Source organism: Aegilops tauschii, chromosome 3 (assembly GCF_002575655.3).
Source record: "Aegilops tauschii subsp. strangulata cultivar AL8/78 chromosome 3, Aet v6.0, whole genome shotgun sequence".
Lineage (NCBI taxonomy): Eukaryota > Viridiplantae > Streptophyta > Magnoliopsida > Poales > Poaceae > Aegilops > Aegilops tauschii.
In genome coordinates, this window is record NC_053037.3 from 380,109,202 (window position 1) to 380,181,290 (window position 72,089).

Below are 72,089 nucleotides of genomic sequence, written 5' to 3' on the forward strand. Positions count from 1 at the left end.
CATACCCATGTGATTATGTTTCCTTCTTCGGAGGTGATGGTGTGATATTCTTGGCGATGATACTCCTCAATTTGCGCTTGAGGACAGAATTTTGATCCCTCAGGTCATCAATCTCCTGCTCCAGGCTTAATATCTTTTTGCATAATTCCTGCTTGTTTTCCTGCAAGAGGCGAAAAGGGATAAACTCGATCTTAAATTTCTTTACTCTATCAGGGAGGCTTGACTTTTTGAACTCCACATGCATGTCCCCAGGTTGAGGTAGTGGGACTTCATCTTCATCTGAGCTCGTCTCCTCCTTTCTCTTGGGTTCATAGTCCTCTTCTTCTTCCGTAGTCCAACCACAATGCTCCACATCCCCATAGACCTTAGGATCTGCAAGGTAATCAACCACATAGCTTTCTCCTTCCGAATCCTGGGACGACATGTTGCTCAAATCTGCAGCAGGATATCTTGAAACAAAGACATGAGATATTTGCGTGATACGAAGGTCAAAACCTTCGGGAGATTATATAATGAATTTTTACCGACCAAAATACGTATCGTGCAAGAAAACGGAGTCTGGAGAGTGCACGAGGTACCCACGAGGCAGGGGGCCGCGCCCAGGGGGGTAGGGCGCGCCCTCCACCCTCGTGGAGCCCTCGTGTCCTTCTCGGACTGCTTCTTATTTTTCTATTTTTCTAAATATTCCAAAACAAAGAAAAATTGCCATTAGAACTGTTTTGGAGTCGGTTTACTTACCGTACCACATACCTATTCCTTTTCGGAGTCTGAAACGTTCCAGAAAGTGTCCCTTATGTATTCCTCCGGGGTCACGGTTTCAATAACATTGGTTTCAACATTTATGGGATTACCTGAGATATAATGTCTGATTCTTTGACCGTTCACCACCTTCGGATTTGTGCCTTCGAAGTTGTTGATTTTTATGGCACCGGAACAATAGACCTCCTCGATAACGTAAGGACCTTCCCATTTAGAGAGAAGTTTTCCTGCAAAAATCTTAAACGAGAGTTGTATAGCAATACATAATCACCTATATTAAACTCATGCTTTTGTATCCTTTTGTCATGCCATCTTTTAACTTTTTCTTTAAACAATTTGGCATTCTCATAGGCTTGGGTTCTCCATTCATCAAGTGAGCTAATGTCAAATAACCTCTTCTCACTGGCAAGTTTGAAATCATAGTTGAGCTCTTTAATAGCCCAATAAGCCTTATGTTCTATTTCGAGAGGTAAGTGACATGCTTTACCATAAACCATTTTATACGGAGACATACCCATAGGATTTTTATATGCAGTTCTATAGGCCCATAATGCATCATCAAGTTTCTTGGACCAATTCTTTCTAGATCTATTAACAGTCTTTTGCAAAATTAATTTGAGCTCTCTATTGCTCAATTCTACTTGACCACTAGACTGCGGGTGATAAGGAGATGCAATTCTATGATTAACATCATACTTAGCAAGCATTTTACGAAAAGCACCATGAATAAAATGTGAACCGCCGTCAGTCATTAAATATCTAGGGACTCCAAACCTCGGAAAAATAACTTCTTTAAGCATTTTAATAGAAGTGTTATGATCAGCACTACTAGTTGGAATAGCTTCTACCCACTTAGTAATGTAATCAACAGCAACTAAAATATGTGTGTATCCATTAGAGGCAGGAAAATGTCCCATATAATCAAAGCCCCAAACATCAAATGGTTCAATAACAAGTGAATAATACATAGGCATTTCTTGACGTCTACTAATATTAACAATTCTTTGACATTCATCACAAGATAAGACAAACTTACGGGCATCCTTGAAGAGAGTAGGCCAATAAAAACTGGATTGCAATACCTTATGTGCAGTTCTATCTCCAGCGTGGTGTCCTCCATAAGCCTCGGAGTGACACTTGCGTAGGATATGTTCCTGTTCATGCTCAGGTACACAACGTCTAATAACACCATCTACTTCTTCTTTATAAAGATGTGTGTCATCCCAAAAGTAATGTCTCAAATCATAGATTTTTTTCTTTTGCTGGTATGTGAAACTAGGTGGTATAAATTTAGCAACAATGTAATTAGCATAATCAGCATACCATGGAGTAGTATGAGAAGCATTTATGACATTTAATTGTTCATCAGGAAAGCTATCATCAATAGGTAGTGGGTCATCAAGAACATTTTCTAACCTAGACAAGTTGTCTGCAACGGGGTTCTCATCTCCCTTTCTATCAATAATATGCAAATAAAATTCTTGTAGCAGGAGAACCCATCTAATAAGTCGAGGTTTAGCATCTTTCTTTTCCATAAGATATTTAATAGCAGCATGATCAGTGTGAATAGTTACTTTAGAATCAACAATATAAGGTCTGAACTTATCACAAGCAAATACAACTGCTAAGAATTCTTTTTCAGTAGTAGCATAATTTCTCTGAGCATTGTCTAGAGTTTTACTAGCATATTGAATAACATTTAATTTCTTATCAACTGTTTGCCCTAGAACAGCACTTACAGCATAATCACTAGCATCGCACATAATTTCAAAGGGCAAATTCCAATCAGGTGGCTGGACAATAGGTGCGGAGATCAATGCTTTCTTAAGTATTTCAAATGCTTCTACACAATCATCATCAAAGACAAATGGTATATCTTTTTGTAATAAATTAGTCAGAGGCCGAGAAATTTTTGAGAAGTCCTTAATGAACCTCCTATAAAATCCTGCGTGACCAAGGAAACTTCTTGTACCTTTGATGTCCTTGGGACATGGCATCTTCTCAATAGCATCAACTTTAGCTTTATCAACTTCAATACCTCTCTCAGAAATTTTATGCCCCAAGACAATACCTTCTTTAACCATAAAGTGGCACTTTTCCTAGTTCAAGACAAGATTAGTTTCTTCACATCTCTGCAAAACTCGATCAAGGTTGCTTAAGAAATCATCAAAAGAGGATCCATAAAGAGAGAAATCGTCCATGAAAACCTCACAAATCTTTTCACAAAAATCAGAGAATATAGCCATCATGCATCTTTGAAAGGTAGCAGGTGCATTACATAAACCAAAAGGCATACGTCTATAAGCAAAAGTACCGAAAGGACAAGTAAAAGTGGTCTTAGCTTGATCATCAGCTGACACAGGTATTTGAGAGAAACCAGAGTAACCATCTAGAAAGCAAAAATGTGTATGTTTGGACAATCTTTCTAGCATTTGATCAATAAAAGGTAATGGGTAATGATCCTTTTTGGTGGCTTTATTTAATTTGCGGAAATCAATTACCATCCTATAACCAGTAATAATTCTTTGCGGAATCAATTCATCTTTATCATTAGGAACGACAGTAATACCTCCCTTCTTAGGAACACAATGGACAGGACTTACCCACTGACTATCAGCAACGGGATAAATTATACCTGCCTCAAGGAGCTTTAGTATTTCCTTTCTTACCACTTCTTTCATCTTAGGATTCAGCCGTCGTTGATGATCAATAACCGGTTTGGCATCTTTCTCCAAATTTATCTTGTGTTGACATAGAGTGGGGCTAATACCCTTAAGATCATCAAGAGTATATCCAATAGCAGCACGGTGTTTCTTCAGAGTTTTCAATAATTTTTCTTCCTCCTTCTCTGAAAGGTTAGCACTAATAATAACAGGATATATCTTCTTTTCATCAAGATAAGCATATTTAAGAGTATCAGGTAATGGTTTAAGCTCAAACACGGGATCACCCTTGGGTGGAGGAGGATCCCCTAGGATTTCATGTTGGGGAACGTAGTAATTTCAAAAAAATTCCTACGCACATGCAAGATCATGGTGATGCATAGCAACGAGAGGGGAGAGTGTTGTCCACGTACCCTCGTAGACCGACAGCGGAAGCGTTATCACAACGCGGTTGATGTAGTCGTACGTCTTCACGATCCGACCGATCAAGTACCGAACGCACAGCACCTCCGAGTTCTACACACGTTCAGCTCGATGACGTCCCTCGAACTCCGATCCAGCCGAGTGTTGAGGGAGAGTTTCGTCAGCACGATGGCGTGGTGACGATGATGATGTTCCACCGACGCAGGGCTTCGCCTAAGCTCCGCAACGGTATTATCGAGGTGTAATATGGTGGAGGGGGCACCGCACACGGCTAAGAGATCTCAAGGATCAATTGTTGTGTCTCTGGGGTGCCCCCCTGCCCCCGTATATAAAGGAGCAAGGGAGGAGGAGGCCGGCCCTAGGAGGGGGCACACCAAGTGTGGAGTCCTACTAGGACTCCCTAGTCCTAGTAGGATTCCACCTCCCATATGGAATAGGAAAAGAGGAAGGGAAAAAGAGAAGGAAGGAAGGGGGCGCCCCCCTTCCCTAGTCCAATTCGGACCAGACCAAGGGGAGGGGTGCGGCCACCCTTGAGGCCCTTTTCCTTCTTTCCCGTATGGCCCAATAAGGCCCAATACGTATTCCCGTAACTCTCCGGTACTCCGAAAAATACCCGAATCACTCGGAACCTTTCCGAAGTCCGAATATAGTCGTCCACTATATCGATCTTTACGTCTCGACCATTTCGAGACTCCTCGTCATATCCCCGATCTCATCCGGGACTCCGAACTCCTTCGGTACATCAAAACTCAATAAAACTGTCATCGTAACGTTAAGCGTGCGGACCCTACGGGTTCGAGAACTATGTAGACATGACCGAGACACGTCTCCGGTCAATAACCAATAGCGTGACCTTGATGCCCATATTGGCTCCCACATATTCTACGAAGATCTTTATCGGTCAGACCGCATAACAACATACGTTGTTCCCTTTGTCACCGGTATGTTACTTGCCCGAGATTTGATCGTCGGTATCTCGATACCTAGTTCAATCTCATTACCGGCAAGTCTCTTTACTCGTTTCGTAATACATCATCCCGCAACTAACTCATTAGTCACAATGCTTGCAAGGCTTATAGTGATGTGCATTACCGAGTGGGCCCAGAGATACCTCTCCGACAATCGGAGTGACAAATCCTAATCTCGAAATACGCCAACCCAACAAGTACCTTTGGAGGCACCTGTAGAGCACCTTTATAATCACCCATTTACGTTGTGACGTTTGGTAGCACACAAAGTGTTCCTCCGGTAAACGGGAGTTGCATAATCTCATAGTCATAGGAACATGTATAAGTCATGAAGAAACCAATAGCAACATACTAAACGATCGGGTGCTAAGCTAACGGAATGGGTCAAGTCAATCACGTCATTCTCCTAATGAGGTGACCCCGTTAATCAAATGACAACTCATGTCTATGGCTAGGAAACATAACCATCTTTGATTAACGAGCTAGTCAAGTAGAGGCATACTAGTGACACTCTGTTTGTCTATGTATTCACACATGTATTATGTTTCCGGTTAATACAATTCTAGCATGAATAATAAACATTTATCATGATATAAGGAAATATATAATACTTTATTATTGCCTCTAGGGCATATTTCCTTCAGTCTCCCACTTGCACTAGAGTCAATAATCTAGTTCACATCGCCATGTGATTTAACATTAATAATTCACATCACCATGTGATTAACACCCATAGTTCACATCTCTATGTGACCAACACTCAAAGGGTTTACTAGAGTCAATAATCTAGTTCACATCGCTATGTGATTAACACCCAAAGAGTACTAAGGTGTGATCATGTTTTGATTGTGAGATAATTTTAGTCAACGGGTCTGTCACATTCAGAGCCGTAAGGATTTTGCAAATTCCTATGTCTACAATGCTCTTCACGGAGCTACTCTAGCTAATTGCTCCCACTTTCAATATGTATCTAGACCGAGACTTAGAGTCATCTAGATTTAGTGTCAAAACTTGCATCGACGTAACCCTTTACGACGAACCTTTTGTCACTTCCATAATCGAGAAACATATCCTTATTCCACTAAGGATAATTTTGACCGCTGTCCAGTGATCTACTCCTAGATCACTATTGTACTCCCTTGCCAAAATCAGTGTAGGGTATACAATAGATCTGGTACACAGCATGGCATACTTTATAGAACCTATGGCCAAGGCATAGGGAATGACTTTCATTCTCTTTCTATCTTCTGCCGTGGTCGGGCTTTGAGTCTTACTCAATTTCACACCTTGTAACACAGGCAAGAACTCTTTCTTTGACTGTTCTATTTTGAACTACTTCAAAATCTTGTCAAGGTATGTACTCATTGAAAAAACTTATCAAGCGTCTTGATCTATCTCTATAGATCTTGATGCTCAATATGTAAGCAGCTTCACCGAGGTCTTTCTTTTGAAAAACTCCTTTCAAACACTCCTTTATGCTTTGCAGAATAATTCTACATTATTTCCGATCCACAATATGTCATTCACATATACTTATCAGAAATGTTGTAGTGCTCCCACTCACTTTCTTGTAAATACAGGCTTCACCGCAAGTCTGTATAACACTATATCCTTTGATCAACTTATCAAAGTGTATATTCCAACTCCGAGATGCTTGCACCAGTCCATAGATGGATCGCTGGAGCTTGCATATTTTGTTAGCACCTTTAGGATTGACAAAACTTTCTGGTTGCATCATATACAACTCTTCTTTAATAAATACATTAAGGAATGCAGTTTTGTTTATCCATTTGCCAGATTTCATAAAATGCGGCAATTGCTAACATGATTCGGACAGACTTAAGCATAGATACGAGTGAGAAACTCTCATCGTAGTCAACATCTTGAACTTGTCGAAAACCTTTTTGCGACAATTCTAGCTTTGTAGATAGTGACACTACTATCCGCGTCCGTCTTCCTCTTGAAGATCCATGTATTTTCTATGGCTTGCCGATCATCGGGCAAGTCATCCAAAGTCCACACTTTGTTCTCATACATGGATCCCATCTCAGATTTCATGGCCTCAAGCCATTTTGCGGAATCTGGGCTCACCATCGCTTCTTCATAGTTCGTAGGTTCGTCATGGTCTAGTAACATAACCTCCAAAACAGGATTACCGTACCACTCTGGTGCGGATCTTACTCTGGTTTACCTACGAGGTTTGGTAGTAACTTGATCTGTAGTTACATGATCATCATCATTAACTTCCTCACTAATTGGTGTAGGAGTCACAGGAACAGATTTCTGTGATGAACTACTTTCCAATAAGGGAGCAGGTACAGTTACCTCATCAAGTTCTACTTTCCTCCCACTCACTTCTTTCGAGAGAAACTCCTTCTCTAGAAAGGATCCATACTAAGCAACGAATGTCTTGCCTTCGGATCTGTGATAGAAGGTGTACCCAACTGTCTCCTTTGGGTATCCTATGAAGACACATTTCTCCGATTTGGGTTTGAACTTATCAGGATGAAACTTTTTCACATAAGCATCGCAACCCCAAACTTTAAGAAACGACAACTTTGGTTTCTTGCCAAACCACAGTTCATAAGGCGTCGTCTCATCGGATTTTGATGGTGCCCTATTTAACGTGAATGTAGCTGTCTCTAATGCATAACCCCAAAACGATAGTGGTAAATTGGTAAGAGACATCATAGATTGCACTATATCCAATAAAGTACGTTTATGACGTTCGGACACACCATTATGCTGTGGTGTTCCAGGTGGCGTGAGTAGTGAAACTATTTCACATTGTTTTAACTGAAGGCCAAACTCGTAACTAAAATACTCTTCTCCATGATCAAATCGTAGAAACTTTATTTTCTTGTTACGATGATTTTCGCTTCACTCTGAAATTACATGAACTTTTCAAATGTTTCAGACTTCTGTTTCATTAAGTAGATATACCCATATCTGCTCAAATCATCTGTGAAGGTCAGAAATTAATGATACCCGCTACGAGCCTCAACACTCATCGGATCGCATACATCAGTATGTATGATTTCCAACAAATCTGTTGCTCTCTCCATAGTTCCGGAGAACGGTGTTTTAGTCATCTTGCCCATGAGGCATGGTTCGCAAGCATCAAGTGATTCATAATCAATTGATTCCAAAATCCCATCAGTATGGAGTTTCTTCACGCGCTTTACACCAATATGACCTAAACGGCAGTGCCACAAATAAGTTGCACTATCATTATTAACTTTGCATCTTTCGGCTTCAATATTATGAATATGTGCATCACTACGATCGAGATCCAACAAACCAATTTCGTTGGTGTGTATGACCATAGAAGGTTTTTTATTCATGTAAACAGAACAACAATTGTTCTCTAACTTAAATGAATAACCGTATTGCAATAAACATGATCAAATCATATTCATGCTCAACGCAAACACCAAATAACACTTATTTAGTTTCAACACTAATCCCTAAAGTACAGGGAGTGTGCGATGATGATCATATCAATCTTGGAACTACTTCCAACACACATCGTCACCTCGCCTTTTACTAGTGTCTGTTTATTCTGCAACTCCCGTTTCGAGTTACTACTCTTAGCAACTGAACCAGTATAAAATACCGAGGGGTTGCTATAAACACTAGTAAAGTACACATCAATAACATGTATATCCAATATACCTTTGTTCACTTTGCCATCCTTCTTATCCACCAAATAGTTGGGGTAGTTCCGCTTCCAGTGACCAGTCCCTTTGCAGTAGAAGCACTTAGTCTCGGGCTTAGTACCAGACTTAGGCTTCTTCACTTGAGCAGCAACTTGCTTGCCGTTCTTCTTGAAGTTCCCCTTCTATCCCTTTGCCCTTTTCTTGAAACTAGTGGTCTCGTCAACCATCAACACTTGAAGTGGTCTCGTCAACCATCAACACTTGATGTTTTTCTTGATTTCTACCTTCGTCGATTTCAGCATCACGAAGAGCTCGGGAATTACTTTCGTCATCCCTTGCATACTATAGTTCATCACGAAGTTCTATTAACTTGGTGATGGTGACTAGAGAATTCTGTCAATCACTATTTTATCTGGAAGATAAACTCCCACTTGATTCAAGCGATTGTAGTACCCAGACAATCTGAGCACATGCTCACTAGTTGAGCGATTCTCCTCCATATTTTAGCTATAGAACTTGTTGAAGACTTCATATCTCTCAACTCGGGTATTTGCTTGAAATATTAACTTCAACTCCTGGAACATCTCATATGGTCCATGACGTTCAAAACGTCTTTGAAGTCCCGATTCTAAGCCGTTAAGCATGGTGCACTAAACTATCAAGTAGTCATCATATTGAGCTAGCCAAACATTCATAACGTCTGCATCTGCTCCTGCAATTGGTCTGTCACCTAGCGGTGCATGAAGGACATAATTTTTCTGTGCAGCAATGAGGATAATCCTCAGATCACGGATCCAATCCGCATCTTTGCTACTAACATCTTTCAACATAATTTTTCTCTTGGAACATATCAAAAATAAACACAGGGAAGCAACAACGCGAGCTATTGATCTACAACATAATTTGCAAAATACTATCAGGACTAAGTTCATGATAAATTAAGTTCAATTAATCATATTACTTAAGAACTCCCACTTAGATAGATATCCCTCTAATCATCTAAGTGATTACGTGATCCAAATCTACTAAACCATGTCCGATCATCACGTGAGATGGAGTAGTTTCAATGGTGAACATCACTATGTTGATCATATCTACTATATGATTCACGCTCGACCTTTCGGTCTCCGTGTTCCGAGGCCATATCTGTTATATGCTAGGCTTGTCAAGTTTAACCTGAGTATTCCGCGTGTGCAACTGTTTTGCACCCGTTGTATTTGAACGTAGAGCCTATCACACCCGATCATCACGTGGTGTCTCAGCACGAAGAACTTTCGCAACGGTGCATACTCAGGGAGAACACTTATACTTTGATAATTTAGTGAAGGATCATCTTATAATGCTACCGTCAAACAAAGCAAGATAAGATGCATAAAGGATTAACATCACATGCAATCAATATAAGTGATATGATATGGCCATCATCATCTTGTGCTTGTGATCTCCATCTTCGAAGCACCGTGCTTGTGATCTCCATCTCCGAAGCACCGTCATGATCACCATCGTCACCGGCGCGACACCTTGATCTCCATCGTAGCATCGTTGTCGTCTTGCCAACTTATTGCTTTTACGACTATCGCTACCACTTAGTGATAAAGTAAAACTATTACATGGCGATTGCATCTCATACAATAAAGCCACAACCATATGGCTCCTGCCAGTTGCCGATAACTCGGTTACAAAACATGATCATCTCATACAACAAATTATATCACATCATGTCTTGACCATATCACATCACAACATGCCCTGCAAAAACAAGTTAGACGTCCTCTACTTTGTTGTTGCATGTTTTACGTGGCTGCTACGGGCTTAGCAAGAACCGTTCTTACCTACGCATCAAAACCACAACGATAGTTTGTCAAGTTGGTGCTGTTTTAACCTTCGCAAGGACCGGGCGTCGCCACACTCGGTTCAACTAAAGTGAGAGAGGCAGACACCCGCCGGTCACCTTTAAGCAATGAGTGCTCGCAACGGTGAAACCAGTCTCGCGTAAGCGTACGCGTAATGTCGGTCCGGGCCGCTTCATCTCACAATACCGCTGAACCAAAGTATGACATGCTAGTAAGCAGTATGACTTATATCGCCCACAACTCACTTGTGTTCTACTCGTGCATAGCATCAACGCATAAAACCAGGCTCGGATACCACTATTGGGGAACGTAGTAATTTCAAAAAATTTCCTACGCACACGCAAGATCATGGTGATGCATAGCAACGAGAGGGGAGAGTGTTGTCCACGTACCCTCGTAGATCGACAGCGGAAGCGTTATCACAACGCGGTTGATGTAGTCGTACGTCTTCACGATCCGACCGATCAAGTACCGAACGCACGGCACCTCCGAGTTCTACACACGTTCAGCTCGATGACGTCCCTCGAACTCCGATCCAGCCGAGTGTTGAGGGAGAGTTTCGTCAGCACGACGGCGTGGTGACGATGATGATGTTCCACCGACGCAGGGCTTCGCCTAAGCTCCGCAACGGTATTATCGAGGTGTAATATGGTGGAGGGGGCACCGCACACGGCTAAGAGATCTCAAGGATCAATTGTTGTGTCTCTGGGGTGCCCCCCTGCCCCCATATATAAAGGAGCAAGGGAGGAGGAGGCCGGCCCTAGGAGGGGGCGCACCAAGTGTGGAGTCCTACTAGGACTCCCTAGTCCTAGTAGGATTCCACCTCCCATATGGAATAGGAAAAGAGGAAGGGAAAAAGAGAAGGAAGGAAGGGGGCGCCCCCCTTCCCTAGTCCAATTCGGACCAGACCAAGGGGAGGGGTGCGGCCACCCTTGAGGCCCTTTTCCTTCTTTCCCGTATGGCCCAATAAGGCCCAATACGTATTCCCGTAACTCTCCGGTACTCCAAAAAATACCCGAATCACTCGGAACCTTTCCGAAGTCCGAATATAGTTGTCCAATATATCGATCTTTACGTCTCGACCATTTCGAGACTCCTCGTCATATCCCCGATCTCATCCGGGACTCCGAACTCCTTCGGTACATCAAAACTCAATAAAACTGTCATCATAACGTTAAGCGTGCGGACCCTATGGGTTCGAGAACTATGTAGACATGACCGAGACACGTCTCCGGTCAATAACCAATAGCGGGACCTGGATGCCCATATTGGCTCCCACATATTCTACGAAGATCTTTATCGGTCAGACCGCATAACAACATACGTTGTTCCCTTTGTCACCGGTATGTTACTTGCCCGAGATTTGATCGTCGGTATCTCGATACCTAGTTCAATCTCGTTACCGGCAAGTCTCTTTACTCGTTTCGTAATACATCATCCCGCAACTAACTCATTAGTCACAATGCTTGCAAGGCTTATAGTGATGTGCATTACCGAGTGGGCCCAGAGATACCTCTCCGACAATCGGAGTGACAAATCCTAATCTCGAAATACGCCAACCCAACAAGTACCTTTGGAGGCACCTGTAGAGCACCTTTATAATCACCCATTTACGTTGTGACGTTTGGTAGCACACAAAGTGTTCCTCCGGTAAACGGGAGTTGCATAATCTCATAGTCAGAGGAACATGTATAAGTCATGAAGAAAGCAATAGCAACATACTAAACGATCGGGTGCTAAGCTAACGGAATGGGTCAAGTCAATCACGTCATTCTCCTAATGAGGTGATCCCGTTAATCAAATGACAACTCATGTCTATGGCTAGGAAACATAACCATCTTTGATTAACGAGCTAGTCAAGTAGAGGCATACTAGTGACACTCTGTTTGTCTATGTATTCACACATGTATTATGTTTCCGGTTAATACAATTCTAGCATGAATAATAAACATTTATCATGATATAAGGAAATATATAATACGTTATTATTGCCTCTAGGGCATATTTCCTTCATTTTAACAGGCAGGTTGTGTTTCAAAATAGGTCCCTGTTTAAAGAACACTTCATCTATTTCCCTTCTTTCATTCATAAACATGTCATTTTCATGGTCTAGCAAATATTGTTCTAAAGGATCACTAGGAGGTATGGCAATAGAAGCAAGACCAATAATTTCATCTTTACTAGGAAATTCCTCTTCACGGTGTTGTCTACGAAATTTAGAAAAGTTAAACTCATGAGACATATCACCTAAGACAATAGTAACTACATCCTTTTCGCAGTCTATCTTAGCATTAACAGTGTTCAAGAAGGGTCTACCAAATATAATGGGACAAAAGCTATCTTGTGGGGAACCAAGAACAAGAAAATCAGCAGGATATTTAGTTTTCCCACACAAGACTTCAACATCTCTAACAATCCCCATTGGTGATATAGTATCTCTATTGGCAAGTTTAATTGTGACATCAATTTCTTCTAACTCAGTAGGTGCAATATCATGCATAATTTCTTTGTATAATAGGTATTGCACTAGCAGTAGCACCCATATCACACAAGCCATGATAACAATGATCTCCTATTTTAACAGAAATAACAGGCATGCCTACCACAGGTCTATGTTTATCTTTAGCACAAGGTTTAGCAATTCTAGCAGTCTCATCACAGAAACAAATAACATGCCCATCAATATTATCAGCCAAGAGATCTTTAACAATAGCAATATTAGGTTCAACTTTAACTTGCTCAGGAGGTGTATAAGTTCTAATATTGCTTTTACGAACCACAGTTGAAGCTTTAGCATGATCTTTTATCCTAACAGGAAAAGGTGGTTTCTCAACATAAGCAGTAGGAACAATAGGATCATTATAAGTGATAGTCTTTTCTTCAACTTTAATAGGTGCAGCTACTTTTACTTCTATGGGAGGATGATATTTAAACCACTTATCCTTAGGGAGATCAACATGAGCAGCAAAAGATTCACACAAAGAAGCTACTATCTCAGAGTCAAGTCCATATTTAGTGCTAAATTTACGGAAAACATCGGTATCCATAAAAGATTTAACACAATCAAACTTAGGTGTCATACCTGACTCCTTACCTTCGTCGAGATCCCAATCTTCAGAGTTGCGTTTAATTCTTTCCAATAAATCCCATTTGAATTCAATAGTCTTCATCATAAAAGAGCCAGCAGAAGAAGTATCGAGCATGGTGTGATCGTTATCAGAAAGCCGAGCATAAATTTTTTGAATAATCAATTCTCTTGAGAGCTCATGATTGGGGCATGAATATAACATTGATTTAAGCCTCCCCCAAGCTTGAGAGATGCTTTCTCCTTCGCAAGGCCAGAAATTATATATATAATTGCGATCACAATGAACAAGATGCATAGGATAAAACTTTTGATGAAATTCCAATTTCAATCGTTTGTAGTTCCATGATCCCATATCATCACATAGCCTATACCATGTCAATGCATCTCCCTTCAAAGATAAAGGGAAGACCTTCTTCTTAATAACATCATCGGGCACACCTGCAAGCTTAAATAATCCACAAACTTCATCCACATATATTAGGTGCTCATCAGGATGCATTGTTCCGTCTCCTGCAAAAGGATTAGCTAGCAGTTTTTCTATCATACCCGAAGGAATCTCAAAGTAGACATTTTCATTTTCAGTAGGTTCAGTAGGTTGAGGAACAACTCTGTGCTCTACTGGTCGGGGGGGAGATACCCCGAACAAGCCCCTCAGAGGATTACTTTCCATAGTAACAAGTGACAATAAATTTCAGCACACTATATAAATTTTTTCTTACCAAATTCCACCTACCAAAGGCGCTTCACTCCCCGGCAACGGCACCAGAACAGAGTCTTGATGACCCACAAGTATAGGGGATCTATCGTAGTCCTTTCGATAAGTAAGAGTGTCGAACCCAACGAGGAGAAGAAGGAAATGATAAGCGGTTTTCAGCAAGGTATTCTCTGCAAGCACTGAAATAATAGGTAACAGATAGTTTTGTGATAAGATAATTTGTAACGAGCAACAAGTAACAAAAGTAAATAAAGTGCAGCAAAGTGGCCCAATCCTTTTTGTAGCTAAGGACAAGCCTGGACAAACTCTTATATAGAGAAAAGTGCTCCCAAGGACACATGGGAATTATCGTCAAGCTAGTTTTCATCACGTTCATATGATTCGTGTTCGGTACTTTGATAATTTGATATGTGGGTGGACCGGTGCTTGGGTGCTGTCCTTACTTGGACAAGCATCCCACTTATGATTAACCCCTATTGCAAGCATCTGCAACTACAAAATAAGTATTAAGGTAAACCTAACCATAGCATGAAACATATGGATCCAAATCAGCCCCTTACGAAGCAACGCATAAACTAGGGTTTAAGCTTCTATCACTCTAGCAACCCATCATCTACTTATTACTTCCCAATGCCTTCCTCTAGACCCAAATAATGGTGAAGTGTCATGTAGTCGACGTTCACATAACACCACTAGAGGAGAGACAACATACATCTCATCAAAATATCGAACGAATACCAAATTCACATGACTACTAATAGAAAGACTTCTCCCATGTCCTTAGGAACAAACGTAACTACTCACAAAGCATATTCATGTTCATAATCAGAGGGGTATTAATATGCATATAGGATCTGAACATATGATCTTCCACCAAATAAACCAACTAGTATCAACTACAAGGAGTAATCAACACTACTAGCAACCTACAAGTACCAATCCCAGACTTAGAGATAAGAATTGGAACAAGAGATGAACTAGGGTTTGAGAGGAGATGGTGCTGGTGAAGATGTTGATGGAGATTGGCCCTCTCCCGATGAGAGGAGCGTTGGTGATGACGATGGCGATGATTTCCCCCTCCCGGAGGGAAGTGTCCCCGACAGAACAGCTCTGCCGGAGCCCTAGATTGGTTCCACCAAGGTTCCGCCTCGTGGCGGCGGAGTCTCGTCCCGAAAGCTTTCTTATGGTTTTTCTTCGGACGAAAGACTTCATACAGCAGAAGATGGGCACCGGAGGGCCAACAGGGGGCCCACGAGGCAGGGGGCGCCCCCAGGGGGGTAGGTGCGCCCCCCACTCTCGTGGCCAGGGTGTGGGCCCCCTCTGGTATTTCTTCCGCTCAGTATTTTTTTATTATTTCCAAAAATAACTTTCGTGGAGTTTCAGGACTTTTGGAGTTGTGCAGAATAGGTCTCTAATATTTGCTCCTTTTCCAGCCCAGAATTCTAGCTGCTGGCATTCTCCCTCCTTATGTAAACCTTGTAAAATAAGAGAGAATAGGTATAAGTATTGTGACATAATGTGTAATAACAGCCCATAATGCAATAAATATCGATATAAAAGCATGATGCAAAATGGACGTATCAAGTAGTATTTGCAAGATTTACATACCTAGCAGAACTCACAACAATAGAAGGTTGGTCACCATTTGGAACGTCACTTGGATCACCATTTGGAGCCTCACTTGGATCACCATGATCACCATTTGGGTCCTCACTTGGATCACCAGTTGGAGCCTCAGTTGAATCATCATTTGGAGGATACTTTGGATCATCGTCAAAATCATGCGGTTGTTGACCATCATCATTTGGAACCTCGTCAAAGTCCTCATCTGATGCAACCGGCTGTTGACCATCATTTTCATCATCTGTCGAGGCAACCGGCTGCTGACCAACATTTTCATCGAAGCCTTCATTGAAACTCTCTCCGAATGCTGGATCTACTGTGTTATCACAACGCTTACCAAAATGACCAGACCCACCACACCTTGTGCACTTACGCTTCCTCGCTCCAAGTCCAGCTCCTTTGCTGCGAGGTCTGATTCGACTCTTCCTTGGTCTACCTGCAGCTCTCTTCAGAACTGGAGTGCAAAGCTTGAATCCAGGGTCCACCATGTCCAATTGTTGTTTTCCCTCCATAGCAGGCAATGCATATGCATATGTGGCTTTAAACCTTGCAACAGAGTAGTAATCATGCACATACTGTTGTATGTTCCCTACTGGACCTGGGAGATAAGTGATGAAAAACAAGGCATGAATGCATGGCAACCCAGTTATCTGCCATTGCCTACAACTATAAGTTAAAGCTTCTAAATCCACTGGATATCTCCATTCCCTCTTCTCTTTATCCAAATATGATATCTCTGCTGTGGTACCCGAGCAAAGAGTCGTGTTCATTTCCAAGCATGTTGTTTTCTGCTTCAGTTCATTCATCACGGCAGGGATGATAATGTGGCCCATGAATTTTGCCTCGGCTATTCCTGCACGATAATGAAATTTCTGCATGTATTCTATCCTTATCCTGTCAAGCAAATCCACCACATAATGACCCTTTAGTTTCCGCATCATTGAGTTGAAAGACTCTGCTAGATTATTGTGCACATGGTCAACTTTGCTCAGTTCACTGAATTGGCTTCTGGCCCATAACTTGGAGTGGTGTGTTTCCAAGTATTCTTTCACTTTGGGATTCATGTATAACTGCCTCAAGTGGTAGTTGTGCTTCTTCACACTGCAAGTCAAAGATGCTGGCCATAAATTGTCGGTATACACCTTTCCTTTGAATTTCTTCATGAAATTTGCAGCAAGATGACGCATGCATTCCCTATGCTCTACTCCAGGGAACACATTGTCCACAGCCACTTCTAAACCTTTACAGGCATCTGTATGGATGACCAAACCATTGGGATGTGTAATAGCCCGGCGCAGATTATGCAAAAACCAAGTCCAGCTCTCCTCAGACTCTGTCTCCAGCACACCATATGCAACTGGAAATACAAAACTGTGTGCATCAACTGCACAAGCTGCTACTAACTGTCCTTTAAACCTCCCTGTGAGAAAAGTGGCATCAATAGCCAAATAAGGCCTGCAGCCTGCCAAGAAACCCCGGCGACAAGCCTCAAAGCAGGAAAAAAAACCCTCCTACAGCATTCCTTGGTCTTTGTCACTCCCCTGAATGTGTACTCCATGGTGTGGTGGTCAATATCTACAATACTACCTGGGCTGGTCCTCTCCACTTCACCTTCGAATGAATACAACAATTGAAAACTTTCCTGCTAGTTACCATAAATAGAATCCATAGCATGTTGTTTACCATTGAACAACCTCATGTATGGTAAATCTATCTTGAACTTGTCTTTGATGTTCTTCTGCAATTCCTTTGGACCCACTTGCTGGTTTTCTTTCACCCACTTCTTTACTTATTCTGCCACCCATCTTGACTTGGCTCTACTGATTGTATCCTTCCTAAGGGTTGATTCCTGGCATGTGTGCTTAAAAGGGTTCACTTTGACCTGAACATTCGTGCTATTTCGCATTTTAGATGCGAGCATCCTCCATGGACAACCCTCAGTCGGACAGTGCACTCCGTAACATACTTGATCGCTCTTGTCAACTTTGAAAGTACGTTCTATCTTGATGCAGTATGTCACAAGTGCATTTCTACACTCAGTCATGGATGCAAAAACGGTACCTTCTTCCATATGAGGGTTCAAAGGGTCCCATTCAATAGCTGCAAGGTCTTCGTCCTCACCCACCGCGTCATCATCCACACGGACTGCATTGTGAGCCTCATCTTGGTTTTCAGCCCGAGGCGACCGTCGTAAATTCTGAATAACCTCGTAATATAGCTTCTCTTCATAAACCCTAGAATTGTATTCATCAGGCTCCACTTCAAGGGGGACCCTACTGCCGGTGCCCACACTTGTCGAGCCACCACGTCGTCGTGCACTAACTGAACTGTTCTGGCTAGAGATGCCATTACGACGACTTGGTTCTTCCCGAGATGTTGCACGCGCCATCCTAGGTCCAAATGCCTGCTCAAGCACATCAATTTGCAGCCTCACATGAAAATTATCTTTCTCTTTATGCCTAGCAAAAATGGTAGCCAACTCTTCATCATTACTAACTGTCACCCATTTCTTTTCCCCATCATAGTATTTGTATACCACTTCATCAAGCAAAACCCAAGGATATTGGCTACAAATTACCTCCCCAAATTGTCTGAAACTCCAATTACTAGCCATTGGCAACCGATAATCGAAACCTCCTTGGAATTTCTTCTTATTCTTTGCATTGAACATGTACCGGTCCCTTCTAATGTGCACTAAGAAAGCAAACCGCAACTCCATCCTAACCGACGAAAAACAGGGACGCAATCAGCACCCTAATCGGGCAAACCTACTCAAATCGACTGTTCAAATGCACAACTAAGCTCAATCTAAATAGGAGGTGTGACTTACCCCTCGGGAACCCAGTTGTGGACGCGGCGGATCTCCGGCCCAATGCCTGCCTCACCAAATACTCCAGGGTCGCTGTTGCTCGCCATTTTGCCTTGGGGTTCTTCCTCCTTGTTCAAACAGCTCCACCAGCCCCCACCTTTGAGCGCTCCAGCTGGGCGCACGGAAGGAGGCCGCGCCGCGGGTCGAGCAGGTGGCGGGAGCCCCACCCGTGGCGTCGCAGGAAGGTGGCAGGCAGAGCAGGTAGCGGTGGAGTGTCGGCGCAGGACGGTAGCGGTGGAGCAGGCCGTGCAGCTGGTGGCGGGGCAGGTGTTGGCTGCGGCGCAGGTGGCGGCGGCGCAGGACGGCCGACCAGCGGATGGTCAGAGTGGGCATTGATTTGGCCGGCTAGAAACCTATGAATGATTTGGGGATTTTTTTGCACGGGCCCACATGTCAACTCCGGACCCACGTCCACGCGGTCCCACGTGTAAGCTCCAGACCCACAACCACTAACGCCGGCGGACGGAATGTACTAAAATCTGGCCGTTTGGCCTCGTCATAGTAGTTGCGCATGGACTAGGGGCAAAACTAAGCACAATTCGTATCTGAGGACAAAACTGAGCACATGGACACCACTGAGGGCAAAAGGATAATTAACCCTATACCTTTTTAGAGCACAGAGGTGGTTTTATTTTGTAGAAATTGATGAACTCTCATGCTTCACTTATATTACTTTGAGAGTCTCTAAACAGCATGTTAATTTGCTTAGGTTATGAATTTAGTCCTAATATGATGGGCATCCAAGAGGGATATAGTAAAAACTTTCATATAAAGAGCATTGAATATATGAGAAGTCTGATTCCTTGTATTTGTTTTGAGATATAAAGATGGTGATATTAGAGTCCTGCTAGTGAGTGATTGTGGATTGGTAGAAATACTTGTGTTAAAGTTTGTGACTCCCGTAGCATGCACGTATGGTGAACCGTTATGTGATGAAGTCGGAGCATGATTTTTTTTTTGATTGTCTTCCTTATGAGTGGCGGTCGGGGACGAGTGATGGTCTTTTCCTACCAATATATCCCCCTAGGAGCATGCGTGTAGTACTTTGTTTCGATAGCTAATAAACGTTTGCAATAAGTATGTGAGTTCCTTATGACTAATGTTGAGTCCATGGATTATACGCACTCTCACCCTTCCACCATTGCTAGCCTCTCTAGTACCACGCAACTTTCGCCGGTGCATTAAACCCACCTTATACCCTTCCTCAAAGCAGCCACCATACCTACCTATTGTGGCATTTTCATAGCCATTCCGAGATATATTGCCATGAAACTTCCACCGTTCCGTTTATTATGACACATACCATCATTGTCATATTGCCTTGCATGATCATGTAGTTGGCATAGTACTTGTGGCAAAGCCACCGTTCATATTTTTTTATACATGTCACTCTTGATCATTACACATCCCGGTACACCGCCGGAGGCATTCATATAGAGTCATATATTTGTTCTAGTATCGAGTTGTAATTCTTGAGTTGTAAGTAAATAAAAGTGTGATGATCATCATTATTAGAGCATTGTCCCATGTGAGGAAAGGATGATGGCAGCTATGATTCCCTCACAAGTCGGGATAAGACTCCGGACTTAAAAAACTAAATAAATAGAGGCCAAAGAGCCCAAAATAAAAAAAGAGGCCAAAGAGCCCAAACAAAAAAACAGAAAATAATAATAATAAATTAGAGAAAAAGAGAGAAGGGACAATGCTACTATCCTTTTACCACACTTATTCTTCAAAGTAGCACCATGTTCTTCATGATAGAGAGTCTCCTATTTTGTCACTTTCATATACTAGTGGGAATTTTTTATTATAGAACTTGGCTTGTATATTCCAATGATGGGCTTCCTCAAATTGCCCTAGGTCTTCGTGAACAAGCAAGTTGGATGCACACCCACTTAGTTTTCATTTTGAGATTTCATACACTTGTAGCTCTAGTGCATCCATTGCATGGCAATCCCTACTCACTTGCATCGATATCAATTGATGGGCATCTCCATAGCCCATTAATCTGCCTAGTTGATGTGAGACTTTCTTCTTTTTGTCTTCTCCTCACAACCTCCACCATACTCTATTTCACCTACATTGTTATATCCATGGCTCACGCTCATGTATTGCGTGAAAGTTGAAAAGGCTTGAGAACATTAAAAGTATGAAACAATTGCTTGGCTTGTCATCGGGGTTGTGCATGATGAAATATTTTTTGTGATGAAGATAGAGCATAGTCTGACTATATGATTTTGTAGGTATAACTTTCTTTGGCCATGATATTTTGAGAAGACATGATTGCTTTATTAGTATGCTTGAAGTATTATTGTTCTTATGTCAATATTAAACGTTTGTTTGAATCATATGGATCTGAAAATTCATGCCACAATAAATAAACTTCTTTGATAAATATGCTAGGTAGCATTCACACTTCATAAATTCTTTCTTTTATCATTACCTACTCGAGGACGAGCAGGAATTAAGCTTGGGGATGCTGATACGTCTCCAACGTATCTATAATTTATGAAGTATTCATGCCATGTTTACAATAAATTTATATGGTCTTGGTATGATTTTATTAGAACTAACCCAGACTGACGCTGTTTTCAGCAGAACTACCTTGGTGTCGTTTTTTGTGCAGAAGTAAAAGTTCTTGTAATGGGCTGAAAATTTACGGTGATTTTTTATGGACGAAAAGAGACCCCAGGAACACCGGAGCTGGGCTAGGGAGTGACCGAGGAGGCCACAATCACAGGGGAGCCCCCTAGGACGCGCCCCTGGCTTGTGGACTCCTCGGGAACCCCCCTGACGTGAGACCAACGCCAAAAATTCCTATAAATCTTGTAACCTCCAGAAAGAAACCTAGATCGAAAGTTCCACCGTCGTAAGCCTTTGTAGCCACGAAAAACAATCGGGAGCCCGTTCCGGCACCCTACCGGAGGGGGAAACCATCACTGGTGGCCATCTTCATCATCCCGGCGGCCACCATGATGAGGAGGGAGTAGTTCACCCTCGGGGCTGAGGGTATGTACCAGTACCATGTGTTTGATCTCTCTCTCTCTCTCTCTCGTGTTCTTGATTTGGCACGATCTTGGTGTACCGCGAGCTTTTTTACTATAGTTGGATGACATGGTGTTTCTCCCCCTCTACCTTCTTGTGATGAATTAAGTCTTGCTCTTTGAGGTTTCGTTATGTTGGATTGAGTGGATTTGAGAACACTTGATGTATATCTTGTGATGGGATATCTGTGGTGACAATGGGATGTTCTATTGATTCACTTGAAGTATGTTTTGGCACTCAACTCATGGATTCCTCAGGTGACATTGGGGTAATCTATGCATAGGGGTTGATGCATGTTTTCGTCCTACGTTCTCCGATAGAAACTTTGGAGTGGTTCTTTGTTGCACGTTGAGGGATTGTTATATGATCCAATTATGTTATCATTGTTGAGACAATTTGCACTAGTGAAAATATGAACCCTAGGCTTTGTTTTCAAGCATTGCAATACCGTTTTTGCTCACTTTCATTACTAGTTACCTTGCTGTTTTTATATTTTCAGATTACAAAAACCTATATCTACCATCCATATTACACTTGTATCACCATCTCTTCGCCGAACTAATGCACCTATACAATTTACCAATGTATTGGTGTGTTGGGGACACAAGAGACTCTTTGTTATTTGGTTGCAGGGTAGTTTGAGAGAGACCATCTTCATCCTATGCCTCCCACGGATTGATAAACCTTAGGTCATCCACCTGAGGGAAATTTGCTACTGTCCTACAAAACTCTGTGCTTGGAGGCCCAACACGAGTCTACAAGAAGAAGGTTGCGTAGTAGACATCACTGGTCCAGGTCAAACCTGACATCTGGGTCCCACCTGTCATAGACAGAAGGGTTAACAGTGGATTACTTTTAACTAAACTAACTAATTAAGCACCTAGGCCCACCTTTCAGTCACTCATTAATTTCATTAATTATTTTTATTTTTTTTAGTTAATTAGGGTGTGGGCCCATTTGTCAACGACTGGGACCGGTCCAGTTAGCAGGGTTGACTGGGTCAACTGGTCAGCCACGTCGGCGGGCGCCAGAGAGGGCTTCGGCGAGCCTCTCCCGCAACGGTTCTACGCGGAGTCGGTCGGGATTCGTCCCCCGGCGTCCATCTGACGTGCGAAAGGGCGCGTTCGAACGACTGTTCGACAAGGCGTCTATCTACGGCGGTGGCTGGGCCGGGGTGGCCGGAAACGACGACTGTGAGCGACGAGGCGGCGGCCGTGAGGGTGTGTGCGCGGGCGTGGCCAGGCTGCAACGGGGTGCGGCGAGCGCGGGTCTGGTGAGGCACGCGGCCGGGGAGCATGGCACGCGGGCGCGAAGAGGATGCGGGTCCCGGCCGGCGAGCGAGTAGTAGACAGAGGAGGTGGGTGCGACGGCTGCGGGCGTGGGCGGTGAGCGGCCGCGGTTTAGAGCAGCAGCAGCTAGCAAGGGCCGGCAGCACAGCAGCATGCAGCAGGAGGTGGCGGTGGCCGCTGGCAATGGCAGGCCAGGCGAGTGCGGCCAGGGACGGCGGTGCGCGAGGGCAGAAGAGGCCAAGGGCGCGTGCGCGGCCAGCAATGGTGGTGCGCGCTGCGGGCGTGCGCGCGGTCATGAACAGGCGCGGGCAGCGCACATAGTGGGGGTGCACGGGGGGCGCCCGTGGCTCGGTGAGCGTGGCGAGCCGGAGTCAGGGCCGCAACGATGCGGCGGTGGCCTACGCACGGCATTCGGGACGAGGGGGAAAGGAGGGGCGGGGTGCTCACTTTCGTCGCAGAGGAGAGGGGCGACGAGGCTCGGTGGAGCCGGTGGGGAAGCGGGACGGCGAGGGCGAGGGCGAGGTGGACGGCGACGGCTGCGCCCGAGCGCGTGCGGCGCGGCGGATCTGAGGCGGAGAGGGAGAGAGGGAGAGTGAGGGGCGAGTGGGAGAAGGGCCCGAGGCGTCGGGGGAGGGGGTGGCAGCCTTATCCACGGGCAGAGCCGGCGAGGTGGCCGGGCGGCGACAACTAGGCGCTGGCATTTGGTCAGTTGAATAGGGAGGAGGGGAAGACGACAGGGGAAGTGGGAGCTGCGCCGCTGGGCCTAGGGAAGAGGGGGAGGGTCTTTCCTTTTTCATTTTATGTTCGTTTTTCTTTTTAGTTGTTTTCTGTTTTCTATTTCTTTTTAAAATAAATTCTTTTATAAAATATAAAACTTGCACCTAAACTAGTATAATAAATTAGACCACCACCACAATTAGTTTAGCATTTAAATAAATTAGTTTAGAATTTTTATAAATTAAAAAGCATTTAAATAATTGTTTTAGCCCCTATTTTAAATATTTATGGGCACTTAGACACATTATAAAAATGTTGGTTCACCACCATAATTAGTTATGGGTTATTTTCCACGTGATGAATATTTTAGTATTCATGTTTGTGTATTTCTTTATTTCACTTACAATTTGAATTTGAATTCAAGTGGAATTTGAAATTAGATTTGGATCCTAAGGAGATCAAGCAGTGTTTAGCAAAATGACTTAGCTTGAACAAGAAGGGTTACTGTAGCATGACACTGGGGGTGTTACACACCTATTTATAGAGGGGAAGGGGCGTCCCCAAGAGGACACACAAGCCCTTGCCCCCATCTCTCTCCCGTTACTTCGTAACTCCTCTGTCTTCGTTGTTTCAGTAGCGCTCGGCGTAGCCCTGCCGGAATCACTCCACCACCATCACCGTCACGCGCGTCGTGCTACCGATGATCCCATCTTCTTCTCCTCCCTCGCTTACAGGATCAAGGAGGAGGAGACGTCATTGAGCTGTATGTGTGCTGAACGTGGAGGTGTCATCCGTTTGGCACTTCATCGGTTTGGATCGCGATTGGATCGTGACGAGTATGACTACATCAACCACGTGATATATGCTTCCGCTTATCGGTCTACGAGGGCACGTAGACACACTCTCCCCTCTCGTTGCTATGCTTCTCCTAGATAGATATTGGGTGTTCGTTGGGATTTTTTTGATTTTCATGCTTCGTTCCCCATCATTATCAATAGCAGAAGCAGTGTCTATTACTTGTAACTTATCAGATTATATAGCAGGTGGTGGTGTCACAAGTTGACTTAAAACAGTAGGTGAACCAAGTGTAGATCGAGTTGGCAGTTCCTTACCTCCCGTTGTCTTAGAGGGCATGATCTTGGTCTTAGAGTCTCTCAGATTCTTCATAGTGAATATATATTGCAACAAATATTTAACTCCCAAGTGAACCTAGAGTTATGCTCCCCAGCAATGGCGCCAGAAAATGGTATTGATGACTCCCAAGTATAAGGGATCACAACAGTCTTCGAGGGTAGTCGTTCACCCAAATTTATTTATTCAACACAAGGGAAGCCAAAGAATATTTATAATCCTTAGCAGTTGAGTTGTCAATTCAACCACGCCCGAGAAGTTATTTCTCTACAGCAAAATATTGGTAGCACTGTAATGTGATAGTTTTGATAGCAGTGGTAATAATAACAATAGTAACAGTAATAGTAAGAACAATTTTGTAGCAACTGTAATAACAACAGTAATGATTCAAGCAAGACAATATTATCAGAAAGTGCAGGCATGGAGTAGCGATGGATATTTGGACGACTTTCATCATCTAACAGTCACAACCTAGAGCGATGCACAATAGCTCCAATTCATCAATTATATGTAGGCATGTATTCCGTATATAGCCATACATGATTATAACAAGAACTTGCATAACATCTTTTGTCCTACCCTCCCGTGGCGGCGGGGTCCTAGTGGAAATCTAATGGTAATTAAGGCGCTCCTTTTAATTGAGAACCGGAACAAAGCATTAACACATAATGAATACATCGACTCCTCAAATTAAAGTCCTCCCGGGAGAGTATCCCAATTGTTGTCACCTTGGGGTCTACGGTTCAGAACAATAACATGTGCATATAACTGAAGATAGGATCAAGAACTCAAATATATTCATGAAAACATAATAGGTTCAGATCTGTAGTGACAAGCATTAAGCATAGCAAAGTCATAGCAACATCAATCTCAAAACATAGTGGATATTAGGGATCAAGCCCTAACAAATTGACTCGATTACATGGCGAATCTCATCCATCTCCATCTACCTTCAGTATGCCTACGGTAAAATTGCTCACTCCTGGTGGTGAGCATCATGAGGTTGTTGATGATGGCGGCGATTATTTGCCCTCTCCGGAGCCCTGAATAGACTCTCGATCAGGCCTCCCGACGCTGCTTCGTACTTATGGATTTGGAGGTAGGGTAAACTGAGGCTTGTGGGGCCCACAAGCTCATGTGGTGCACCCTAGTGGGGGGTGCCCCCTGAGCTTGTGGCTCTGTGGTGGCCCCCCTCTGATAGTTCTTTGCGCCAATATTTTTTATATATTTCAAAATAATTCTTCGTAAAATTTCGTTCAATTCTAAGAACATTTTATTTCTACACAAACCAAAAAAGTTCTGCTCAAAACATCACCAGTTCTTGTTAGTTTCATTCAAATCATGCAAGTTGGAGTTCAAGACAAGAGTAAAAGTGTTTGGAAAAGTCGATACATTGGAGACGTATCACGTCATCGCTCGATAGTCAGTACTGCGGCCGCAGGATCTCCCCTAGCAGCGGACGCTGCAATGAAACGACTGCGGTGCTGCAACCCAAAGATCTCGCCGGCAACACATGATTCAATGCAACGGCGGCGATGCTATGATGTTTCTTTGTCGGAGAGGTGGCGCATGCTACTCAACCAAAAATGGAGGCACCGACGATTGGGGCAGTGTATGCTACGACGAGGAGGCGTCGGACAGGTACCATGATGTGGGAGCGGAGTAGTTCCCAAGTAGCATCCATGGAGGCACCCACAACGGGGGTGGTGGACGATGTCGGCCGTTGCCTTTTTTCGCAGCAATCGGCGCTGCTGCATGGTGAGAATGAAACACATAGTGACCGGTATTACGCTCATCAAGGGTCGCAACATCGTTGTGATGCGAGTTCGATGTCGATACTGCGGTGGGGGCGTCAGTGCTGCTGCTGCGTGGTTCACAACCTCGTTGTGTTGCAAGTTTTGTCCGGCATCGTGTTGTTGTGCATGTTGGGGAGAGATAGATACGAGACAAGAGGGGAGGAAGATGTGCACATTGTTGTGGATCGAAGGACCACGAGCTCCAGATCGGATGGGTGGCTAGGCGGTTGATATTTCCCCAAAGATGAGCCAGATGACGCCTAGCAGCCACCTCGTTTGTTTGCCTTCTTATTCTTGAATACAGTATAGATGCAGACGCTCATACATATGCACATACACTCATTCCTATAAACGCACGCATGCATATTCCCTATGAACACCTCCAAGACACTGAACCGACACATCATCTTAGATTGACGAGGACGCCACCGACGCCTTCTTATTCATAGGATACACCTCTTTATGTCTATATATGGTGCATTCTAGAAAGAAAAAATAAATCTCCACTCGATGGTTGATCCACGGTCAAGAATGAACACGATGCCCACCTTGGTATCGCAGGTGAAATGGGTCCTAGGAATCACGTCCTCGATGGATCAGCAACTTAGCTTATACTAGCAAGATGCCCATGCGTTGCACGGAACATAAGATGGATTTGTATGAGTAGTTTATCTTGTGGGAGAAAAGGATGAATGAGGGAAGGCCTTATTTGCAAATGTGAAGAGGGGTGTGGGTATCTTTTTGCAAAATTGCCATAATTTCCTTCCTATCCGCCAGATATAAATCGGACGGCATATATTGTAGGATGGCAGGCACACCATCATCACCAACTCTGTTTTTTATAAGAGTAGAGATGGCCGAAGTCGGTCAAGGACGAACGTATTAAAGCAGACGCTAGCCAAGCCAGGAGAATGCAACAGGTAATCAATGCATACGCGCAAGGTACGGGTCAATTGGTAAATTTTGACAAATGTTCGCTCGTGTTTGGCAAATCATGCCCGGTTGACCCAGGAGGAGGTTAAGTCTGTTTTGCAAGTGTCACAAGCTGGGTTTGAACCAAAATACCTTGGCCTTCCGACACCGGAGGGGCGTATGCATCGTGGAAAATTCCAAGATATACAAGCAAAGATGCTCAAGAGAATTGTGCTTTGGGGGGATTCCTCTTCTGGTAGGAAGGAGGTGCTGATTAAAGCGGTGGCTCAGGCTCTTCCGACTTTTCTCATGGGGGTGTTTAAGCTACCTGATAGTCTGTGCGAGGACCTCACCAAGATGATCCGTGATTTCTGGTGGGGTGCGAGCCAAGGACAGCAGCGTACACACTGGGTGGCTTGGGACATCATGCTTCGCCCCAAATCTTATGGTGGCATGGGGTTCCGAGATATGAAACTCTTCAACCAAGCCTTGCTTGCCAAGCAGGCCTGGAGACTGATTGAGAATCCACAAAGCTTATGTGCTCAGGTACTGAAAGCAAAGTACTACCCAAATGGCTTCCTGGTTGATATTGTATTTATGGGCAATGCGTCCTCATCGTGGCAAGCTATCGAGTATGGGCTGGAACTACTAAAAACGGGAGTTATTTGGCGTATTGGTGATGGTTCGAAGGTGCGCATATGGAGGGATCCCTGGATACCTCAGGATCAATCGCGCATGCCTATTACTCCAAAGCGACGGTGCCGGCTTAAGTGGGTTGCGGAGCTCCTCAACTCTGACGGAACATGGAACAGAAATCTTGTGCATGAGTACTTCCTTCAGCCAGACATAGATTGCATTTTGCAGATCAGGGCGTCTAATAGACTGGAGTCTGATTTTATAGCTTGGCACCTAGATAAGAGAGGATGCTTCTCTGTCCAAAGTGCATACTACCTTGGACTACAGGAACAGATGTATACGCATGGTGCAGCATGCAGCGCTAGACCTGATGGTAGAAGACCTGTGTGGGATCTGATATGGAAAAACAATGCTCCTGCAAAGGTCCGTATATTTGCTTGGAAAGCCACGAGGGACTCTCTTGCTACACAGGCCACTAAGAAGTATCATCACATGGAAGAGGACAACACATGTACGTTGTGTGGTATGGAGGAGGAGAATACGCACCATGCCCTTATTCGATGCCCCCATGCTGTAGCCCTTTCGCAAGCTATGCGTGAAACTTGGGAACTCCCTACACAGAAAATGCTACGTGACGCCGAACCAGATTGGATATTTCGTCTGCTTGGAAAACTTACGGAGACACAGAAGCTCGCCTCATTGATGATTATGTGGAGGATTTGATACGCGCGGAATGAGATTACATACCATAAGCCTCCAGTTCCGATTGAAGCGTCGCGCCGGTTCTTGACCAGCTATATTAATTCTTTCATCGCAATCAAGCAATATCCAAAAGTAGACTTGGTGAAAGGCAAACAGGTTCTTGATCTTTCTGGGCACAAACTTTTAGAATCACATGAAATCATAGCAAAGCCACGGTGGGAAGCCCCTGCTAGTGGACACGCGGAGCTGAATGTTGAGGGGCCTTTGTCAAGGACGATGGTACGGCCGGGGCCGGCATGATTCTACGTGATCAGGAGGGGGCAGTCATCTTTGCTGCAACCCGTGTGTTGTTCTTCTGCAGCGACGCCCTTGAAGCTGAGTTGGCAGCAATGCAGGAAGGCTTGCAACTTGCTCTTCATTGGACGGAGCTTCCATCGATTGTGGAGACAGACTGCGATGAAATGTTGCAGATGATCCGTGCAAGTGGCATCGATAAATCCAGGTATACACATCATATTAGTGAGATCAGAAGGATGTTGACTCACGAAAGGAACATAAGTCTAGCTAAAATTAGTCGACATGCAAATGCGGCCAGCCACACCCTTGCAAGAATTGGTCGTTTGCAACAACGGACTGCATGTTGGCTTCGTAACACACCTGTTGAGATAGCTAGCATTGTAATATCTGATTGTAATCACCCAGTTTGATTAATGAAAGCTCTTTTCCCTAAAAAAAAAGGACGAATGTATTGGGTGTCACTATTGACACCCAAAGTCTCATGGAAAGGAAACAAGAGGATCGTATCAGTTCACGCCCAGAGGAAGCTCCGGAAGGAGCCCGCTCGCGTGCTGCGTGCGTCCACCGCGGGGGCCCTTCCCCGGTCTACACGCTCCACTCTCCAGTCAGTCCACCGCACGCGCACGTCATTTTTACGCCCTTTGAACGAGTCCTCCTCCTTCACTAGCTCTTCGCCACGCACGCGCTGCACGCTATAAATCGCCGCGCGCGCAAGGCACCGCGCATCCTATCACTCGAGCAAACCAACCGGCGGTCACTCCGCGCGCTGCTACGTACTGTACATACGTTCACGGAGCTAGCGTACACATGGGCAACGCCGTGCCGCGCAGCATGCGCCACGAGGCCACGCCCAAAGCCACGGCGGCCGGGGACTCGCGCTCCGGGGCGACGCCGGCCGTACCATCGGGACGTGTGTTCTCGGCGGCACGCAGGCATGGCGGGAAGGTAGCGCGGGCCGCCGGGGGTCGACGCGGGGCCGAGGATCAGCAGGTGGGAGGCGGCGGCCACGGATCCACCGTGGTGATGACGGTGAAGGTGGTGGTGACGAGGAAGGAAGCGGAGAAGCTGATCGCGCGGCTGGAGGAGCAGAGCGCGAGGGAGCGCAAGGCGAGGATCGCCGAGCTCACGGGCCAGCTCAGGGCGGGGGACGGCGGCGGCGGGAGGAGCCCGGCAACGTGCGGGGCGGTGCGGAAGCCGAGGCTCGCCGCGATACAGGAGAGCTAGCTCCGCGTATATGCATGTCGACCTAGTCCTCCGCAGTAGCCACTGGTGGATGTGTCCGTAGTTTACGAGTTTTAGTACGTAGACAGTGCCTTAACCGCTGGTCACTCGCCACTTGCCCATGTACTTTGTTCAGGTAACGTAGTTGCAAGAGGTGGCACGCATGGCAAGTACCAAATACTATGAGTGATGATTGAAAAAATATGAATGATGACTGAAAAAATACTCCATAAGCTACGACCCCGGCCCCTTTCATGCAAGTTGTCGACGTATAATGTGCTGCCTAGTCTTTTTCATCAAATGGGTCTTTTGGTTGCATTGGCTAGAGCATGCACTTCTACACAAGTAAACAAAAGGGTACAAGTATGACAGACAAATCAAAACACAAACACGATCAATTCAAGCCCATATCGCCCCGTTAGCTTCGCCCCAAAGCTCGCACCATCGCGATAAGAACGCCCATGCATTCTCGGCCGTGCGGCGGCCGCCTTTGTAACAGGAAGAGGGCAAGCAGGCGACCCGGTCACCCAGCCACTGAGCTAGTGCCACCCGAGCGGAAGGAAAGCAACACGGCGACCCGAATGCGGCCAATTCTGCAGCGGCGATGTGGTCGCCGCGCCACTCGCGGCATGTCCGTGCATCGTTCGGTCCAGAGGCATGGCGCGCCGTGACGGCACGGTGCACGCGTCACCGTCCGGTGCAGTGCACCACGATCTGTGGAATCGAGCGCCGCCCGGCGGTCGCACGCGATCTTCCCGCATTTTTCTCCCTTCGCTTTAACCTCCACCAATCGGCGATGCAAGCGACTTTTACCTCTGAAATTTCCACCACACGCCTGAACTTGGTCACGTAGAATGATTGTGTTCTGGACTTCCGAGTGATCCAATGGCGGGATTCCGTGAATGCCAGAGGTTGAGGGGCCTTTGGCCACTTGATAAAATTCTGTCACCACCGGACCTGAGTGAAGAGATTCTTGCCTCCATGACCTGAAGCCGCTATCGGACCGTCGCCGTTGCAGACCGGCTCAAAGTTATCGTGCTCGAGTTAAGAAGGCAACGTGAGGCCTATCCGAGACCGTTTCGAATCGAACATGGTAAAGAGAGAAAGCAAAAGCGCAACCGAGACATGGGCACATGACCGCTGCCCACGTCTTGATGAGTAACCATAGGAGCAGTTCACTTGATTTCGTCTAGGAGAAATTTAGAACAGCGACTGCCAAGCAAAATCTTGTGCCAAGTCTACGACGTATTCATCAAATCAAAGTCTATAAGTAAATAGAGGTTGTTGCAATGCCCATTAACATATATACATGTAAAAAGCTCAGCCGTTTTCGTTCTACTATGCTACTTGTACCGATAAATATTTTACAACTATGCAATAATCAAATATAATAAATCAAAAGTATTTTTAGTTTCAGTTCTCATATTATTGATTCAAATATTCATGTTTCATACAAATATAATATAAATCGATGAAGTATATTGCAACCAAAATCACACAGCAATGCATGGTGTATCATCTCATTGCGTCTACAGGAGCCAACATTAGAACAGTGAAAATCACAACAATAGATAGGTTCAACTCCATGGAAGCGGCAGCTCATCTTGTATTATGTCTTTGCAGAGATTAAGTTCTGATAATCTGATGATGGCGTCAGAGATTACAAGAAAAATAAGCCTCACAATATGTTAATGTACAAACTTAGCACTTGAGGCCGAGGCACCTCCAGCGATAATAAAATGAAAAATCAAGCAGCAGCAAGGAACGACATACTACATACAGAGATCTCGTTAATTTCCAATGCCAAGCGAAAGATTTCTTATCACATTACAACAAGTACAGTATTCCAGATGAACTTGACATTCGTAATTGTTTTCTTGGGATAGTAATCGTTATTTGCTACTATATCTCACTTCCCTCCAGAGTTGGGTTTCGCAAGCAGCTTCTTTGGTAGTTTATCCAGTGGGGTTGTTTTCAGAAGGAACAGTCTGGCCGCGCGCTCTTTTAAAGTGCCACCACATTTTAGTCCATGAGTCTGGAGCTCCAGCTTTAGCTTCTCCATGCCAAGTGCCTGGATGACAACAGAGTTTATGAGCAACATGATATGTCAGAGATACTCAAACTTCAGAACATATAATGAGTGTAACATGATATGTCAGAGATACTTAAAACTTCAAAACATATAATGAGTGCAACATGATATGTCAGAGATACTTCAAACTTCAAAACATATAATGAGTTCTACAGCGAAGTGTGTAAAAACAATCAAAGATCTAGACAAAAATGAGATTGAACAGAAGATGGCAAATAGATTTTACATACTCCCTCTGTTCCAAATTATTTGAATTTCTAGTTTTGTCTTAACTCAAACTTCTCTATATTTGACCAAGTCTATAGAAAAATGCGCTAAGATGTGCAACATCAATCAAACATATAAAGGAAATGTATTTTATGATGAATTTAATGAAAAACTAATTTGGTGCTGTTGAGATGTTGGTATATTTTTTCTATAGACTTAATCAATCTTAAAGAAGTTTGACTTAGGACAAGCTAGAACTTAAGGAAATTTGGAACAAAGGGCGTACTGAACATAAGGAGGCCATTAGAACAAAAAGCTCAGACCAAAGTAGTCTGGAGCTGGATGTCTTGTCATGAACCACAGTTCATAACTTGTTAAATGATGAGGGCAGGGGTGGCCCACAGCATGAAGGATACGAGAACAAGATACTAGAATAGGGAGAAATAGACTATAGATGAGAGAGAAGAATTTTGATGATAGAAAGACTGATTATTTCTTAGTTCTTCATCTCCTAAGCTATGCAAAACGCAGACTATACTATAGAGATGATTCAACTTGTCACCTAAGACTTCCAAACATAGATAGGGGAGAAGAATTTTGATGGTAGAAAGACATATTATTGCTTGAAGTTGTAAGTTATGCAATGCATAGACAATAGAGATGACCCAACTTGTCACCAAAGACTCCCAGGGATTAAAATCCAATCTAAAGAGAAGTAAAACTATTCTGATCATTTGTTAGAATTGCCAGGTCAAAATTTCTAGTACTCCCTCCGATCCATATTAATTGTCGCTGGTTTAGTACAACTTTGTAAACCAGCAACAATTAATATGGATCGGAGGGAGTAAGAAAATTTTCTAGTCAAACAAATACATCAATACTGGCGTAGACAAGAGGGAGGCGGCAACTCCTGCTGTCCTAAGGGCCCATAACTACAGTACACCGGCTATAGTACCTCGATGATTATAAGTCAGCTGTTATCACAGGTTGAGTCCACTGAACGACAATGGAAGTTCTACACGAGCTAATTATGCAGGTGGAGTACAAATAATATATATGAGCTTCTGCACCAGCTGATTCTATGCATACAAAATTTCACAATTCCCATCAGCACCTCATGTAAAGATAAATTGGGCATAGAATAGGATGAGCTAGTGTTTCGGAGGGTAACATTAAACTTGTTAAGTATCAGAAAACTAACTATTGTGACTAGAACCATGAATGCTATTTAGATGGGCTGAAAGTAATTTGATCTTTAAAACTCTGGTTTAAGTAACTTGTGCTGTCATTGTGATAGTATGACATGTGTGTACAAATTATGCTTTTATTTATGACAAAATCACTACTACTCCTACCTATCACTATCAACATGTCTGGCACAGTGTTATTATGTAACTGTGGTGATAAATATGTACCCGGAGGGGTTAAAAACACAACATACCTCCAATTCTGCTGCTGAACTGAATGTTGCCAGGTCCACAGGCTCCTCTGAAAGAAGTGGCTTGTTATTTACATCAGCAGATTCTTCTACTGGAGGCACCACAGGGTCATTAAGGAGTGATGATGTAGCTGAACCGGTGTTATCCACATCTGTTTTATCATCTGATTTCAGAACTTCTTCTGAAAGAGCACTCTTACCATTCTCAGAAGTTCCATTTTCAGAAGTGTTCTCAGGAGCATCTGATTTCAGAACTTGTTCTGAAAGAGCACTCTTACCATTCTCAGAAGTTCCATTTGCAGAAGTGTTCTCAGGAGCAGGCTGAACTGCCATTCCCCCCTCACACTCCAAACTACCCCCCGACTCAAAATCACATCCTGATCTAATCTTTACTTCCATGGATTCCTGAAGAGCATTTCCATTTTTCTCTGAATCACTGCTCTGGGACTTCTCACCTGAGGACTCTCCTTCTGAATGTGACCCAGAAACTGAAGCCAGATCAACCTTCTCCTCCTCACTTTTGTCAGATTCATTTGAGTAATTCCCATGATCAAGAGCTATGGGTTTTGCATCTGCACCCTCATTATCATCCACATCACTGTCACTGTCACTGTCACTCTCATCATCTGCTACTTTCTTCTTGCCCATCCTAAAACAAGTTCATTCAATCAGGCAGTTAGCACCGTAATAGAATAACACATACAGTCCAGCTCTTCAGTATAACATGCTTGATTATATTAGCTAACTGAAAACAAGATGCACATTTGCAACAGAGAAACCTTTATAGCCTCTCATCCCTCGACTGACTGAAATTAGCCACTTACGAGAGCAACTACTATATACATTTCAGCACAAATAGAACATAAAATTATAATACACCACCAATAAATCATGTTTGTCACATAAAATCGAATACAGAGCAATACCGTATTTGTGGTTACGATTTAAGCTAAAAAAACTATTAGACAGGATCTCAAGCATGTAAAAAGCACAGTCCAGACTTATCCTTGGCATCCATACTCAATTGTACAGACAAGCTACTGATTATATTAACTTGGCAAACTTCTCAACAAAATGAAACACTAAAATTCCAGAGGAAAACAAATACATTTATGAAATAAGCTACTAATTCACATAATGAACTATGGTTGAAACAATATGCACCAGTTTTTAACAAATTTATGGCAATATAATTGGTTTACAGTCGGGTATACACCAAAACAGAAAAGTTGTTGTTTTAGCACTCACCAAATTTTAAGCTTCTTTGCATCACGTGGCTTGGGGACAGCCTTCCTCTTCCCAAGGGAGGCACGGACCGACTCCTCCACGGCATTGACGCAGCTCTCGGCATCCTTGCGGTACTTCTCAAGGTACTTGTCGACCTCGGCAGCTCGGGCGCCGCCGCGGCCTGACTCTTTGGCCTTCTTCTTGAGGAAGTCCTCGGCAAGCTTCTCGAGCTGGCGATCCGCGGCCTCGGCCCTCCACTCCTCGAGGCGGCGCTCGGCGTTGACGTGGCGGAGCCGGCGGCCGTTTATGTCGCGGCAGGCGTCGAAGTTGCTGGTCTTCTTCTGGCCGGCCTTGGAGGCGGCCCCACGGAGGAGGGAGCCGAACCCGCCCTTGCCGCCGCGGAGGCGTAGGAGCGCGGACGCGGAGGGGAATTGCCCGTCGGGGAAGGACGCGAGGACGGAGGAAGGCGAGACGTCGAGGCGGCCGGTGACGAGGCGGAGGGAGGCGGCGGGGACGCGGGAGAGCGCGGACACGGCGTCGAGGAGCGCCGCGCCGGAGACGGTGGGCGTCGGGAACCGGAGGCAGTGGGTGCGGCCGTCGAGGAGCCGCACCAGGATCTGGTACCGGGAGGCCTCGGCCATGGCGCGCGGTAGACGGTGGTGGTCGGCGAAACCCTAGCGTCCTACCTCTGGCCTCTGGCGGAGGTCGTTGAAGGGAAGGGTAAAAGAGAGAGAGAACGAGGGGGCTAGACCTTTGACTATGAAGCGCCTAGGATCAGCCTACACCGTCCGATCTCGCGTCCGGGAGCCTATCCGTCCGTCCGCGTGCCTCCCCGATTATTCCACACGTCGGTCTGCCCACAAGCAAAGGAATTGGCCGACGCGGAGACCTCCAAGCCCAGATCCCCTTACCCTCCGACGCCGCCACCGCCACCGCCAGCTGGCCTCCATCGCCTCTCCCTTCTCCGCCTTGTCTCTGCTCCTCTCCGCTCCGAGGCCGCTGCCACCCGCCGCCGTTCTCGGCCTACTTCCCCGGCCTGTCCCCGTAGACCAGCACAAACCACGGCGTCGAGAGAAGACACCGCTCCACACCGACCGACAGGTGGGTCCAACACGTGGTGTGGGCGCCCCACGTCAGGGTGACTTCCGAACTCATTTCTGCGTGCGGTTGAAGTCACCCGATTCTGTCCGCGACTCCTCCCGTCCCTCCCTCCTGGTGTGGAGTCCAGGTCGGACTCACCGCGCCTCCGATTCGATCCCCCCACGCCGGGGTTCAGCAGGAATCCTAAGCTTGGAAGGGCGGAGGAATCCTGCACACACATAGCTCCGGAATCCCGCAAGCGCGAGAACGCCCGGAGCTAAACCCGAGTTACTGCTGCGACATGAAGCCCAAGGTTGCCGCAGCCGCTGCCGGCGGCGAGAAGGGCCGGGGAGTGGACCCGTCGCTGCCGCGGTTCAAGTGCCAGGAATGCCACCGGGCGCTCGTCGTCGTCGGCGTGGAGTCATTCCCCGATAGGTTGCCCGCTCACGCCAACTCCGGTACCCTTTTGCTCCCGTTGGATTCGTTCCCCTTTCCTTTTATGAGCCTGTAGCGATTGCATAGCTTTTAATCTGGCGCTGCTTTGCGGTAACAATCGATGGAGTGCTGGCTCTATGCGAGCGAAGAATTCGGCGTAACTGAATTATGTGTGACAAGTGCAGTTCTCTCTAGCAAAAAAAGGGTATTGCTGTGTCATATAGGTTCTCATGGAATTGTTGGTAGCTGTTCCTGGAGAACGGTAGTTTTTGACTTGTTTGCACTCGATATTAGACGAGAAATATAACTCTGCTACGTGTAAAAGGAATATTGTTGCATTCATAAAAATTAAACCAGCGAATGCTTGCACGTGTAAAAGAAAATATTCATATAGTGGTGATTTAAGGTGAAAAGAAGTACTAGCTACCTTTCTTCTTTATTTACATTTCATGATGCTACCTGCTGGAATTGCTTATATATAATTGCTAGTCAGATAAAAAACTAAGCTGTTTCGTTAATATTAGCATAAGATAAGGTTTGGCATTTGCTTTGCTTGTTTTTCTGTAAACTGATGCATCGGCTCTTTCAAGCAGTTGAAGTTAATATTTTTTTGTGCACACTACTAAGTAAGTTTCTCGAAGATTCTATTTTGCGGTAGTAATGGTTCTTACTTCTTATGCCATTAATGGACCAGGTATACATGCATCCTCTGTTCAGGGCAGCATTATGGGGGCGAGCAGGATGGACAGTTCTTACGTTGTGTTGTCCAAGCAGAACAGATCTCAAGGCCCCGGGATTCCCCCACGGCCACCTAGTGCAGCAGCCCGGCATGTTGAGCCTAACCAATCAACAAGAGCAATAGAGGGGTCATATATAATGCTTCCACCTGCCGCTGCTTCCATATACAAGACATCTACCTCCGAAGGAGGTGGCGCGCATCTGTCGCCTCCAAATGTTAACTCTACTAGCCCTTCACCAGGCAACAATTCTGGATTTCACTCTAGTGTGACTGTCTTAAAGCGGGCATTTGAGATTGCTAGTTCACAAACTCAGGTAAATAAGTTGCTTGAAACGTTTCCATATTGGGCCTCTTTCATTCAAAGGATTTTCATAGGATTCTTGGAGGATTAAAATTATTATGGATATTTTCCTGTGTGGGTTGTTTGATTTGTAGAACTGAATCCTATTGGAACTTTTCTTATGGATTCCTTTGCACTGTATTTCAAAGAATTTTCATCCACTCAAGTCTCTTGGAAAGAATCCTTTGTTTTTTTTCCTGTAGTGCGATCAGACAAACTATAGAACAAATTCAATCTTATAGGATTAGAGTGGACATGGCATTGCAATTCTGTGTTTTTCCTATTCCTGTTTCTTTTTAAATCCTGCGGATTAAAGAGACTCTGGGTATTTATAGTGTGTCACTGTGGCGTTCATGTATATGCAGCTCTTACCATTCCATGCTATGCAGTCAACTTGCTTTTGTATTTACTAATGCGGGTATTTTGAGATTGCTGCTTGACAAACTCAGTTGCAATAAGTTGCTTTAAAATAGTTTAAAATATCTCTATACTGACCACATGCATGCATATGCATTTGCTTCCTTTTCATCAGATTTGCATTGTTTTTGCTGCTGCATGTTGTGTACATTGCATCACTACACTAATCAGTGTCTTGGTTTTTAGGAAGAAAGAAAAAAAGCAGTGCTAACACATGTGTGAATATGAAATGCATTGCAGGTTGAGCAGCCACTCTGTCTGGAATGCATGAGGGTGCTTTCTGATAAGATGGACAAGGAGATTGAGGATGTAAATACTGACATCAAAGCTTATGATGCATGTCTTCAACGTTTGGAGCAGGAATCCTACAACATCCTTAGCGAAACTGATTTCCTCAAGGAGAAAGAGAAGGTGTTGATCTCTATTCAATAATAACATATACATGTTAGATGGTAATGAATGAGGTCACAAGATGCAGGGTTTATTGTGTAGTTGTTATCCTAGATGCATGCCTTTATCCTACAGACCTACATGCAAGAGATTCTTAATTCTAAGAGCTGTGAACTCCAGTTTCATGCTACTTGCTCCTGTCATATCAAATAGCAATAGATGAAATTGTATACCAGTCTCGTGAAAAAAGAAAACACATTTTTCTTATGATTCATGTGTATAATATTGCTTGAGCAGCTACCTAAGATAACAGAAATTACATGAAATAGTATTATTAGCTCGATTTTGGGTTTACTTTTGTATGAGTTATGTAATTGACCTTGTATTGTACTCCATCCGTATCAAAATATAAGACGCCTTTTGACACTATGATAGTGTCAAAAAATGTCTTATGTTTTGATACAGAGGGAGTACTTTCCAAACACAGCTAATTACAACATGGAGAAGTAGGAAACAATTTATGCTTGCTATGCTGAATTGATGTCTACTTTTCTGTACATAGACTTAAATCCTATCTAGTTAAGAGAAGTGCTTAGCTTGGGACAAGAAGATACTGGAAGACTAAGGAATATTTTTATTAATAGATCAAAGTAGGCACTGCAACAGTACCTTCAATAAAAATGTATTCATTTTCAATTCTACAGTGTAATAAATTATCTATATAAAGATATATTGAAGTGTATCCATTCATGATTTTGGCCAGTGTACTGTAGAAGATACTCCTTATGTGTTAAAAACTTCAAATTTTAATCGACACTTTTTATTTTCCTAACTGGCAACATTCATTAGTTTCTTGTAAGATATTTTCAGGTAACACTTTACAAATTCTATTTTGCATCTGTGTATTTTGCCATTTCAGATAGAGGAAGAAGAAAAGAAACTAAAAGCTGCTATTGAAGAAGCAGAAAAGCAATATTCAGAAGTTAGCTCTGAGATGAAGGATCTTGAAACAAAGTCTAAACAATTTGAAGAATTAGAAGAGCGGTTGGTGTTTTCTTCACTATGCCACTGTTCAGGCATCATATTTTTAGTCTTACAACTTTTTGTAGAAGGATAGATTCTCAAATTAATTTCCGTTTACTTTCGGGTGTGAGGATGTATACTTGGCACTAGAGGCGATACACCTGATCATTTTTTCTACAGCATGACATTGTTCTAGAGTATAGTAACTGTGATACGGTCACAGTAAAAAAGCATTAAGATTAGTGAAGGCATAAGGACAGCGTTATAATGTTTCTAGTATAGTAACCACTCCTCATTTCAAAATGTGGCTGTTCGAAATTAAATTGATTTTGTTCTATTAGGTAGTATACTGTTAACTGAAAGTAGTTTTCTATATGGTTGGCACCGAAAGATACCACTAGTGGAGCACAGGCATGGTATTGCTTTTCCAATTAAACAGTGGTTTTGGGCCATCTGATTATTTTCGGTTGGCTTATGTTAAGCTCAACTACTTTGTAAACAAAACTAATGTGTCATACTTGTATTCAGGTATTGGCATGAATTCAACAGCTTCCAGTTTCAGCTGACATCTCACCAGGTATATGCCTATTACAGGCCACACATTGTCATATTAAGAATATACTTAGGACCCCGATAAATCCCGAACGATCGGATTTTAAGCATGTCATCTGAACATTTTTTCATGGTAACTTTAGTTGACGCGAGGTGGCAACTTTAGTTGTTAAAACATGGGAACTTTGTCCCAGTTCGTGTTTTTGCCAGAAAATTGCCATGTTTGCCAGAACTAAAGATGCCATGAAAAACGTTCGAATTGCCATGCTTAAAATCCGAACGTTCGGGATTTATCATTTCGTATACTTACTGTTTTGTCATATTCTGAGATCTACTCCCTCTGATCACTATTATAAGATGTTCTAACTTTTTTATAAATCGGATGTATGTAGACATGTTTTAGTGTGCTTGCTCACTCATTTCAGTCCGTATGTTCCATATTGAAATATCCAAAACATCTTATAATAGTGAACGGAGGGAGTACATTCTGGTTGGCACCACAATTAACAGCATTTTTCAACTGATGTTTCAAATCAGCCATGCATCTTATTCCAGATCAGTGAACAGTTATGTAGTCTATTTTATGCTCCTGTATTTTGTTGGCATAACTAAAAATATTTTGAAAAGCCGATATATAAAAAATCCAAATGACACTAGCACCAGTGCCGTTTTTATTGGGAAGACAACAGTGAGCACACGTGTTAAGACGAAACCTCGAAAGCAGGTGGGCTGGGCATGCACCCACCCTCTAGTCACTGAGCAAGCCAATATGGTCTACTACACTGAGTCAGCATTGTTATGTTTTGTATGCTTTCTTTTAAAGCATCACGATTTGTCTTCTCAAAATGCATTTTCTTAATGTCTTGAGCTGCTTGTTAGCATTTTCTCTTGATGCTCCAAGTTATGGCTGAAAATATATTGCGTACTCCACTTTTCAGGAAGAAAGAGATGCGGTTTTGGCCAAGATAGAAGTTTCACAGGTCCACCTGGAACTGTTAAAGCGCACAAATGTTCTCAATGATGCATTCTATATTTCGCACGATGGAGTGATTGGAACAATAAACAATTTCCGTCTCGGTCGTCTGCCTAATGTACAGGTAACTATACAAGCTATAATCTGTGCTGCGCATTGCTACTGCTACTTGTTTCAATTATGACATCTATGTGTTTGAAGGATGGCAATCAAGAAATTAGTTAGATACATTTGTATAATTGGTACAAATGTAACATCCATATAGTGTTCGTGGATGAGGGTGATCAACTCTACGCACCTGACACTGGCAATTTTATAGATATTTACAGTGGCTACTAAAATGTTAACTTAAAATGGAGCTGCTGGCTTTTGACACTGCAACTTTGGATAATTATGTTGTACAAGATTATGCTGGACCTGCAGTGCACCGTCGTTGTGTGCACACTGGATTGAACCAAACCATACATTAGATTACTATAAGTTTTCATTCAGATGCATCTGTAGTTCATATATGCCTATTTGTAGTACAGAAAAAGTTCTATGCAGACATTCAGTCAAGGGACGCATCCATTTGTTACTCGCCTAACTGGTAGTGATCCAACGTTTATAATTTCAAAGGTCATTTTGCTTAATAAGGAGGCGGCACTCCTGCAATAGGAATCAGTTTTAGAATAAAGAGAGATGCAGATTCCGAGGGTTTAATTTTATTTTTTTACTGGATATGCAGATCCCTTGTTGATTCATTTCACTGTCCTGCGTGCTTCACTTGTGTTCTGTTGATCTATTCAATCTGTATTTGGAGTACACACATTTTATCTGATGTACTAACGCCACAAACCTCTGTTGCCTTGACCGTAGGTTGAGTGGGATGAGATAAATGCTGCTTGGGGTCAGGCTGCTCTTCTGTTACACACCATGGCTCAGTACTTCCCGAAATTTCAGTATCCTTGACGCACATGCCCTTTTTTATCTTCATCTATTTACTGGTAACAAGTGCCCATTCTTGTATTGCTAAGTTGCTTAAGTGATAAGTTTTAGTAATTCTTACGTACACTAGAATTGTTCCAAGAAGAGATGATTTTGCTGTGAGTTCCTGAGCTTATATGCAGATATCGAATCAAGATTCACCCTATGGGAAGCTACCCAAGAGTAACAGACATCAACAATAATACCTATGAACTGTAAGCATTATCCTGCAAATGTACTCCCTTTTTACCTAGGATGATATATCTTGGTCTCCCTCATGGAATAGAATAATGATGGTTATATTATTGAGCCTGTTCACGTATATGGTAGTAAAATAGCTGGATTGAACATCTTTTGCAGATTTACAGACTTATTTATCATTTACTATTCTAAGGCATTTGTTATGTTGGTCTGTGGGGAGTATATCAAAGTGAAGTTATAAGATCATTGCTATCCTTTCTAGTTGCTGGCAGTGTGCTTCGGGTGTTCGTTTTGTTTTTGTTTTTTTCTCTTGTTGAGCAGTGCATGTTCATCGTGCTTGGGAAGTTAAACAAGATGCATTGTTGATGTTCAGGTTTGGTCCTGTAAATTTATTCTGGAGCACCCGGTTTGACAAAGCCATGACATGGTTTCTCACTTGCCTGCAAGAGTTCTCCGAGTTTGCCATAAGTTTGGATAAAGAGAACAATGTTCCATCTGATAAGTCATTGAAGCTCCCCTACAAGTAAGGATTCTTGCAGCTATATTGGTTCTGGCACTATTTCTGAATTTCATGGCATTTTACTGATGATCTAGGTTTTACTGGCCACATATAAATTTTTATTATATGTGGTCAAGTGATTTCTGTGATTGTATTTTTTTTCTTTGGTTCATACGAAAATTAGTTTGACTACTACCGGATCACTTATGGGGTGAATATAACCATATAAGATTGAAAGATATCTTAAATATGCACCATTAATTTGATCTCTTCATTTCCCAGGATTGATGGTGACAAAGTAGGGAGCTACACAATCTTCTTAAGTTTTAATAAACTGGAGAACTGGACAAAGGCTCTAAAATATATGCTTTGCAACCTGAAGTGGGTTCTCTACTGGTTTATCGGCAATACAAGTTTCGCGCCGCCATCTGCATCTTTGTACTTGGCGCAGTCTCCAAACAAGAAGGGTTGATGTGATGTTTAAATGCAGACGGAATCACTGACCTCAGAAGCTGGATCGTTGATTGTAGCCGCATGTTGACCAATCACAACAATATGAAATTGATGTACATAAATACCAGGCATAGCTAGTTTTCTTGTTGCTTCCAAGTCATCCATGTGTGTACCTGCCCAATGTATATGAATATGGACTGGAGTGAGTTCCATTAATATGTACTCCCTCTGTAAAGAAATAGATCGTTTAGATCAGTATTTATCAGCTTTGCGCTACAAGTGCAGAGAAATTGGAATGACAGCGAATGCAGTTTCAATGTACCTGCGTTGCATCTGACACCTAAATTCATACGTGTATTTCTTTAGAAGTACCTGTAGCTTTATTTATACTCGCTAATATCACAGGTATATAATGTCTTGGATCAAAGATAGGCTTTTCAGTAAAGGGATTGCAATTGAACTGGAGTATCGATACTCGTATATACCTCTATATAGTGTGCGGATAACTTTGAATAACAACCGTTGGATAAAGCCGATCTAACGGTGGAGACGTGGCAAATCCGAGTGTTGTTGACCGTTGGATCTTCTCATTACTTCATTGGATTCTTCCATGTGTACTATCTAGAAGATTCTATGGTTGGCCTAAAGTCATATGGACATTTTGCATAAAATTTAAAGCACGCATCTACTTTATTCTAGACTCTTCCATACGCAGACTCTCCTAGCTTCTTTTTCTATCGAAACTATCATTCATTTTACTTCGTATTCAAATCTATGTACCTTCATAAATCATATTTATCTTTACAGATAGAACATTAGCTTTGAGATAGCCAAAAAAGATACCTAGATAAAACACACTCAATTTCATTTGCCGGCATAACTTGCCAAAAAGGATACCTAGATAAAACACACTCAATTTCATTTGCCGGCATAACTTGCCAAAAAGGATACCTAGATAAAACATGCACAATATATTTTACAGTGACATATCACAGACTCTCCTAGCTTCTTTTTCTATCGAAACTATCATTCATTTTACTTCATATTCAAGTCTATGTACCTTCATAAATCATATTTATCTTTATAGATAGAACATTAGCTTTGAGATAGCCAAAAAAGAGTCTAGAATAAAGTAGAAGTGTGCTTTAAAAATGTCCATATGACTTTAGCCCAACCATAGAATCTTCTAGATAGTACACATGGAAGAATCCAGTGAAGTAATGAGAAGATCCAACGGTCAACAACACTCGGATTTGCCACGTCTCCACCGTTAGATCGGCTTTATCCAATGGTTGTTATTCAAAGTTATTCGCATACTATATAGAGGTATAGATATAGCACATCTATGTTACTCCGCTAAGAAAACTGATATCGCCTCAATTGATATGTTTGGATTTTGATCTATATCATGGGGTAAGAGAAATTGAGGTGGGGGTAGTTTCATGTTGCCACGGGCTGAGCTCCCCCGTTCTTCTGCTCCACTCACTACTTACGGCCCAAAAACACTTCGGATGAGATGCAAAAAGGTGATAAGCATGCACCAGCCGGGAATCGAACCCGGGTCTGTACCGTGGCAGGGTACTATTCTACCACTAGACCACTGGTGCCTTGAAGACGCTTTCACTCGCAGAAACAAATTGTAAGATGGAGACAAGAGTGTACCAAACTTGCAAACAGCGATACAGTGCCCTGCAGAGCTCTTGTGTTTCTCCTGCATTCTGTCAGTTGCATCCGCTCGATCGAGAGTAGATTGTTCACACTACTATAGGGTGCGAAGACAACAGAACGCCTTTTTTTTAATCGATTTTGACAAGTCGTTACTATTAATATGTACTCCTAGCCTCAGCTTGGCAGTGTGACTGCTGCATCTATCCGTCCCAGCTGTGCGCTTCACGGCCTCAACTTGCTGCCGCAAATTAAATTACAGTACATGCCAACTAATCAAGTACTCCGGGCTCCGGCCAATAGTCTGCACGTTCCAGCATCCTAACCCACGCGAGAAGTACGTTTTTTGCTCAGAGCTCACACGAGGCACCGGCGAAGACGCGCGCGTGCGCGCGACATCCATGCACGCGCACTGCTCGGCCTTCCGCCACGGCCGCAGCGTTCCCTCTGCGTCCCGGGCGCGGCTACAAAAAAGGAGCGGGAGATCGCCCCCGCTTCCACAAGAACCAAACGGGACGATATGGATCTCCGCCGTGGCAGCGGGCGCTCGCGGTAGAGACGGGCAGCAGGGGCGAACGGGCGGCGCGGGTGGAGGAGGAGGAGGAGGAGCCGGTGAGCCCGGTGGGGCGGCTGTTCCTAGAGCCGCGCTTCCGCTGTTACATCGTGTGCGTGCTCGGCCTCGGCGCCCCGGTCGACCTGGCCGCGTTGCGGGCTGGGATGGAGGCCACCCTCCTGCGCCACCCGCGCTTCTGCAGCGTAGTACGTTCCTAGTCCCCGCGTCAGGTCCTTTTGATTTTGGGTCGTATGGTGATTTCCTTGGAGTAAATAGCAAAAAACTGCCGCATTACCGGCTAAGGTTACAAAAAAAACTACCATTTTTTTATTTTCTAAAAAACTTCACTATTTTGGTGCGCTATTTCGGAAAACACTAGTTACTGAACTATTATGCCTTAATTTGGTTTATAACATGAAAGGCCCGCTCGTCAGCTCCACGTGGCAAAAAAGGTCAACGTCGTTATCTAAACAGTTAAGTTGACCGTTATAACTGGATGGAGCCCACATGTCAGCTCTTTCTCCTCTTATCTCCCTTCTCTTCTCCACCACCGGCGCCCAGGCCTCTCGTGCTCCCAAGCCGCCCCATGCTCCCTGTCGGGTATTTGATGAAATGTGTATGTTTATAAACTTCGTTCGCATATGAATCCTGTGAAATGTTTTTGATGATCTGTAATGTATATTAACATACATTCGATGTCGTGTCAAAAGGACAACCAAAAACACATGCACACCTTGTATGCCCAACCGGAGTGAGTAGTAGCGAAAGTTTGAAAAGACGGCAATTCAAAAGTTGTCAAGCTTCTCATAGGCATCTAATTCGTGCAGGTGATGGACGAGTTGGAGGAGGGCGCGGGCCCGAAGTGGGTCCGGACCACGGTGGAACTCAACGACCACATCATCGTCCCAAACCTTGACCCCACTGCCATGTTGATCGAGCCGGACAGGACTCTCGAGGACTACTTGTCTTCCCTGTCCACGCTGCCCATGGACCACTCACGTCCCCTCTGGGAGTTTCATGTCTTGGACTTTCCCACCTCTGAGGCCGTTGCGGCCCTTGCTTTCCATGCACACCACTCACTCGGGGATGGCACCTCGCTACTATCCCTTCTCGTTGCATTTGCCGGCTCGTCTAAGGTGCTGCCGACCACCGCCCCACGTCGCATCAGCACAATAAAAGCCTTGTCACCGCGCTCAACTTCATCCGCGGCCACGGGTGCCGTGGCTGTTTTCACTATGTGGATCATGTCTCTGCTTCTTCTTGTGTGGCACACCGTTGTGGATATAGTGTGTTTTGTTGCGACGGATGCGTCCATACCGCGCGACCCACCAACGTTGTTCAAAGGTGCTGATGGCGTCGAGTTTCGGCCCAAGCACTTCGTGAACCGTAGACTGAGCCTCGAGGACATCAAGTATGTCAAGAGCGTCATGTGCTGTGTATGTACGCGATTCCCCGTTTCTTAGCGGAATATTCTGTTTCATCTTTTTTCTCTCAAATTAAAGGACAAACACCCATGGGTTGCAATTTTGCTCCCTACGTACCTTGCAGACTGTCAATGATGTTCTGCTTGGAGTGACTTCTACTGCCTTGTCTCGCTACTATTTCCAGAAAACAGGTGAGCTCAAGTAATTTTAGATGTTTTTTACATAGTTGAGACGGTTGTGTTGTTACTTTATGAAACAGGCATAGCCTTAGTTAACCAATTTTAGGTGAAAGCGACAAAAGGAACGTCAAGGTGCGATCCACTTTTATAGTCAACTTAAGGAAGATGAGTGGCTTACATGTATGCCCCTGCTCAGAATTGTCTATTTGATCAGATTAGCAAGATCGTACACAGAAAACATATGTGTGCAAAATTGGAAAAATAAACATCATCCGAAGCTCAAAAACAAAAACAAAAATCATCCAAGATCCAGAGCACTGACATGAAAATCCAAAATACTCTTAAAAGAATATTTGTTGTCAACCGTGAATATTTTATAGGGGTAAAAGGAGGAACTTACTTTTGATCATGGGGGTTGTTGTTGAGGAGACCACGAAGTGTTTTTGTTTAACATGCATGCATGCACAGCCATTGATTTGTGTCATGCGCAGACACTAGCTTGCATGATGAAATCGGGCAAGGACAACGGCGTGAAGTGGGGAAATCAGCTCGGCTACATGCTACTCCCGTTCCTTATAGAAAAGCACGACGACCCTCTCAAGTATGCCGAGAAGGCAACGAGGGTAGCACACAGGAAGAAGAGCTCCATGAAATCAGTCTTCACGAACTGGAGCGCTTTGGTGATAAAGAAAATCTTCGGTATTAAGGTCCTCGGTCATTTTGATCTTATTTTCATCTTGTCGTTTAAGAGCTCGTTCTATTAATCCCCTCCCAGGAGATTAGTGGGGATTCCCTCTCAATCCCTCACCAAACCGAACAAGCCCTAAAATGGTTAACTTCATCACGTGATAGGTCATACTCCCTCTGTCCCAAAATAATTGTCTCAACTTTATACTAACTTTGGTATAGAGTCGTACTAACATTGAGATACTTATTTTGGGATGGAGGGAGTATCATATATATTCTTGCCATACATACTGCTACTCAATGTTACATCTCTAACTTGGAATCTTGGATCACACTATAAACCTTGGCAATTCAACCTTGTATGCAGGCAACGGCTTCTCTATGCTATGCCTTGTTCAAGAACACCACCATTTTGTTCTCCAACATGGTTGGACCAACTGAGCAGGTAGCTTTGTATGACCACCCCATCCTCTACATTGGCCCAAGCATCTATGGTCAACCACATGTAAGTTCTGAAGAAAACCTCAATTTAATAAACAAAATCTTCTTTGATCAGTGCATTATCTCCGGTTGTTTCATGGGATACAGTTTGTAGTTTTTGCCTGGAAATATGGCACCCTTGATATGCAATTACTCCTAATTATTTCATTTTAATGTGTACCACAGGCACTGACTATTCATTATCAGAGTTACATGAACATTGTGAAGCTAGTCTTAGCAATAGATGAAGCACAGCTTCAAAATGTTGATGACCTTTTAGAGGATTTCATCGAGTCTCTCACGCTAATTAGAGAGGCAGCTTCAGGAAAACCACGTGTTGCAGAAGAGTGCTCCCAGGAAGAACATAGACATGGAGAGACATGAGTGCATGACTACATAAAATATCCAAAGGTCACCTTGTATTATTAATAACAACAATGTTTAGGGACTTGATAATCTCAGGAGTGTTGCACATGTTACATAAGAAGACGTGATAAGTTGGAGTGGGGTTGACCAATCATGCAATGCACACACACAAGCAAAGTAATTTGTTGATAATATAAATGGAAGTCATCGGTTGATATTTAAGCCTGGCATCATCCTTCCACTAATTTGCTTAAAACATTCCAACATTTTGATAACAATTGTTGATTAGTTCGCATAAGCAAAAACTACAGTGCAACCAATAAGGTATGCAAAAAGGTAAACTCTTTGTTTCAAAATGTGATAAGCTCACACTTTTTAGTGTTTATCCTTGGCCAACAAGACACTCACGATTTCTCATTTGTTGCACCGCCATATTCCTTCAAATGGGAACTTCTTCTTTTGACGGACAGAAGAATACACAGAGCACCTGTTTTTGTTCTTCCAATTTGCGAGAAAAGTTTGGCATGAGGTAAAACAGAGGTATCATTTCCACTTGTGTCGCAAGAGTTTTGTTAACATCAAGCAGTGGGTCATCGATTTTTTGCAGAGGGATGCACCCATTGAAGCAACTGCTTTGGTGGTTACTATTTCGCACATATGGGAGGCGAGAAATTGTTGGGAAATGTTGCATGGAAAACAAAAAAAATCTACGCACACGCAAGATCTATCCATGGAGATGCATAGCTACGAGAGGGGGAGAACATCTACATACCCTTGTAGACCGCTAAGAGGAAGTGTTTATCAACGCGTTTGATGTAGTCGTACTCCTTCATAATCCCTGATCAAGCACTGAACGTATGGCACTCCGCGTTCAGCACACGTTCAGCTCGATGACGTCCTCGCCTTCTTGATCCAGCAAGAGGGGCGAAGTAGTAGATGAGTTCTGGCAGCAAGACGGCGTGGTGACGATGGTGGTGAACTAGAGGGAGGAGATTAGAACCAAACTGGGCTTATAATTATGAGGATTAGAGGTAGCTAGGGCTAGGTCTAATTAGTCAACTATGACCAACTAGAGGAGGCTCAAAAACTTATGTTCTAGGGGCTAGCCCTGCTCCTCTATTTATATGTTGAGCCCTGGGGTCGTAACTTGGAGAGGAGGCCTCCCCAAAGTCGGTTTTGGAACGCAAAGATGAGTCTGTCTCGGACTCTAGGGCTAAACGCCACGGTTCCCGGCATTTACGTAGACGCCACGGACACCGGCGTCTATCCCAGGGGTAGATGCCATGAACCCTGGCGTCTAGCCCCTGCCTTCCATACAACTCCTTTGTGCACCAACCTAAAGCCTCGTGGGATTTACCCCTTGGCTCAACCATATCATTCTATATATAAATCTTTACCTCCGGACCATTCTGGAGCTCCTCGTAATGTCTGTGATCTCATCCGGGACTCCGAACAACATTCGGTCACCAACATACATAACTCATATAATATTATATCGTCAACGAACGTTAAGCACGCAGACCCTACGGGTTCGAGAATGATGTAGACATGACCGAGACGCTTCTCCGGTCAATAACCAATAGCGGGACCTGGATGCCCATATTGGTCCCTGCATATTCTACGAAGATCTTTATCGGTCGAACCTTTGTGACAACATACGTAGTTCCCTTTGTCCGTCGTTATGTTACTTGCCCGAGATTCGATCGTCAGTATCTCCATACCTAGTTCAATCTCGTTATTGGCAAGTCTCTTTACTCGTTCCGTAATACATCATCTTGTAACTAACTCCTTAGTCACTTTGTGCAAGCTTCTTGTGATGCTGTACTACCGAGAGGGCCCAATGATACCTTTTTGTCATATGGAGTGACAAATCCCAATCTCGATTCACGCCAACTCAACAGATACCTTTGGAGATACATGTAGAGCACCTTTATGTTCACCCAGTTATGAAGTGATGTTTGATAGCACACAAGGTATTCCTCTGGTATCCGGGAGTTGCATGATCTCATGGTCGAAGTAACATGTATTTGACATTAAGAAAGCAGTAGCAATAAACTAAATGATCATATGCTACGCTAGCGGATGGGTCTTGTCCATCACATCGTTCTCCTAATGACGTGATTCCATTAACAAATGACAACTCATGTCTATGGCCAGGAAACCTTAACCATCTTTTGATGAACGAGCTAGTCTAGTAGTGGCTTACTAGGGACTTGGTATTTGTTTATGTATCCACACATGTATTTAAGTTTCCGATCAATAGAATTATAGCATGAATAATAAACCTTTATCATGATTAAGGAAATATAAAAATAACCACTTTATTATTGCCTCTAGGACATATTTCCAACAGTCTCCCACTTGCACTAGAGTCAATAATCTAGATTACACAGTAATGAATCTAACACCCATGGAGTCTTGGTGCAGATCATGTTTTGCCTGCGGAAGAGGTTTAGTCAATGGCTCTGCCACATTCAGATCTGTATGTACTTTGCAAATTTCTATGTCTTTATCCTTGACATAATCACGAATGGAGTTGAAGCGTCGCTTGATGTGTTTGGTTCTCTTGTGAAACCCGGGCTCCTTGGCTATGGAAATTGCTCCAGTATTGTCACAAAATATTGTCATTGGACCCGATGCACTCGGTACTACACCCAGATCGGATATGAACTCCTTCATCCAGACTCCTTCATGTGCTGCTTCTGAAGCAGCTATGTGAAAGTGCTAGTTATCGACTAGAGGGGGGGTGAATAGGCGATTTTTATGAAAGTCTTCAAAACATGGGAGTTTCGAAGAAAGACAATAGAAATGAACCTATAGATATGCAGTGGAAGGAAGACTACACTAGACAAGCCATAGTCATGTAAGTAATGAAGTGAAAGCACGAAGACTATTAGCAGCTAAGCAGTATGGATCAGGATGGAAGATAGTATGAAGCCAAACAACAATAGTCTTCACACAGTGAAGTCAATCAGATCATGCAAGCAGGCAATGACTTCATGAAGACAAACTGTAAGTAAAGAGAGGGAAGTGATAGAACCAGTTGCTTGGAGAGGACAAGGATTTGTTGGACCAGTTCCAGTTGCTGTGACAACTGTACGTCTGGTTAGGGAGGCTAAGATTCAACTCAAAAGACCGCGTCTTCACCTTATTCCCCTTGAGCTAAGGACACTTAGTCCTCGCCCAATCACTCTGGTAAGTCTTCAAAGTAGACTTCCAAACCTTCACGGACTTCGTTCAGCGGCAATCCACAATGACTCTTGGATGCTCAGAACGCGACGCCTAACCAGCTGGAGGATTCACAGTCCTCAAGTGTAATAAGTCTTCAGATCACGCGGAAAGAAAGACTTCAGTGATGCCTAACACTCTTTGGCTCTGGGTGTTTTGGGCTTTGTCCTCGCAAGGATCTCTCTCTCAAATGCTTCGGAGGTGCACTACAAAAAAAGACACATCCGTGTCATTTTGGGCCGAACGAATTTTTTTTCTGTCATACATATGACACTTCTATGACGATAATTGTGACAAAACCCGGTATCATCATAGATGTGGTGGGCTCCTACTTCTATGACAAAAAATCATGACAGAAAATGGGCTTTTCGTCCTGGGCGGGCCGGAGACGCAGCTGCATGACATTCTTTGGGCCGTCCATGACAGAAAAAACCGTGGTAGAAGCGAGGGCGAGGAAAATTTCGGGGAGTTCCCGGTTACGGTGGGAGGTCGGGGCCGAGCGATGCGCGTTTCTCTCATACACGTACGCGTGTGTGTGCGAGGCGTTGGCTCTAACTGAACCCGAGCGAGGCATTGGGGTCTAACTGAACCCGAGCGATTGCACTGCAGGCTACGCGTTACTGAACCCGAGCGATCGATCGATGGCTGTTAACTGAACCCGATCGAGCGATTCCTTCGCTACTGATTCTAACTGAAGCCGATCGATGGATGAACAGTGAGCGTTGCAGGGGGGTTGGATGAACAGTGAGCGGTGGCGTTGCCTCTGGATGAACAGGACCCCGTGGTGTGGAGGGCTGGATGAACAGTAGACGGTGGAGGGGTGCCCGTGGAGGGGTGGTTGAACAGGACCCTGTGGTGTGGAGGGCTGGATGAACAGTAGACGGTGGAGGGGTGCCCGTGGAGGGGTGGTTGAACAGTAGCCGGTGGAGGCTGGATGAACAGGAGCCCGTGGAAGCTGGAGGAGGTCGACGGTAGCCCGTGGAGGCTGGAGGAGGTCAACGGTGGAGATGAACAGTATCCCGTGGAGTCCCGTTTTGCGGTACGCCACACCCCTCCCAATGAACAGGACCCCCGTTTCGACCGTAGGAGGTCCGTTTCCTCCGTTTTGCGGTACGTCACACCCCTCCCGATCAACAGGACCCCCGTTTCGACCGTAGGAGGTCCGTTTCGTCCGTTTTGCGGTACGCCACACCCCTCCCGATCAACAGGACCCCCGTTTCGACCGTAGGAGGTCCGTTTCCTCCGTTTTGCGGTACGGCACACCCCTCCCGATCAACAGGACCCTCGTTTCGACCGTAGGAGGTCCGTTTCCTCCGTTTTGCGGTACGCCACACTCCTCCCGATCAACAGGACCCCCGTTTCGACCGTAGGAGGTCCGTTTCCTCCGTTTTGCAGTACGCCACACCCCTCCCCATGAACACGACGCATTCCGTTGCCTCCCCATGAACATGACGACGACGCTGTTTCTCCGTTCCGACCCAGCCATGTACACGAGCCCTCGCCGTACGTATGCGCGAGTAGGCGTTCGAGACCCTGCCCGTATGTACGTACGTGGCCGTATTTTCTTTCTTGCACCTTGGCCGCTGTACGTACGTGTACATGCTACGTGCGTGCCTCTACTACGACACGTACGCGCCTCTACTACGACACGTGCGCGCCTCTACATCGACCAGTATATATGTACGTACACGTTCGCGACCAGAATGACAACGCTACGTACGCTTCGACCAGGTGGGTCCCGACTGTCAGGCACTTCCTTGCCTGCGAAGATGTAGCTGGTGGGTCCCAGCAGTCAGGGGGGCGAATCGTTTTGCTTTTTTTTGCCCGGACGCACTTCCTTGCGTGTGAAGATGTAGCTGGTGGGTCCCAGTAGGCAGGGGGCGAATCGTTTTTTTTGCCCGGACGCACTTCCTTGCGTGCGAAGGTATAGCTGGTGGGTCCCAGCAGTCAGGGGGGAAATGCTTTTTTCGCGAAATACGGTGGCCCGTCCGGTGGGTCCCTGCTGTCAGGTGGAGGAATCATTATTTTCCATGTAATAGGAGGCACTTCCTTGCTGCCGCCGTGGACCCAGCTGTCGGCCTCTCCACGTACAGTCCACGTCCGATGGAAGTCGTTCCTTGACCATGTTGACCATGCCGCGCCGAGAGCACTAGGGCGGTGGACGACGGCGAGGCCTAGGAAGGGGACGACGCGGAGCCGGTGAAGACGCGGCAGTGGATGCCCATGCGGAGAGGAGTATGAGGGTTCACTCGTTCGGCTGCAGTGTGAGGCTGCCGTCGCCGCAGGGCCTGGCCAGCGGTGCGAATAGTAGGGGGTGGTGAGGCCTCCGCGGCAGCACAACCGGCCACGGGAGGCAGGAGCAGGCGGCACGACCGGCGCTGCCTTGGGCAGCGGGAGCAAGAAGACTAGAGATTGAAGAAGCACTACGGCCGTTGGATGGACATCATACGGTCACTGGAGCTAGAATCGTTCATATTGACTAAGTTGACAAAGCCCTCCATCCCCGTCAACTTAGTAGGCCCACAAGTCAGCCCCCCACCAAGGTGAGTCCCAGCTAGCAGGGGGAGTATTCATTTTTTTGTGCGTAATAAGGAGGCACTTCCGGTGGGTCCGAGCTGACAGCGGGGGGAACGTTTTTTTCGCGAAATACGGTGGCCCGTCCGGTGGGTCCCAGCAGTCAGGGGGGAAATGTTTTTTTCGCGAAATAAGGTGGCCCGTTCGGTGGGTCCCCGCTGTCAGGTGGAGGAATAATTATTTTGCGCGTAATAAGGAGGCACTTCCTTGCGGCCGCCGTGGACCCAGCTGTCAGCCTCTCCACGTACAGTACTCTTTCGATGGAAGTCGGTCGTTGACCACGCCGCGCCGAGAGCACCAGGGCGGTGGACGACGGCGAGGCCTAGGAAGGGGACGACGCGGAGCTGGGGAAGACGCAACAGTGGAAGCCCGCGCGGAGAGGAGTACGAGGGTTCACTGGTTCGGCTGTGGTATGAGGCTGCCGTCGCCGCAGAATAAGAGGGGGTGTGGGTGAGTGGAGGGATGGCCTGGCCAGCGGTGGGAGTAGTATGGGGGTGGTGAGGCCTCCGCGGCAGCACATCCGGCCACGGAAGGTAGGAGCAGGCGGCACGACCGGCGCTGCTTTGGGCGGCTGGACCAAGAAGACCAGAGGTTGAAGAAGCACTACAGCCGTTGGATGGACATCGTACGGTCACTGAAGCTAGAATCGTTTATATTGACTAAGTTGACAAAGCCCTTGATACGCTCCAACTTAGTAGGCCCACAGGCCAGCCTCCGAAACGGTGCGCCCCAGATGTCAGGGGGAGGAATCATTTTTTGGGCGGCCGAAGCTAAGAATATCCGAGATTGAAGAAGAAGCACGACATCCGTTGGATAGAAATCCAACGGCCACTGCTGCTAGAACCGTGTGTTGACTATAATAAGTTGACAAAGCCTTGCATACGCGTTAACTTATTTTTTTAGGGGACGCGTCACTTAGTAGGCCCACAAGTGTGTGACAGAGAACTTATAGCCCATTTGCGTTTTGTAAGAATGTACAACCCACTTTTGAATTCTAATGGAATTTACAACAGCCCATTTACAGTTTGTTAAAAGTACAGCCCATTTTCTAGCTAGGACAATGATTAATAATTTCAACCAACCGTTGAAGACAGAATTCAATAAAATTCACATTTTGATGGGATCCGAAATATTTTTATCCCGAAATTTCTAGTCAGATTAAATATAAATTTGTATTACGTAAAAATCCAACGAAACATTGCACGGGCAACAATGAAAATTTAAGATTTTCAAAATCCATAAATAATATTTTATAAACTAATTTCGTGTTTGGTGCATTTTTATTGTTACTGCTCAGTTTTTATAATTACATCCCATTTATTATTTTTAAAGCCCATTTTCCTGTTAAGCCTAATGCATCCCTCCTAGGAAAGATTTGCAGCCTAGCGGGGCGGAGAATAACAAGTTGACCTTGCCTGGGTATTCCTCAAAAAGGCGTATAGCTGGGCAAGCCATTTTCATCTTGAAAAAATTAGTATCTGGGTTGGATATCTGGCCTGGGCTAGACGGGCCACAGCCCGCCCAGTTAATACCCCGCTCTCCTCTGAACAACAACGAAATCATCGCCAAGAAAAACTCTGCAGTGCTCATGCCTCAAAAACACAAATACTGCTCGAGCTGCTTGGTCCCAGCTGTCGGCCGCACCTTGTGCAATTCTCTCGTTTATATTGACTACATAGGTTGATAATGGTGTGGGACCATGATGTCAGGAAACCAGGAGAAAGCAAAAAAATATAGTTGTACATAATAAGGAGGCAGTTGCGTACGTACGGCTATGGCCCTAGTGGGTCCCTAGTGTCATCCAGTCAAAATAAAGTCATCTCCTGAATCCTCATGTTCGTTGACGATGTTAACATTGCTCGGCGCCACGGCGAGCGCAACAACTCGAAGGACAACGGAGAGGGCCTCATGGGCCCTACGGATGGTCTGATACAGCGCCCGCTGCTCATTCAGGAAGCCAGGATCATCGGACACCTATGAGCACCTTCGAGAAACTAAGACGGCATGAAACGGTAAGGCCGCACTTGGGAGCTCTGGTTTATTTCAAACCTGTATTAACATACAAGTGTAATTTACTCGTCATCGGAAACAACGCGTAAAATACAGGCGTAATGAAACCGAGGGCCCGAGGTCTGTAAGTAAAACCGGCGGGTTACGCGTGTAATTTGAGAGACCAGTGTATATTTTACGAGCACTGCTATATGGACGACATTACCAGACGATACATGCACGACGTGCGTATCATGCCATCCATGGGCAAGGCTGAAACAGCAGCTAACGGCTGGATTAGCAATCGTCTGAGTGTCGTTCAGCATTTTTATCGTGTGTGAAGTACTTCCGATATTTTACTAGTCGAAATCGACCAACCAAGCGCCTTCACCCGAGACCAACTGCTTTAATTTACAAGCGTCAGTTTTACAAGCGGTTTTGGTTGGAAAACGACGATCCAATCACATCCTAATATCATGAGTTGGTCGGAAGATCATATGGTTTCACGTCTAACCTACTCGACTTGTCGTATAGGCTATGAATGAAACATCAGACGATGAACTTCTTAAGCACGGAAACAATAGAAGAGGATGATCTTCTTAACAAGCAAATCACTGGCATTAGATCGACATGCAAAACAATACGAAGCATTATTCTCAGGAGGCACGGTGAACAGCTCGTGATGCCGCATGCCACAACATTCCAAGCTCAACTTTGCAATCAAACACAAGGCCTGGCATTACATAGACAATATTCAGAACAAACTCTTAACATAGGAATATCTCAGCAGAGTAACTATTTACTTCTAAACTGAACACAGGAATAGGAAAAAACACTCGACGCTGCTCACAGCAAGGGCGTCCCACTCAAAAAATATCAAATGCATGTCTTCTGGCTAACATCAATGAGCAAATTTTGACAAGGTTTTCCAATTCCAATATATTAAACTAACATCTTCTTGCTAACATCAATGATTAAACTTTGACAAGCTTTTCCCATTCAAAATATGTAATGCCTATGATCGTGGAGTCCTGTCGTAGCTTCTTGTACTTGTTTGGGCACTTTTTGCCCATGGCACTCCACGTGTTGTTAAATTGCCAATGGTCTCTACAGACTAGTCATGTCACCGGTGTCTAATAATGCTCTGTAAAGCTTCTCGGCCATTCCTTCTGTAATGTAGCGCAAATAGTTACTGCTTCTTTCTGCAAAGTGGAACGACCAACTGGACCCAGTAATGCAGCAGTTTGCCTTGGACACATTGGCTCCTTTTGTGCAGTTCAACTAAAATCGAAGTCGGAATAAAACCGAGCTTTAATTTTGATATCCCTGTAAGCAACAATAGGTATAAGGGAAAAAATTACTGAGAAATAACGGTTGATGACTTGTACTCCCAGAAGAAAAGCATCTACTGATCTACTTTATCTTAATGGGAAACAAAGCAGGAGAGTAGCAATTCTCCATCAGTGTGATTCATTCATATTGACTGAGACATTATCTTAACAATGCCTTGTTTCAACATGTATAAAGAACGACAAAGCAGAAAAGTACCATTCCTAAAACAATGCAACTGATTCATTTTAACAGAGACATTATCTTAACAATACCTTGGTTAAACATGTAGAAAGAACTACAAAGCAGGATAGTACCATTCCTAACAAGTGTTGCAGTTTTGAACTAAGATTCAGTAGTTAATTAATTCTGAGAGTGGCATTGCTTAATTTTACCAGCGGCATTAGATTAACGAAAAGCATAAACAGTTCCAGGGGAGAGTGGGCGCAACAACAGTATGTGCTTCCATCTACTTATAAAGGGGGTGATGCAGAGTTTGTTGTAACAAAGCAACAAGCATCATGTCTGGGTTGGTCCCATTTTTGTTCACTACTTAATGGGAAAAGACAACAATACAATAGCTTCAATTCAACATTTATTTAAAACAGTACCAATACAAGTAGCACAACATCTCAAAGCACACTGCACAATCATGTGGATGAAGGCCTGTACTGACCTTTCATGAGACAGACAAGATAAAATACGAATCTGCCAACACGAATAGGAAATCCAATCTCGTTTTGTGCAGTTGCACTGAAATCAAGCAAAGTGTTTCGTGTAGCGAAGCAAAATGTCACAATAGCAACAAGTTGAATAGATATCCCTGTTTAAACAGAGGCAAAAAAGGAATCAATTACTGGTTAATAAAGGAGGATGAAACATGCGGCCATAAAAATGGTAATCCCGCCAATCCCTAACAAGTGTTGCAGTTTTGAAATAAGATTCAGTAGTTAATTCTGAGAGTGGCATCAATTACTGGCTTATAAAGGGGGTGATGCTGAATTTGTTGTAACAAAGCAACAAGCATCATGTCTGGGTTGGTCCCATTTTTGTTCACTACTTAATGGGAAAAGACAGCAATACAATAGCTTCAATTCAACATTTATTTAAAACAGCACCAAAACAAGTAGCACAACATCTCAAAGCACACTGCACATATCATGTGGTTGAGACCAAGAATTGAAACAACTCGCCACGAAGACTGGAAACAAATCTCGATCTCCTTTTGTGTAGTTCCACCAAAATTAAGCAAAGTCACCGGTGTGACATTCAAGTTGAACTGCACAAAACACTCTTAAAACATAAGTGTTTCGAGTAGCGAAGCAAAATGGCGCAATAGCAACAAGTTGAATCGATAGCCCTGTTTTAACAGAGGCAAAAAAGGAAACAATTACTTGCCGATAAAGGAGGATAAAACAAACGGTGACAGAAAGAAGCATCTAACTTATCTTGGATGGAAAACAAAGTAGGACAGTAGCATTTCTAAAACGGTTGCATTGATTCATATTAACAGAGACATTCTCTTGAAACAACATTCGTTAAAAATGTAATTTACTTTTAACAGTAGCATTGCTTCAATTTTCCGGCGGCATTCTTAGATTAATAACAGCAAAATAGCTGTATGGGACATGCCAGCACCATGTGTGTCCACACGTATAAATGGGTGATGCAGAGTATGTAGCCAAGCAGCATATATGCGCTGGTCCCATATTTGTTCTCTTTGAACCTTCTTCCTACGTGAGGGCAGCAAATCTAGTCCTGCACAAACTACCCGACCCCCCAGTTTCTTCCCCTTTTCAACAAAGGGATCGGTTCCTTACAGATGTGTGTACTGGGTTACCCCCTTTTTCCCTTTTCGACCTACAAAGCGGCTGGATAGCTAGTCTATACTACTTTCCGCCCCTCCTTTCCTCATTGGACCACGTCCTAGATTCTTGCTCCAGCCCACCGCACCCTTCTTTCCTCTTTGAACCAAGACCTAGAGTCGACTACAGATCGAAAAAGATCCACATGCAGCTAGAGCAACGACGGTTTCAAAGAAACTTATACCTTAGGGTCGTCGGGATGTGGCAAGGCGTGCGGCGGGAGGCCGGATCTGCCCACACTACGTACGACAGCGAAGAAGAAGGGGTCGGTGGCCCTCCCGCACAGGCGCTGGGTGAAAGAGAACAGCGCAGCCGGTAGTGGATTGCCTCCCTCGCCGAAGGCGATAGAGTGAACGCTGCACCTCCCCCCTTCCCGGTGCGACGGGATACAGACGCCTCCTTCACCAGCTGTGAGGGGGGAGAGAGAGACAAGAGGCCAACGCAGTCTTGTTTAGATCTGGTGAAGAGAGGGTGAGAGACTGTGAATATAGCAAACCCTAGCAAATGAATGCTGAGCCTCCAGCGTGTAACATATATGTAGTGCGGCGAGCGTGTGGAGAGTGCAAACCCTAGCGAACAAGCGCTGAGGCTCCCGCTTATATATATACTACTGTAGTACGGACTGAGCTCCGGTGCCTTCACTGCACCTGCTTTTGGCTGTATGACAGGTGAGCCAGCCACATTTTGGGCCCACCTGTCATAAATCCAAAGGCAGGTGCACTAAGTCAATGAAGCTGCGTCCATATAGTACTCTCGTGTATACGACTAATATATATTGGAGTGGTTTTCTTATTCTCTCCATAACAATTGTTTTAAATTGTGTAAGTACGTAACGAAACTCTTTATTTAATGTACAGTGAAGAAAACTAGTACTACATCCGATGAACTAACGATCCACGCCCACGCGTCCTAGTCGCACTTCCTGTCCTTCACGTGTGGTACACTACCCTCCCTTAAGTGAACGACCACACATGCGCCAAATTATCGGAAACGTGTGAGAGTGTGTACAAATAAAGAATTTTAATTTCAATTATCAGAAAGGTTTGAGAGTATTACAAAGTTTGACTTCAGTCAAATCTAATATGCGGAGTAAGTAAAAATGGAGGGCTACTACGTCCATCCGGGTGTTTAGTCCACACCATTTTTTAAATCAAAGTTAATAGCTGGACAAATAAAATTACAGGGGAGCTAGAGACAAAGTTGTGAGAAGGCTTAGAAATCAATACAAAACTTATGCTCTTAGTACCAACGTCGATCCTTCTTCGAGGAAACATTTGGTTCATAGCCAATTGTGTGATAAAATTGCACCAACGTGAAAGACGACTGCGTCTCCAACGCAACCAAGGTGAACTGACGAAGGATATCATCTTTGTGCGTAACAAGCAAAGAGCACTAATGGAAGACAGCTTGTTTTTCATTGAAAATCAATCAGCTTCACCAGCCGACGCAACCATGAGGCGCAACCATGAGCATCGATAGGTCATCGTGGTGATGCATCATCCATTTGGCATCAAGTTTGGGTGAGGCACCTATGAAGTTTGACAAATCCTCACTGTGGTCTGTTTCTTCTCAGTAATCAAGCTCGAGGAAGGAAGAACCACGTGGCAGAGGACAGTGAGGCGGAACAACAATGGCCATCCAATTTTGTGCAGTTCCACTAAAATTGAGGAAGACATGCCCGGGTATGGAGACACGCATCGCAGTTTCCAAAAATATAAAAAAGGGTTAGCAACGACATCTCAATTGTCAATAAGAATTAATGAAAAGTACACCAACAAACAGAAGCATCATAATTATCTTGATGGGAACTAAACCAGGATACCCGAGAAAAAAAGCATTTCTTCATTTAACCAGTGACAGTACTACCACCATATGGACAATGACCACACAACCACCATGTACTTTTTGTTGAAACAACATGTATACCTCCACCGAGGCATAAATCAGGACAACTTTTCGAGTGGCATTTCCTCTATAATAGTACTAGTAGGTGATGTTGGACCAGCCGACAAACCCTAACTACTATGCATGGGGAGCTGGGGAGTAGTCGCATAGAAGAAAACCCGCACGCAGCGACCTGGGAAGCTGGACCAGTACAAGAAGTTATACCTCAGGTGGGCGAGATGTCGTTTAGGCGGGCGGCCGGGATCTGCCCACATGACGGCAGCGAACAAGGGCATGGAGGATCTTCATCCGCGCCAGCGCCGGCTCCGAGAGGACGGTGCGCATCGGCTTCCTCCGTCGCTGACGGCGACAACGTCAACGCTGCACCTCCTCACCTCCCGTAGCGGACGGATTCGGCCGGATCTGTGACCACCGGTGAGGAGAGAGATAGAGTGGACACTATCATCTTGTTTTGATATGGAGAGGGTGAGAGAGCGAGACGCGAGAAACTCTATCAAACAAGAGGCTATAATGGAGTAAAAAAATCTCTCCATAGCAGTGGTTTTAAATAGAATACGTGCGTTCCCGGAAAAAAGAAACGAAAACTGGCGGACAATTTTTTAAGGGTCTGTCTAGGACACATCTAGATGTGACATAGTTATGTCACATCTAAGTTGATGTCCACTCTGTTTGTGGTCTATTTTTTTCCTAGTTTTTTTGTTTCTTGTTGCTACATTATATACTTGTGGGAGCTTAGATGTGATATCCTTAAATAACATCTAGATATGAATTAGACAAACTGATTTTCTAACGTACCAAGAAAGAAAACTCGATCAAAAACACGCCCCCACTTCCAGGTCGCGAGAGTCGTCGCGCACACACACATAGACATAGACATGCATATCCGTGTTTATGTAAAATTCCATTTCCATCTCCATCTCCAATCATATTTGTCCAACTGGCACATTATTTACGTTGTTAATTATATACGCAGCAATATTAACGTACAACATCTCTTGTTTGCGCATGACCGGACCGCTGCCACGGCCGGTCCTGACCAACCCGAACTCTCTTCATCACCCGCGCGTGCTTCCCGCCCGAAACGGTCAGTGCCGCATTCATGACCGGCCAGAGCGGACGCGACCTCTCACTGGCGCCGGCATTGAAGCGGCGCGCCGGCCGAGAGAGCGTCGCCCGCGCCGCTTCCGGGTGCACGCGGCTGCTCCGCGTTCAAAGGTCGCAATAGCCGGCTACAACATGCATGTAAAAAGTTCTTGGGAGTCCGTGCTACAGCTAGCTGTCCTCCCCCAACTCGTCAATCTCTTCCAGTAGTGCTAGTACTCCATGGCGCGATCCATCGAAAAGCAGGCGGGAAAGTTACCGTATACTCGGTTTGCGGTGAGTGGCATGCTGAGCAACCGTATGGGTCGAGCCGTGGAGGAGGGTGAGACATGAACACGATAGACGTGATTTAAACGTTGGTTTTGCTCGATGGCCGATCCAACAAAACGAAACGTTGGTTTCTCTCCGGTTCCATTTTTTCTCCGGAAAAACGGAAACTTTCCACTCCATTTTCATTCCTATTCCAAGGTTGCCCCATTACAACATTCCATCAAATACAAAGGAAAACTAACACGCATGCTGATGCATCTGAATGATTCATAGATCATAGCCAATATTTACTTCACAACTAAAGAAAAAAGTTGTGAGAGCGTGTACGAAAGAAAAACTACTGATGGGGTCACTATGACTTAAACCCTAAACCCTAAACATGATTTAATTTCCTGGCCAGGTAGAACCTGTCGAAGGAAAGACGACTGGCACCCTCGGATCATACGATGCTTTTGTGCAGTTCCACTAAAATCGACCTGAGCATCCCTGATGGCAAAGATATTGAAGAAGTGTGATTAGAATAATAGTACTGGCACTAGTTCATGAGACATAAACTCATCACAAGTAGAAGCCGGTAGAAGTAGAGAAAGATCGACATGGAGATGGAGCTACGGCAGTGGAGCAAGCCGGCTCCAAAAGGAAGATGGACTACCTGGGACGTCGGGCTATAGCTAGAAGGGCGGTTGGGACGCGGCATCGGCCCATACCGCGGTGACCCCCGATTGGGACGCACCGACTGTGGGTTTTCTCCCTCGCCGATGTCGACCGCGTCTACGCAAAACATTGTTCCCTTCCCCCAGCTGCGGGATCAGGCCCGTCGTTCTATGCTTGTGAAGAGAGCAACCTAAGCAAGCAGGCTTGTAGCTTAGGCTCCTGCTAGTGTATATATAGTGGTTTTCTTTTTCTCTCCATATCAACCATTTTATATTGCGTACGTGTCATTCAAGAGTGAAATGATGGTTGCTTCTTCCGACTAACTTACTGTGTGATTTGACTGCTCCTTAGTGGCCCCTACACGTACTCCCCCTACATGTATGCAACAGTCACACGTACACATGGACGCAAAAACGCGCACGACGCCCTAATGCATGCATGTCCGAGCACACGACGGAACACACACGGTCACGCTCAAGTGCTCAACCTACACGTGCATGCACACACATACTCAGTCAGGGTGAGCTAGTGACCGTATAAACACCGGAAAATATATATATTGAGCGCAATGAGCGTATTATGAAGTCCACCGACCGTATTTTTACAAATATACAGTGATAGACAGTGTATTTATCTCGTTTGAAATTAAGCCATATTAACCAGAGAGGAGGCAGTATGGACTAGCATTACTTTGCTGTGTCCCGTCAACTTGCCGAACGAGGAGAAGGTTGCAGGACGGGAGAAGCTTGCGCGCGGTGGCTCGCAGGACAAGGAGAAACTTTTGACTAATGCAAGCTCTCCCTCGCTCAGGCGGTGGACGTTCAACAGTTAATTCGGTGTCAGATTGCCAGAAGCATACACTATACTACTAGTGCTATTATTGTTCGACTTCCCGAATAGGCGAACAGCCAAGCGCAAAGTTTACTAGTACTACTACTATAGTCTATAAAGGTATGTACTATACTAGTACTAGGAACCGGATGGAGGAGCGTCTGCACTCTTATTATAATTAAAATGTGATAAAGCAATCTTCAACACATTTGGTTCTCTTCGAGGGTTCTCGCATGTGATAATGGAAGTGGATTGCATGGAACACTCGCCACAATTCTCGCTTAATTCTGGCTCATATCCTATTACAAATAGTAGCGCTCGGTAATATTTCCTCTTTTTTTGTTATTCAGCATGTAAACAGGTCAGCAAACCTTGCGGCGCATCTTCGTGCGAACCGTGCTTGCTGCACTTTGAATGTGGCCGAGAGCTGGCTTGATGAAACACCTCGCTTCCAACTTCTTTTTTTGCGGGGTACCTCGCTTCCTAGTGTCTTGGCTGATCGTCCTAAGAATGCTTATATATGAATAAAGCTCTCTCATTTACCCGCAAAAAAGATTAAGCCATATTAACCGGAAAGGAGGGAGTATGGACTAGCACTACTTTTTGGCGTGTCCCGTCAACTCACAGAACGAGGAGAAGCTTGCAGGACAAGGTGAAGCTCGCTTACGCCTTTTGACTAATGCAACCTACCCTCGGTGGACATGCATCAGTCCATTCGGTGTCAGATTGTCAGAGGCATACACTGTAGTACCCAACATGCGGAGTACCATCATTGTTCGACTTCACGAAGAGGCGAAGAGCCAAGCGCAATAGTACGAGTAGTGCTACTACTAGAACCGCATGGTGGAGCGTCTGTACTCTTTTTTTTATCTCTGATAAAGTACACATTTATTCCGGAGAAGGGCAGAAAACGGCAGCCCAACATGTAATGAATGATATCGATCAACCAACCATGCTCGAATATATCCTGGCCTCCGTGCGAGCCCGTCTGTGTGTTCTCGCTCCTCGTCTCTCTCAAGGAACGGCGGGTTGGCTCTTTGCCGTCAATTGAGATCGGTTTGCTCACACTCCTATCCCACATGTCAGTGATATGCCAAGAGGAGGTGCGTTGACCGACTGGCCATACGCGTACTTGGTTTTGCACCTTCATATAACTCCTCCCTCCGTCACAGTTTACAGGGCGCGCTTCATTATGATGCATTTCTCTCAATGCATTTCCACCACCAGAGAGACTTTAGACGCGTTTGGTTTAATGCTCAATTAGTTAGGGCGTGGTAACCGCAATCAAGTCCACAATTTTCTCTCCATGTATTGTACTACTACGGAGTGGAGTAAGTGCATGCATGTGTGTACCCGAGGTGGAAGCACTGCATGCATGTGTGTATGCATTATTCCCTCTAGTAATAGACACCGTGCTATAACTACCAATGCTATTTTTCAGGCCGATCGCTAGTCGCCTTGGTCCCACAGATTTTTTTCTTTTTTCTGAAGCGCGCTGTATAAACAGTGTCGGATGGAGTAGTATGAGCGGATTCAAAGAAGAGCGTATTGATGGTTGCTTCTTCAGAGCAACTTACAGTGGGAAAGGTGGGGCTTATGATTTGACTGGTCATTACTCACTATTAATGCGGCGCAAGACCGGCTGAGTCTCCCATGCGGTTGTGCACTACCCCCTCGGTTCTTAAATATACTTCGGAGTATTTGTCTTTCTAGAGATTTCAACGAGTGACTACTCAAATATTTGTCTTTTTAGAGATTTCAAATGGACTGGCACATACGGATGTATATAGACATATTTTAGAGTGTAGATTCACTCATTTTGCTCCATATGTAGTCACTTGTTGAAATCTCTAGAAAGACAAATATAATATTTAGGAACGGAGGGAGTACACATACGAAGCAAAATGAGTGTCTACACTCTAAAATATGCCCGTTTGAAATTTGTAAAAAGACAAATATTTAGGAACGAAGGAGTATAATTTTGTGCATGTCACATGGACCCGGATGATGAAGAGGCTTCTGGCAATGCTATCAAGCTTCCATCATTTGTTTACATAATTGACGTACTATACAAATAATTTTCCAGCGACATGAAATTGTACAATGGTGTGAGCTTTCAGCTTTTGTTTCGCGTGTCTTGCCATCGATGCTCTTTCGGAAACAATAAAAAACTAACTTCCTTGCTAATGCATGTCAATTATTAGCAGATCAGAGCTAATAATTACATCACAACTGAAGACAAAGTTGTGAGAAGGTGTTAAATTAAAATTGATCCATGCTTTCATTGGCAGCAACGTCCCCCAGCTCTGTCTAAATCAACAAGGCATGTTGGGAAAAAAAGTAGCTGTCTGGAGCATGCAACATTCCGATCATTTTGTGCAGTTCCACTAAAATAGAGCTGAGCGTCCCTGTTCCAAAGATATTAAGTGTGATTACGATAATAGAGGACTGCTAATGAAACAATAAACACACAAATATAAGCCGGTCACCTTTGCAGTCTCTCTTAAGACTAACTAGTTGGAGAAGATTAGGCTCGGAGTTGGATGAGGAGGATAGAGCAAAACCAATCTCCCTTTGTGCAGTCGCACTGAAATGTAGAGACGTTGCCCGTGTGACATTTTAGTACAACTGCACAAAACACTCTTAAGAAAAAAGTGATTTGTGCAGTTCACCAAAAGGTCGTAATAGCAACGAGTAGAAAGGAAACAATTACTGGCCAATAACAGTTGATGACACATGCGACGACAAAAAAGAAGCATATTCCTTGTCCTAAGGGAAGATAACAACACGGTTGTGTTTGTCTAAAACGGTGTGAGGACGAGAATGCAATATGGAAAGTACGCCGGACGAGCTACGTTTTGGGCAAAGAACTATGGAAGATCCACATGCAACGACGTGGGAAGACGGGCAGTGGAGCAAGGCCGGAGGGGATACCTGGAGGTCGTCGGGATGTAACTAGGTGAGCGGCGGTGGGCGGAATCTGCGAGCAGGTGGCGTAGGCCCTGCCGCGCCGGAGCTTGGTCAAAGAGAACGGCGTGTACCGTAGATCAGGACGTGCTGCCTCGGCGCCGTCAAACGGAGAAACGATGCACTTCCTCCCTTTCCCCCGGCGGACGGGATGTGGCCGGATCAGTGACCAACGGTGAGAGAGAGAGAGAGGCCACCGCACTCCCTTTCCCCCGGCGGACGGGATGCGGCCGGATCAATGACCAACAGTGAGAGAGAGAGGCCACCGCAGCCTTGTGTGAGATACTCTGAAGAGCGACAAACCAGGTAGGCAGGCTCCATTGTATATAGTGAGCGGACTACCTTTTTCTCCATCAAAATCGTTTTATATTCTGTGTACGTGCCATTGAGCGCTATAACTTCATTTAAAAATAACGCGGCAACGCGTCAAGTCGAACTTTGTTTCGTGCACGCGTGGTACATGACCTCCCTAGGTAAACAACCGCTACAGGCGTTCAAATTAGCACGTGGGCTGCCATTTCGTAAAGAAATGAGCTCCACCGTGTACCCGCGCGGGTGTGGCTGGGCACGAAGCGTGAGTACGTGCACGGTGCACCTATTCTCTTCTTGTATACGTACACCACCTATGTGGGGTGGTGTGAGAGAGATACAAACCTAGAGAGATATAGTGTGTGGGTTCTTGAGAGTTTTTTTGGGGGGCGGGGTCAATCAAAAAATGTAACATATGCAATGTGTGTGAAATAGAGTCCTGGATATAACATATATATAGAGGGGGCGATCCACGAGAAGAGAGTGGAGGTATCATCGGCTTGAGGTGTCCATAGAATCGAAGAGAGGGATGATGTGTGTGCGTGTGCGCGCGCGATCGATAAAGAGTGCCATCGAATTTGTGTGTGCCCACGTCAAAGATATAGAGTGGCTGGCCTACTGGAACGTGAGATGGGACATGTGCAGTTTGTCTCTGTGGCATGGATACCTACCTGCAGCGCTCGACTATCGGTGTGTGGTGGGGGAAGAGGGAGGCCCAATTAACTATAGAGGTACAATGGCTGGTATATGTGTGGAGGAGGAGAGAGGCCTACCTCATGTATTAAGGAGATCGATCTGCCTCATGTATTAAGGGAGATCGATCGACATCCATGCATATGTGCAGGAGAGGAATAAGGTTGGGAGAGAGACAGAGCTAGAGTGTTGGAGGGGGTGGTAGTGGAGTTGCTTCTAACAAATGGTGGGATAGGCTTGCTAGACAAACAGAGGGCACGCCTGCAATATCAATAAGAGAGGAGATGGCTGCTTGTTGTCTGTGCACGTGCGTGTGAGAGACGGGCCAGGAGGCATGCACGAATGATGAGGGGGGACGATGTGGCTGTGGTAAGCAGACGTAACTACATAGGAAGATCAATCGCCCTTTGTTAGAGAAAGGAGAGACATAACTTGTGAGGTACGTCGATCGATGGGGGGGGTAGTTAAAGTCGATCTAGGTATATGTTGGGAGATCGATCGGTATACATGCATGTGTGTGTTAGAAGCAAATGAGGCACGAGGAGAAGGATAGAGAGAGAGGGATGCATGTAGGAGGTGGTACGAGAGGCATACTATATCGAGGGGGGAGGAGTGTGCGAGTACGAGAACGATGAAAAGAGTGGCAGGAGTGAGGCATGGACGGTGACAAGAGAAGAGGGGAAGCTTGTGTTTGTGCTAGGCACACCTGGCAGAGAGGCATATCGATCGATGTGTGCCGTAAAGAAGGAGCTGGGGGGCCTACACACACCGTGGGTGAACGACCTAAAGTGAAAAGACGAATTTGCGCGATGGAGCTAGAGAATGCTGAGGGAGGGTGAGAGGGATGCGGGCGTGTGCATGCACAAGAGAAAGTTAGCGCTAGCTACAAAGCTAAGAGGGTTGTGTGGGTGTAAAAGACGAATAGAGATCATATATACTTCATTATAAAAAGCGAATTCAGATATTTGAAGAATTTATCATAGTGTTTCAAACCGACGCATGTGTGAATATATATAACGGTGATACACATGGTGTGGTTATGAACATGTTATACTACATTTAATATATTTTATCTCTACTCTTATAAAAAAACGGAGTTGTTGATGATGGTGTGCCTGCCATCCTGCATTATAGGCCGCCCGATTTATATCTGGCGGATAGCAAGGAAACTATGATGGTTGAAGTTGGCAACAATCATGATTGTAGATTCTTATTGAAATAGAGAAACAAATTCAAATTTAGTTCGAATTGCAGCGGTAGTATAGACATTTGGAATGCACTAAAATGTTGGTATGAGTAGGTTACATGCATTATATAGCAAGCGAAAAAATTTAATCGGACATAACATGGATTCATACTCCCTCCTTCCATCTATATAGGGCGTAATGAGATTTTTAAGACCGCCCTTGACTATTGACAAGATTAATAGTATATGACATGCACAATGTGAAAATTATATCATTGAAAGAACCTTTCACAAACGAATTTAACGGTGTGCTTTGTGTAAGTTGCATGTCATATATCATTGCTCTAATATTTTGTCAAAGTTAGCATCGAAAAACACATTAGGCCCTATATAGATGGAAGGAGGGAGTAGCTTTGAATAGCATTTGTATAGTAAAACGGGGCAAGACTCTCTCTTTGTGTGGTGTGAATAGTTTTATTTTTTTTGTTTTCTTTTTGGTTGAGGGAAGTGCGAATTGATTTGGTACGTACAAGTACAATATTACTACACGTTAGGCTTGTTCCTAAAATTCAACCCGCGTCTTGTTATATCCCGAAAATTCAGATATCGTGCTCCCAAAACTGGCGCCTTCACAACCCGCGCCTTGCTATCCCGAAATTACAACGCGCGCGAAAACTCCCTGCAGCTGCCAAATCCCGACATGCGAAATCCCCCTTCTAACCCTGAGCCGAAAGGGCCGCTAGTTCAAATCGGTGGGGGGTACTTTTGTAACACACCCTACATTTTGGACAAGCGCATCCCTAAGTCATGCTTCACCCCCTCCCATCGCCCCCTTTTCGCCATTCGAAATCCCAGGCCGCCATAACCTCTCCGCTCCAGCCGCGAAACCCCACCCTCCTCCGTCCGTGACATCACCGTTGCCCAGCCGGAGCCTCTTCCCCGACGACGTTGTCCACCGCAACAGCTCGACGTCCCTCGTCCACCTCCCCGGATGAGGATCCGTCGTCCATCTCGCCGTCCCATCGGTTCAGCTGCCCCGTCCTCCACCTCCAAGGAGCTGCTCCGACGATCGCCTCGTCTATCGCGACTGCTCCATCCCCACAGCGCCGCCTTAACCTGCTCCACCAGAACCGCAGCATCCTCGCCGACTCCTCGGATGAAGCCGAGGTCTACTCAGCGCCACCAAAGAGGTTGTACACTCATCGCATCGCACCTTCTCCTCAACTTGACCTCCCGGCGCCGACGGTGCTCCATCCCGCACCCCCATGGAGCGGCTACCTTGAAGCCGGCGCCGCGGGCGACATCTCCACGGCGGCTCTCCCCCAGTGCGAGGCCCCTTCGGCGGCGCGTCCATACCAGCCGGATCTGCTGCTGCTGCTCCGGCTCTCGCTCGCTCGCTCGCGCTGCTGCTGCTGCTGCTGCTCCGGCTCTCGCTCGATCGCTCGCTCGCCCAGCTGCTGCTGCTGCTCTCCCCCTCGCTCGTGCTGCTGCTCTGCTCCGATTAAGCCACACTTCAGTCGACTGAATCGACTTTTGGGTCAGTCGATTTTCAGGGGTTGGGGGGGGGGCTCGCCGGAGTTAAGGAAGAACCACCCGCAGCGGGGACGGGGGCTCGCGGGAGAGGTACCCCACTATCTATCTTAGGTTTCAAGGTGGGGGGCGGGGGCCTAGAGGGCTGGCCGGGGCGGCGAGGCGGCGCTGGGGCCGGCGGTTCGGCCGGTGGTGGCTGGCGGCTCAGGGGGGTGCAGGTTGAATATGAACTGCAGGCCCTCCCTAAACTATATGTCAAGTGCCTCTCTGCTACCATTGCGTTCAGTTTCGATAGTAGCATTCAGATTCCACAGTAAATTTCAGTTTCGACAGTTAAGTTCAGAGTCAACAGTTTTTACCTCATCTGTTGTAGTCAGGTGGTTTTTGGTGATGTTAATTTTACATCCATTTTACATCATCTATTGGATATGCTATTAGAATCCCACTTGAGATTGACGATGTCTGTCTTGTGCTGCTTCAGCCTTGACGTCTTACGGCTCACCGGAGCTGCTCCAACAACAGAACGATCCATCACAACAGAGCAGTGCCCTGGACGCCGTCTACAGATTCCTCAGATCTTCCTTCACACCTCCGACAGCCACCTCTGCCTCAACTGCTTCAGCGACCAACCCAATGATGCTGAGGTCGACACGGCTACGGCAAAGAGGTTGTACACTTGTTGCATCACTTATTACTATACATTCACGTCGATCCATTAGGGCTATTTTGGTTCAACGGAAAAACATCGATCCATTGGTTGTTACCATCACTCTAAATTTCTGCATGCTCTCCTTACATAATCCCACCATATTTTTTTCGTATGCATGTCAGATATTGTACACAGTCATGCTGAACATGTAGAGAAAAAGAGAAGAGTTTTGCGCGGCAATACAATGTCATGCAGAC

The 72,089-nt window shown here is 44.9% G+C and overlaps 3 protein-coding genes, 1 non-coding gene and 1 pseudogene across 4 annotated transcripts; 3 read left to right on the top strand and 2 right to left on the bottom strand.

Moving 5' to 3' along the window:
• Nucleotides 1–29,884: 29,884 nt before the first annotated feature.
• On the top strand, nucleotides 29,885–30,601 carry LOC109760502 (uncharacterized). The gene has a single exon (XM_020319309.4). It carries the CDS (start codon nucleotides 29,953–29,955, stop codon nucleotides 30,367–30,369), a length of 417 nt encoding a protein of 138 aa, XP_020174898.1. The 5' UTR covers nucleotides 29,885–29,952; the 3' UTR covers nucleotides 30,370–30,601.
• Nucleotides 30,602–31,938: 1,337 nt separating this feature from the next.
• On the bottom strand, nucleotides 31,939–36,187 carry LOC109760501 (uncharacterized). The gene is made up of 3 exons (XM_020319308.4): nucleotides 35,352–36,187; nucleotides 34,107–34,752; nucleotides 31,939–32,437 (listed from the first exon to the last, which is right to left on the bottom strand). Exons 1-3 carry the CDS (start codon nucleotides 35,969–35,971, stop codon nucleotides 32,276–32,278), a joined length of 1,428 nt encoding a protein of 475 aa, XP_020174897.1. The 5' UTR covers nucleotides 35,972–36,187; the 3' UTR covers nucleotides 31,939–32,275.
• A 377-nt stretch (nucleotides 36,188–36,564) lies between these two features.
• Nucleotides 36,565–43,719, top strand: LOC109760499 (beclin-1-like protein). The gene is made up of 10 exons (XM_020319307.4): nucleotides 36,565–36,868; nucleotides 37,540–37,898; nucleotides 38,582–38,752; nucleotides 39,651–39,775; nucleotides 40,283–40,331; nucleotides 41,245–41,403; nucleotides 42,138–42,220; nucleotides 42,389–42,460; nucleotides 42,820–42,969; nucleotides 43,228–43,719. The coding sequence occupies exons 1-10, from the start codon at nucleotides 36,712–36,714 to the stop codon at nucleotides 43,415–43,417; spliced, it is 1,515 nt and encodes a 504-aa protein (XP_020174896.1). The 5' UTR covers nucleotides 36,565–36,711; the 3' UTR covers nucleotides 43,418–43,719.
• Nucleotides 43,720–44,934: 1,215 nt separating this feature from the next.
• On the bottom strand, nucleotides 44,935–45,005 carry TRNAG-GCC (transfer RNA glycine (anticodon GCC)). Its single transcript has one exon. It is a non-coding gene; the product is annotated as a tRNA-Gly (tRNA).
• A 459-nt stretch (nucleotides 45,006–45,464) lies between these two features.
• LOC109760498 (wax ester synthase/diacylglycerol acyltransferase 11-like) lies at nucleotides 45,465–48,770 on the top strand (annotated as a pseudogene).
• Nucleotides 48,771–72,089: the final 23,319 nt, after the last annotated feature.

Excerpts from the sequence above, each read along its gene's own strand:
- LOC109760501 (XM_020319308.4), bottom strand. The coding sequence starts at position 35,971 with ATGGCCGAGGCCTCCCGGTACCAGATCCTGGTGCGGCTCCTCGACGGC. Across the intron at positions 34,753-35,351 it reads GCAAAGAAGCTTAAAATTTG|GATGGGCAAGAAGAAAGTAG; the intron begins GTGAGTGCTAAA and ends AACTTGTTTTAG. Across the intron at positions 32,438-34,106 it reads GTTCAGCAGCAGAATTGGAG|GCACTTGGCATGGAGAAGCT; the intron begins GTATGTTGTGTT and ends GTTGTCATCCAG.
- LOC109760502 (XM_020319309.4), top strand. The coding sequence starts at position 29,953 with ATGGGCAACGCCGTGCCGCGCAGCATGCGCCACGAGGCCACGCCCAAA.
- LOC109760499 (XM_020319307.4), top strand. The coding sequence starts at position 36,712 with ATGAAGCCCAAGGTTGCCGCAGCCGCTGCCGGCGGCGAGAAGGGCCGG. Across the intron at positions 37,899-38,581 it reads TTGCTAGTTCACAAACTCAG|GTTGAGCAGCCACTCTGTCT; the intron begins GTAAATAAGTTG and ends AATGCATTGCAG. Across the intron at positions 41,404-42,137 it reads GTCGTCTGCCTAATGTACAG|GTTGAGTGGGATGAGATAAA; the intron begins GTAACTATACAA and ends CCTTGACCGTAG.